At 35.9% G+C, this 72,089-nt stretch overlaps 1 protein-coding gene and 1 non-coding gene across 2 annotated transcripts; both read right to left on the reverse strand.

Moving 5' to 3' along the window:
- Positions 1 to 8,584: 8,584 nt before the first annotated feature.
- On the reverse strand, positions 8,585 to 33,070 carry MCHR2 (melanin concentrating hormone receptor 2). Its single transcript, XM_049772600.1, has 5 exons — positions 32,872 to 33,070; positions 19,649 to 19,858; positions 14,273 to 14,467; positions 11,187 to 11,306; positions 8,585 to 8,894 (listed from the first exon to the last, which is right to left on the reverse strand). The coding sequence occupies exons 1-5, from the start codon at positions 33,051 to 33,053 to the stop codon at positions 8,585 to 8,587; spliced, it is 1,017 nt and encodes a 338-aa protein (XP_049628557.1). The 5' UTR covers positions 33,054 to 33,070.
- A 20,700-nt stretch (positions 33,071 to 53,770) lies between these two features.
- Positions 53,771 to 53,904, reverse strand: LOC126007808 (small nucleolar RNA SNORA51). The gene has a single exon (XR_007495290.1). It is a non-coding gene; the product is annotated as a small nucleolar RNA SNORA51 (small nucleolar RNA).
- Positions 53,905 to 72,089: the final 18,185 nt, after the last annotated feature.

Here is a 72,089-nt window from a genome sequence, read left to right on the forward strand (position 1 = left end):
CAAAATTAAAGATAAAACATTTCAGTTGACCACTCAGAAGGAGGAGGAGGTGCTGAAAATTGGCAAAGAGATATGCATGAAACCCTATCAATAACAGTACGGTAAACTACACTACCTACATCTTTTTTACTTTTTGGGGTTTTGGGGCCATACCCAGAGATGCTCAAGAGAGGTTACTCTTGGCTCTGCACTCAGAAATCACTCTTGGCAGGTTTAGGGGACCATATGGGATGCCAGGGATCGAACCTGGGCCCACCCCAGGTCGGCCACATGCAAGGCAAAAGCCCTTCCATTCTCTGACCTCACTATCTATTTATTTTTTTAATTGTATGCTATTGAGGCAGATTGCGCGTGGTAGGAAACTGGAGACATTGTTGGAGTGAACTGGTGAGGGATCAGTGCTAGAATATTATATGGCTGAAGCCCAATCATGAAAAACTCTACAATTCACAATGACTAAATTAAAAAAATTAAAAACCAAAATAATTTAGTTGGTATAATGACTAGCAATGTATTAGGTGGGGGAATTGGATATTTTAGGTAATAATAAAATAGCACATGCATGTATTTAGAAAACATCTCTCATGCGTAGAAATGATCAAATTGTAAAGGGAGTTGAGGGGACTGCCCACTGGGGGTCAATTGCAAAGGGCTTTGTACATTAGGTTATATTTAAAACTCGGTTGCAGTGTTCTGGATGAAGACCATTTAGAAAGTTTTCAAATGTTCTTATTTCCTGGCCAAGAACCATTTTTTTCTTTCTAATGGTTTATCTCAACTCTCATTTTGGGTATGCAAATAAGTCCCCCTCTGTGTATTACCGTTTTTAACTGATGATGAAGTATTATGTCCTAAATTTATTTGACTTTTCAGGTGTTTATTTTTTCAGCATAATCGTGAACATCTAGACTGGCGTTCAAAACACCTCTTTTGTAATGACCAGGAAAACCCAAACCCTGTTAATGAGCAGCTGATACCTACTCAGACTGGCAACTGGGTCAAATGTTAATTACTCTTCAATAGCCACATTTCCTCCTCTCTCTCTTCATTTACTATTAGAATTCTTCAGAGACTTTAATCAAGTTTTAGTTTTCCTTACTGAGTGACTACTGTGGTGTTAAAAATAAGTTAGCCCTTTGCCTGTCTTCTGAGCACCTCTGATCCCTGGCATCATTGGCTTCTATTTTTTTCCAAGTTAATTATATTCAGTGTGAGTTTGAATTTTCAAATCCATCTGTTTTCCCCATCTTTGTAGACAGTGCATTTAAATCTATCTTTAAATGAGAAAGAGATAAAGCAGCCTCTAGATACTTTAGAAATTTTGAGTTCAAGTCATTAATCATATATTTTAGGATAAAATCAATGAGATATATTTTAGTTCACAGCTACGATGTATCTAATAATGGATGGCAAACTTTTTATGTTCTTAATATATATTATTTTCCTCTGGGCATCTATCACAATGTATAACTCTATACTTTTTTTATTTCTTTTTTGTTTGTTTGTTTTCAGCCGCACTGGTGATGCTTAGGGGTTACTCCTGGCTATGTGCTCAGAAATCACTCCCGGCTTGGGGGACCTTATGGGATACCGGGGATGGAACTGAGGTCTGTCCTAGGCTAGTGCATGCAAGGCAGATGCTTTACAGCTTGCACCACTGCTCTGTCCCCTACTTTTTATTTCTGATGCTCTATAACTAGACTGAACTCTGGCAAGAAAATGTTCTGTTCACCAATTTGGAATTTTAGTATATTATATAAAAAATGCTAGGTGGTCTAATAAATACTAGATGTATTAAGGGTGGAATCTATTTCATAATAACTGTTGAAAATTAAAATATTGTTTTGTGTCTCCTTCATTTGGCCTAATAGGCTAAAATATTAGGAGTTTTACAAGGACTATACTTAGAAATAGTATTTTCTTATTCTATAAAGATATCATAAAGAAAACTCCATGACAAGAATTTTTCAACCTTTATTATTGACCAGGTAACAGTTACAGGAAAATCAAACAAGGACCCAACTAAGAATGTCAGCTGAATTAGAATAAAGTTTAGATACCTTGATGCTTTAAAATCAATAGTAGTAGTCTTTCTCTGAATAAGAAAGAAAACTCAGGAAAGTTTGACTCCTCAAAACCTCTGAACAAAACTCAGAAACCCTATTAAGATATATTGTACTATTTTGGTCATTATACTGTTTGATGCAATCAATTGATGTTTAATTGATCACTCCCTTTCTTTCCTAAAGTATATAATTCTCAAATTTTTACTAGTGAAAAAATTCAGAGTAAAATTCAAATCCTTCAAAGTAAAATCTAAATGCCTCTTGGATTTGGGTTCTTTTTTTATAATATAATAAACTCTTTAATAAATCTTTGTAATATTTTATTTTAGTCAACATTGCAATACTATAGAGGCTCAAAAGCTCTTTTATTTTTATCACCAATGACCATTTTATTAATTTTTATTTTCATGAATTCACTTCAGTTATACATTTTCTATGGATGAAATCACATCCAAATTGATGGTTAAAGTATCAATACACAATTTTCCATAAATCTGGATAGTCTAAATGTTCCTTTGTAGATTTTACTTGGGTTACTTACCAGTACCTAGCTATAATGTTGGACTGGACATCAGCTGTGCTGCAGGGTCTAAGATGGTCTTGCTCACATGACTGGGGCTTGAGGTTGACTGCATTCTGAGATATCTCAATTGTTCATGTAGTCCCTCATCTTAACTGGATCTCAGCTTTCTTATCTTATGTCTCAAAGCAGGATTTCAAAAGGGTGATGGTATATACTTAAGTGCCTCTAAAGCCTAGCTTTGGAATTCACACAATACCCTTCCAGTTACAATGCTTATAAAGAAATTACAAGACCAATCTAGAATCTCTAGTTAGGATTATAGGCGCTACACCCTTTCCCCTAAGTTTTATTACAACACTGTGATTTACCATGTTGGTTATAATACAGTCATTTCCAGCGTTAAATATTTCAAACACCAGTCTAACCACCACTATGTACTTTCCCTTCACCAGTGTCCTCAATTACCTATTCACCACCATAGCCTGTCTCCATGCAGGCACAAACAAACTGAGTTCATTTTGCTACAACGCAAAGGTAAATGAAATTATCAAAATTGAGATTAAAAAGTCAATTTGAAATGATTGTTATATCTCTCCATGGTGTTACTAAATTCCGTGTCTAAGAATTTACTGAGCTAATGTTGCTGCAAGTTGAGCCATCTATATTTCTTTTTAAACTCACTGAGCTTGGCAGATTTCTAAGTAACGTTCCCATCAGATTACTTGGGATACCACTGGGCTGATACCTCTGTCTCATTCTCAGAAAGGGAGGGCATCAACTACCACAGTCCAAGGCCACATCCTATACCCTCTAAAGAAATGGCCCAGCTGTCAGATTTAACCTTATCAGACTTCCTAGCAAGCAAGCTTGCTTCAAATCTATAAATTCTGGACTGCACGATTGCATAGTACCTCAATATTTTAAAATAGGGTGGGATGTGGCTACAAAGGTTCAGTCTATAGCAAAAGCAATCAAGTTGTTTATGACTGATAAAATCTCCAAACATATGGAGTTCTGTTACTAAATTGTAAATTGTGCTCTGGTTCACCCATGTAGGTAGAATTAGTTGTAGGAGCTGCTGGTGACATTAAATTTTTTAGTTCTTGAGATTGGGTAATATCTTAGACACTTACCAGTGGAGTCCAGCATATATAGAGTCTGAAGGAAAAGCATTCTGTAAGCATGTATTAAGTAGTGACATCAAAATAACAAGAGTAGAAATCAAGTGTTTTTTGAATGGACTTTAGCTAAATTTCTAAAGAGTAAATGAAACAAGTTTATGTTATCTCAGCTGAAATGGAATCATGAATGCATAATTGCTATAGTGCTCCTCCAACCTTATTAGGGAGAAAGGTCTCTGAAGAATGATTTACAGTTGTGGTGTAAAGAATTGAAATAGGAAGTATTTATTAAATATATTAAACAAAATAGAAAGTAATACATAGTAAACTATTGTTAATTAAAAATTATTTTGGTTTTGGGGCTATACTTGGTAGTACTAAAGGGCTTACTTCTAATTCTGTATTCAGGAATCACTTCTCACTGGGCTCCTGGGACCCAATGGGGTGCCTCATATCAAACCTAGGTTAGCCCACATGCAAGGCAAGCATCCTATCTGCTACACTATAGCTCTGGCCCCATAGATGCAATTTAGGTATGTGCTAATAATCAAATGCAGGATCTCATTTATGCAAAGATTATGCCATTCATCTAAGCTCATTTCCATCCTAAATAGTTTAAGTTTTACTTTAGGCTTGTTTCAGAGAACTATGAATGGAAAATTAACCTTGACCATTTGACAAAAATTCCCAGACAATGAGGAATAATAGATATTTATTTTAACTCGATAGTTTTCTTCTTTAAATGACAGGGATTGAATCCATGGTTTTTACTTGTAAGGCATGCTCTCAACTGTTGAGTCTGATCCTGGTGCTAATTTGACAACTTTGGAAAAATCAAATTATTATAATTTATAAGCCAAATTCTGGAATTGTTATAGGCATTAACTAACAAGAATAGTTTTCTTGCTAGATGTTTTTAACTGTCTCACAAGGAAGGCATTTTGATTTTTGGGGAAGAATTTATTGTTGGTTTTCGGTGATCAATAAATTTAGACCACTGGGCACACATTGAATGATAAAAAAATGATAAAAATAATGATAAAATAAAAATTAAAATAAAATGAAAATGATAAAATAAAAATAATGATAAAATAAATAATAAAAAGATTAAAAATAAAAAAGTAAAGAATGATAAAAATTGAAAAAAATGGTTTGTTTTGTCTGGGATTTATATTTATCCTCTGAAACATTTAATAATCTCTAGAATATGTGTCAGGTTCAAGACCCTATGATCCTTGAGACTTCATATTAAAATTAAGCTTTTTAGGTGTAATAGAAGTAGATCTCTGAGAATGTGTGATAGAGTGCCTATAGACTATTAGTCATATTAAAGGCATAATTTACTAATTTTGAAAACTATTTTTTGTTTAGAAAAATATATTGAGGAAAATAAAAAAATTTAATTAAGACCAAAGTAAATTAGTATACAGATTTTATTCATTGATTTGTCTTAATCAGTGATTAAAGTTTTAGTAAGGACTCTGAAAGTGAATAAGCATAGAAAATGGATACTGTCATGATTTTACATAATGACAAATATTCAAGTGTTAATTAGCTATAAACTGATAATTAACTTCTCTTGAAAGCAAATGTATATAGACTATTGACAAATATGTAAAACGTGTAGAGAATCTGTTAAGATATTTCTGCAAATGTACATATAAAGTGCTTACACATAAAGAACTATATAACAGCATAATATAAACTTGATAGTCACCATTTTTATATTGTACTTTGATTAAAAACTGAAATATAAATTAAAATAATTCACTAACTAAATGGAATATTAGAATGCTGGTTTAAAATTGTTAAAATATTTAAAACCGTATTATTTTCTATATTAAATATTAAAACATATTCAAAACATATAATTTTCTATATATAAAAATGGAGGTAAGCATAAATTTCTTGCCAATTATCAATTATTGCATACGTTAGTTACTCATTGTATTGAGTCTTAGAATCAGGGTTATTAATGAACTCTGACTTAGAAAATAAGAATTAAGTTCCTTATAATTAGGGTCATGACACTACTTCGCATTAAAATTATAAAGGACTGTCCAGTCTCTGTGTAGTACTCAGTGCTCAAGTTCAGAACTAAAATATCTCCTCTAAGCTGCAACCACTGAACTTTGTAATATATCTGCCAAGGTGGCAGGCAGTGTTGGAAAGAAGGGTTTTTGGAGGGATGACAAAGTATTGGAGCATTGGTGATGAGAGTTGGCACTGAAGTTGGTATTGGTGTTGAAATATTATATGCCTAAAACTCAACTATCAATAACTTTTTAAACCACAGTTATTTAATTAAATAAAAAAATTAAAAAAGAACTAAAATATTTGAGATATAATCTATCAGTTTGTAGTTCTCATATATTTATACAACCAGCTGCGTTGCTGGTGTAGTGGTATCATACAAGATTCCCATATATTTATACAACCATTCTTCTTCATATATATTTATTGGTAGCTATTACTTATATCAAATTGAAAGATTTAGAATCAAATAAACTATGTCAGGAGTCATGTATCTTTGTTGATTAAAATAAAACAAATAAAAAAATGGAGGTCTGGTTGTTTAAAAATAAAACTCGTCTCTATGACATATAAAGGACTGATTAAAAATCAAACGCAGATACATAATGGTCTCTTTTGTATCTGGTATAGAAAGAAACATAGGAATATAAAAGGTCAAAGGCAGCAGCATGAAAACTCATGAAACTGAATTTGCCACATGGCTCAGGGGATGAAATTGATGGGGTGGAGGTGGAGGGCTCTAAGATACTAGAACGCAGATGTTCTAGTGAAGGGTGTGGTGATGAAACATTCATGAAACCTTACAATTAGCGTAGTATAAATTACAGTACATAAATCAAAAAACTATTTAAAACTTATGGCTGGAGAAATAGCATGGAGGTAAGGCATTTGCCTTGCATACAGAAGGACAGTAGTTTGAATCCTGGCATCCCATATGGTCCCCGAGCCAACCAGGAGCGATGCCTGAGCACTGCCGGATGTGACCCAAAAACCAAAAACCAAAAACCAAACAAAAAAAACCTATTTAAAATTTTACAATTTTAGTTTAAATGTTAAAGAACAGGCATATTTTAAATGTCAAAGTTAAAATTAGTAGAAATTTTAAAAAGCCATGGTAAGTTACATTACATTTTTAGACACAAAAACTACCCTTTTAGAATTTTGTGTATGGGGAGAGATATAAGATGGTTTTTCAAAAGCAAAATTAGAAAAGACATAGCTGGAACTTGGCAAATTTGGCAATTTTCTTGTATCCAGATTATTTAGAAAAAAATTACTTCAAATTATCTCCATTAAAAAAGAAAACATGATTTTTCAAGTAAAAAATTAGTCTTAGATGTCAATGGAAACAATCTATGTCTTTATGTGAAGGTGTGTTTATAGATTCCATCCACAAACAATATTATATTTTGAAACACGTTTGAAAACACCTTCTTAAATATATCAAAGTGTTTTATCAAGGTAAACAAATAGGTATAATAAATATGTATTATTTGAGAATAAATTAAATTTTTTCTCTTGAAAAAAAGCATGACTTGAAGTATGGCTTGAAGGAAATATGTCTAAATGTATCATAACATTTCTGTATAAAGAATCCTGTCATTAAAAAGCAAACATTGGGGGCCCAGAGAGATAGCACAGCGGCGTTTGCCTTGCAAGCAGCCTATCCAGGACCAAAGGTGGTTGGTCCCATATGGTCCCCCGTGCCTGCCAGGAGCTATTTCTTAACAGACAGCCAGGAGTAACCCCTGAGCACCGCCGGGTGTGGCCCAAAAACCAAAAAAAAAAAAAAAAAAAAAAAGCAAACATTGGTAGCTATAATTCAGAGGAATTAATACAAACTAAATACAAAATAATAGTCTTGCTTGTTTGTTTTTGGGCCACAATAGAAGTGCTCAGGAGTTCCTCCTGGCTCTACTCAGGGATCATTTCTGGTAGTGCTGGCAGAACTATATGGGATGTTGGGAATCAAACCTGAATTGGCTGCATGCAGGGTCCCTACCTGCTGTGCTATTGCTCTGGCCCTACAAAATAATATTCTTAGCCTCTGATTTATTTATTTCTAAAATTAGTTTCTTTCCATGGTGGGTGTGATGGGGGGAGATTTTAAAATAAAACAGAAAAAACAATAGAGAAGAAAATATACAATACAGAATCATCTTTAAAAACAACAAATCAAATTGACACTTTTATCTAGACTGATAATTAGATTGCAAAAGTGATGTTGAATCAATACAGAAACAGGCGGACTGGTTGAGCCCAACTTCTAGGTAATGTTTATGAAGCAATAAATAATTACTTGACCTTTCTGAGATTTAACAGAGCTTTAACATTTTCCCCACATGTTTGTTACATTAATGTTTTCAGTTTATATGATTGTTATGCTGAAAACTAAGACTGGCTATTGAAAGTATAACTGGACCACAGAAAATCAATATTTTTATAGCTAACAAGTGGTCAAATATCAGACCTCATTTTAAGGTGTACCTGGAGAACATTGTTATAGTGAGGTCAGATTCCTTGTTAAACTGTTAGTTGTGGTCAAATTTTGTTCATTTCTATTCACGAGTAATTTATGCTGAAATAAGAATTCATAGCCACGGAATTTATATATCTTAGATTCTCCACTATTAACTCCTTAATGTATTATTGTTTTACATATTAATAAGGTTAACATATTGCATTTGAATGGCTGCACTTCTGCATCACACTTCCAAGAATTAAAAGTACATAGGATTGGGTACCGTACACCATGCCACTTGTCCTTTCTAATAATACTGAGAACATAGACAAGCTCATCCAGACTATTGTAATCCATGCACTTTATTAAAACTTTGATATTAAGGTATTTTTTTGAAGCATTCTATACAGTAGATTTTTCTTTCAGTCACTCTTCTCTGAATAGGTAGGCGTCTCTGGAAATTTCCACTCAACAGGATGTAGAGAAAAGGGTTAATGCTGCTACTTGCATAGCTGAGACAGATGGAAAGATAATAAACCACATAGAAAGCCAGTGTGGGGTGCTCCATCTGTAAGTTTACCAATTGTATGACATGATAAGGGGCAGCACTTAGAATAAAGACTGCCACCAGCACCAATACCATCTTTGTTAACTTCATCACTCTTTGTCTTCGAACACTGGCATTGTAACTGCAAAGAAATATTCAGTTAGAAAACATAGAAAGTTTAAGGCAATAATTTCTAGGAATTTTTTGATAGTTCACAATGACTATGAATTGGAATTTGAAGCTCATTTAAATTTCCATTAATTCAGAAGATTCTTTTTAATTCCTTTAAAAATTTTTGCAGATTTTTAAAGTTGGAATATTTTGATTAAAAAGGGACATAGTTCTGAGTTATAATTCAAAGTATTAAACAAATATACATGAATATATAATGAAAAGCAAACATATGTGTATATATAAATTATATAAATATATGTAGAATTAAATTAAGGGAAAATAAACTTTTTAAATATGAAAAGCCATTATATAATCTTATAAAAATTTATGAAATCTCTATCTTACTAAATAGTGGGACTGAAAAGATTGCACAGTGATTAAACACTACTTTTAATCAATCCTGGTTCTAACCTCTGGCATCACATTTGGTCTCCTAAATACCAACAGAATTCAATTCTGCTCTCAGAGCCAAGAATAGGTCTTGAGGTCCAGAAAGTGTGGCTTATCTTCTTTTTAATAAAAATAATTCCAAATGAAGTCTCATATTTTATTTTCTAGAATATGGGGTTAATTCTTGCCTTATCTGTTCCTCTGAAAGTGAACTGTAATTAGTGACTCATTTTTAAAGGATGAAATAGAGAAAGGAATATGATCTAACTCATATGATCAAGTTAATATGAACAGAGATGTAAACATATACCCTTGATATGTTGAGGAAGACGAGTTTTACTTTTTCGAAAGACATATAACCAATTATATGTCTAATCATGATATATCAGAAAAAGTCAGATGGGGCATTCTACATGGCCCTAAACCAGTATTCCTTAAGTGATACAGATGATTAAAAATTAAGAGAAAATTGAGAAATCTTCACAGGACTGGGAGTCATAACAACAAAGGACGATGTGACTTCCTGAATTGAATCCTGGAACAATGAAGAGACTTTAATGGAACATATAACAAAAGCCACCAAAGGGTGGTGTCTAATAAGAAGCAAGATACTCAAGCCATTTTCTTTGATTTGACACATGTAGCAAGCATTGTAAGGTGAGATGCTTCTGGGTAAATTGAATCAGGATTGTAAGAGACTTCTTTGTGTTACTTTTGGGACTTCTTTGAAAATTTAAAATTATTCTATAACAAAATTAAATTCCTTTTTTATCATATCAAATTTAGATATTTAATAGACTTTTACATGAGATATGGTGATAGCAAATGAATATGCCTTATAAATAATATGAGTAAAAAAAAAACCCTCAGTAATAGAAAATCATCTAATATTCTCCTGCAATATTATCAATTTAGATACCATAATTCTTTTGACTTCTTAAATTCTGAGTATTGACAGAACGAGTTTTGCTTTATAAGATGCATTTAGTATTTCTGAAGTAAGTGTTAGGAGCAAAATGATCTTATTTAGAGAAATACTTTTTAATAGGGTTTAAACAGGGCTAAGGAGAGCTTAAGCAGTAGAGAATATGCTTTGCATATGTGAGGTCTGTGTGAAAAAAAAAAGTCTTTTAAATTTATTTGTGATGTTTATAGGCATGTGTATCTTTGAAGGGTCTTCTCAGCCTTATTGTAATTAGGTAAGATTTTGGCTTTAGTCTTAATTAAACTTGTATTAAGTATTCAAATATTAATGACATAATTCTCTAAATTAAAAAAATTAAAGCACAGGGAGCTAGAGAGATAGCTTGGAGGTAAGGCGTTTGCCTTGCAATCAGAAGGATGGTGGTTCGAATCCCATATGGTCCTACGAGCCTGCCAGGAGCTATTTCTGAGCATAGAGCCAGGAGTAACCCCTGAACGCTGCCAGGTGTGACCAAAAACAAACAAACAAACAAAAAATTAAAGCACAAAAATTATTTCATAAAATAGAATGTTTCACAAGGCTATAATTCAGCATACAAATACAAGATGTACATGTATGTACAAATACAAGTTATACATATGAAACAAGAATATTGAGAGAAAATAAAAAATGATTCTTTAATAGAGTATTAAATAATAGAGTATTCTGTTCTATATTTACATTTTAATGAAACCCATTACTTCAATTTTTCAACATGTATCAAGAAGAAATCCTCAGAAAGTTGCTTCAGAAAAAACCTTATTTTCAGAATATACTAGGTAGATTCTGATGCCCATATGCCTAAGTTGATCATTCAAGTGATTATTGTTTAAATTTTAGTTGTAATTGCCTTAGAATATCAGAATTTTTCTTTAAAAAATAAAGCAAAATAAGGTACATACTTACCACCTTGCATCCATATTCTGTTGATACATCTCCCAAGTATAACATAAAATTAAAATATAACACACCAAGATCAAGGGCAAAGGAAAAAAAAACGTTGTTATTGTCAAATAAAGTGTATACCTGTAGGGGGATAGAAAGATCAGATGTAACTAATATATTCACTTTGCTAAGAATCATCTTCTATAATTTATGAAGCAAAATTCTAATTCTTTTAAGGAACCTGAATAAAAACTTCATGGTAAAAGGTTAAGTTTTTAGAGGTACATATACATAAAAGTGATTTTATTCTTTATTGTCCATTAGTCTTATCTTCTCTAGCCATGCCAAATGCTATGCTATTATATATAAGGTTTAGATACTTATTGATATCATATATATACATTAATTTTTTTCAAAATTTTTGGCATAATTATTTGTAATAATGTTAGTAATAGAATTTCAGGCATGCAATAAAACAATAACAATACAAAATAAGAACAAGACAAAACCATTAGAGTGTTAGAGTCACTCGACCAATGTTTCAAGGTCCCCTCCTACCCTCTTGATAAACACAGAATTGTAGTTACCTACTTTCATTTTCTGCTACAATTGATTATTTGTTATTCCCTTACTGTTTTCTGATAATCAAGATATGAGAAAAATAATTTTTTGTCTGTTCCTCTTCTTCTGACTGATTTTACTCAGCATATACTCTATTCCCATCCAAGTAGAAACAAGTTTCATGATTTTATATTTTTTAGATATGGGTAACATTACACTATGTATATTATTCACTTAGCTGCTTTGAGGTACTTGGATTGTTTGCAAATCTTGGCTGTGATGAATAGTTCTGCTATGAACATAGGAGTGCAAAAACCTGTTTGAAATATTCTTTATGTAGAAGCTAAGAAGTGTAGTGGCCAGACCATTTGGAAGCTTGGTCCTTAATATTTTGAGATGTCTTCAGGCTGTTTTCCATAAAGTCTTAACCAGACAACACTCCCACCAACCAATGGGTGAGGGTTCTCATTTCTACATTTCTCTACCAGCACTAGTTGCCTCCATTGATCTTTAAATTTGTGCGAATATCACTGGAATAATGTAATACTTATTTTTTTATTTTTCTTTGTATTTGCCTGAAGAGAGAATATCACTATATTTTGTGTTATTAACAACAGGCAACACCAGGTAGTGTTTATTATATAGCTGATACATTTATAAGTACTTTATATATTTAAAATGTTGCATAAGAAACAACAGGGTAAGAGATTTGCTCAAAGCTACTTAGATAGTAAGTCACAGAGCTGGAATTCGAACTCAAGACAGGAAGTTCAGTTTTACTGTCTATACTTTATAACTATGTCCCCAAGTGGTCTCTCAATGGCATAGAAGAAAGCTTGTTACAAGATCAGTCTTGCCTGAGTACATCTGTAGGGGAAATTCTCAGGTGAGCCAACTCCATTTCTGCACAGAGACAGAAATCTCAGAATATCCTTTGCAACTGCAATAGCATAAACTGTTTGGAACAAAAGAAACTGCTTCTTTGACACAGGGCAAAGTAAAACAGTTTTAGAGTGAACCTGGTTTGTGTTCTCCTTTTAGAGAGGCCACTGTTGAGTGACGTCCTGGGTTCTTCAACAGAAGTGGACCACAGTCTTCAAGAACCCACAGGAAATGCTTAAAATACTGGTCTATATTATACCTTACTAAGCACGATTAAAAAGGTTACTTGGCATATTTATAAAAATTTTCAGCTTATTTCAGTAATAAACAATTCTAAAAAATTGGTAAGGGGCCTCAATTTATCTGAATATTTTCATCTATGTTATGAGATCAGCATATATTCTCAATTACTTTTTTTGAGTTATTATACATGTCAATATAATTTTTAAAAGATAATATGTTCTGTTTCATTTCATCTTTGTTGATAGTTTTTGTGAGTATAGATAGTGTTGATAAAAAAATTAACAAGTGCATAACCAAGCTTGTCTATATTTAAGTTTTATAAAGATTTTTGCTCTGGATTAATAGTTTATTAGGGCTTTCACTTTTATTCCTCTCAGTTCATGTCTACATTTAGACACTTTCCTCTTTGACAACTGGGGGATAAATAAAATAAAACTAGAGGTGACTTGAGACAATGTATATAAAAGCACCTTGAATAATACCTTAATAAACTTTATAAGTTATCAGAGAATTTTAGTCATAGATTCTCACATTATGTCAAAATTTCAAAGAAAAAATGGACTTGATTTTTCTTTTCAAAATATAAATATGCCTTTGTTGGCTATGATATTAGTTTTCAAGTGCTTCTGTAACAAATGACTGAAATCTGGAAGCATTAAAACTATAGACCATAGAGCAAACCCATAGAAAAATAGACCACTGTTTCACAGTTCAAGGGCTTAAGGTCTGAAATCAAGGGTGGGCAGGGCTGATTTCTTCTGGAGACTTTGAGACTAGACACACTTTCCATCTATTTTCTAGCCTCTGATTGTTTCTGGCAGACCTTAGTGTACAGAAATATCAGTCTGGTTTCTATTTGTCTGCACATGTGTTCTCCTTTCTGAGTGCCCTTTAAATATCCACTTTCTTATCATGAGAACATTGATCATTGGATTTAGCACTCACCTTCATCTAGAATAACATCATCTCCTACTTGATTATATCTTCATAGACCCATTTCTATACAAGATTACATTTAGAGGTACTGAACTATTAGAACTAAAACTATCCTTTTTCAGGGACACAATTCAACCAAACTGTAGTTGCATATTGATTAAGTTTGTGTCGTAAGCTCTTTTGGAATTCTGCTTCTACTTTGACTGTTACATTTCTCCAGAAACTAAATGACGCAGATCTTAAAAAAATATGTACTTCAAATTTCTGCACACTGAGATCACACAATTATTTTATATCCCCCCCCCTAAGGTTAACATTCCTTAGAACATAACTACTGTCAACTTGATTTTGGAAAAAAGAACACTGAACCAGAAGTCTGGCTAGATAAGGATGCCTAAGGATATGGCTACTTATGTATTGACAAAGAGGATGAGGCACTTCACAAATTAATTTAACTCTATTTTTCTTAAGCTTTAACAACCTACCAAAGCACATGATCAGGGGATGTTAAATCAAAAGCACAACTCTCAATGCCATCTTTAAATTTAATGACCTTCGAGTAGACCCAGACAGGCAATGCCAGAATAAAGGAAGCTGCCCACAGGCCCAAATTGATTCGAATGGTCTTGCACCTTGTTCTCCAACTTGTAAGTCGAAATGGTTGGACAAGAGCCAAGTACCTGCAAAGTCATCAATAAAAACAATGAGCTCCAAAGATGACAATTTCATGATGGGCGTAAATTATTAGTATTGTTATACTTTATGAAGTACACCTTTATCAGGAGCAAAGGGAAGTCATGTTTCTTTGCTTGTTTTAAGGCTGACTAATAGCTGTAGATAAAACAATGCTTGAGCCTGAAAATCTGAATAAACTACTAAATTAAATAGTTGTTACTTCCAGGAACACATTGATAATGTTCACATTCTGGCCTGCTAACTCGTTGTTTACAAAGTTGCTTCTCTGGTAGAAGAGGCTTTGGGAAATTTTGTTTCTGAGAGCTAATTGCCAGAAGGGTTAGTTGGTATAGAATAAGAAGCAGGAAAATACATTGCTGGTAGGAAAATCCCATAGTTGATTGAGGTTCAGACCTATGGCACCTACACTCTATTCAGTTAGTTTTATATTAGGATCCTTAGGCTCATGGAGATTCAATTCACAGAACATAGATTTTCCTCCACCTTTCCCTTCTAGACCCTCATCATTAATCAAACTCAGAAACCTGACAAATCAAATATTTCTGCCTCTAGCATTTTTTATAAAAGCTTTTCAGTGTTCTATTATGATAAAATATATAGTGAAGCAAGCACATAAAAGCATAAAGCAGTACCAAGTTAGAGTAAGCTTATGATTCATCCACAATAGTATCCAGTATGATAGGAAGCTTGCCACAAAGAGTAGTGAATGTAGTTAGAAAAAAAAAAAAAAAAAAAAAAAAGCTTTTCAGTGTTCTAAAAGAGAAGTAAATAGCTCAGATTTATAAGAATATTTGAGAAAGCTGTTATTCTGGAGATAAGGAAGATTATAAAATTGTATCTTGTATCCATAGAGGTGTGAAGATAGTTTTGATGGTCACTAAATTTTTCATTTAAAAATTCACAACAATGAAAAGTTCTCAATTTCATTGTTCTAGTTTTGCACTAGAGACAGGATGTTTAGTGCTCAGTTAAAAATCCCTAAGTATGCAGGATAGAGTCTGGGCTATTCATCTTCCGTCTCCTGCACAATACACCTTTGTAACCTGTGCTAAAGGGAGAATATTTCCCTTATTCCTTGCTGGGTATTTGATGAAAGAGTGATCATACAGTAACCCTGCAGTGATTCTTTCTGGATTAAATGATGATAAAAAAAAAAACATGGTATTGATAAAAACATGTTATGGAGTTTTCTCTGAATATCCACTGTAAAAGCCCTTCAATAGCTCCCATAGACCTTCAGATCAATATGGTAATTCTTACCATGACCTACAAAGTCTTTTTTTTTTTTTTTTTTTTTTGGTTTTTGGCCACACCCAGTGACGCTCAGGGGTTTCTCCTGGCTATTCTTTCAGAAATTGCTCCTGCCTTGGGGGACCATATGGGCCACCAGGGGATTGAACTGTGGTTTGTCCTAGGCTAGCGTGGGCAAGGCAGACACTTCATCGCTTGCCCCACAGCTCTGGCCCCTACAAAGTCTTTTTTGAGGGGAGGTTCTTACTAGTATTGATCAAGGATTCTTACTTCTGGTTCTTAATTCCTGGTGGTGCTTGAGAGATCAAATGGGATGCTGGTGAGTGCCATACCTGCTATACTTTGTCTTCAACTCCATCACAAAGTCATTTTCTATTTTGCCTGCATATTACTTGGGTAGAAATTTGTGTCAATATTTTTCTGTTCCCCTTCAAACTCTTCTCACTTTCAATGCTAGGCATGCTGTTCTACCCGCCTGTCAGGATACTTTTGTTTCTCTGTGCTTCTCTGTGCTTCAAAGGAAGAACACCCCATTAAACTGTCACCCCATTAGAGAAGCCTTCCTTGATCACCAAGCTATATGCCCATGCCTTTAAGTGCAGGCTAGAGGAATGCTACTTTTCCTTTCTAGTGAGTATGTAGATAGTTGTGCAAAAAATTACCAGAGATTTATCAATTATTGTCTGTTTTACCTCTAAACTGGAAGCTCCCTATTCTCTAATCTGTTCATTGAATAAATGAAGAAAAACGAATAGGAAATTTTAGTTTTTGTTTATTGATTATTGCTGTTTTAGAGACTCTGTTTACAAAAGTAATCACTAGCGGAAATCTGAGTAGCTTTTAGTTGAAGGAAAAATTCCTTTTTTATAACTGAAACCCAACTACAAACATGTTTGTAATCATTATGCTTAAATAAAATGTTAATTAAAAATAAAGAACATGCATCACAAAATTTGTAGTCACACACAACATTTTTATATTTCTTTAAAGGTAGACACCAGCAATTAAAATGTATACACTAATCAAAGAAAAAACAATAAAAGTATTCAGAAAACATTTGGTTTATGAATAACTAAATTGGCAGCTGAAGTGCATTAAGTGCATAAACAATAAGAAATACTAAGAAAACTGACCTTTGATTATAGACTTAAAAATAAAGCCCATAGGTATTTATGTAATCTCAGATTTTATTAAAATTTTTTTCAGTTAGTGGAGCTATCGAGTTATGATAGGAAATATAGGATGGAAAATGTTCAGCTTTACAGAATCTTCTTTTGGCTTTATACATGTGATCTGTGTTCAGTGCAATAACCTGTGTGACTTAAGTATTATGTAGAAATGTATCAGTCTTTTTCAATCAGAGAAACAAAAATGATACTGAGGTATACAAGAAACATATATGTTCACACAACTCTATGAATATTGGGTTTATCTGTTGTAAGACAGAACATGTAAGTTTAGATTATGTGGAGTTAGAGGTTGACAGAAGAAGCACCATTTTACCTTCTCATAAAAAAATTGAATACTCTCCTTCCTCAAGGTACAAGATACACATTTTATTTTATTTTGGGGTTTTGGATCAGACCTGGCAGTACTCAGTGTTTACTTTGTGCTCTGTGCCCAGGAATCACTCTTGACAGTGCTCAGGGGACTTTACTTGGTACCAGAGAGCAAATTGGTTTGGCCAGATGCAAGGCAAGTACCATACCCCTTGGTCCATCTCTACAGTCTTGAAAGTTTTTTTCAATAGTTGTCAAGAATGGAGTTGTTTGGTAAGGCTGTGATTTAGGGTACGTTTTTTGGAAATGGTCCTTGGTGATCCAGGCCCCTGTCCCTGGTGTTGGAGCTTTTGTAAATTCACTAGGGTTTTCTGAAGACTCTGTCAACTTTGATTGAAATCAGTTGAACTAATGATATTACATAATATATGGATTAAAAGATGGCACAGTAACTAAAAGTTGAGAAACATACTCTGCACTTTAAAAATTCTCATTTCAGAAAAATATTAGGATTAAAAGTATATTTGCTAATAGATATTAATATTTGAATATTATGATCCAGTGAATAATTTATATGAACCTTGCTAACCCTTTGTTAATACATCTGAAGAACTGCTTATCAGTTCCATATTGTAAAGGTGCCTTGAAAGTATATAAATGGTAAATCTCAGCAAGATGTTAACAAGTAATTTTACACAGGCTTCAAGACATTCATTCATCAATACTTTTGAGCACTTAGGAGCCAGACATTATTACACAGATATTTGGTTTGTGCTAATTATCAAAGACCTTACTTTTATATAATTCACACTTGTGGGGTAGTTATAAACAGCCATAATACACACCATATAAAATAAACTATATGTACTATATTTAAACAAAAGAGAAATTAAAAATAAATTAGAGCAAGGGGGATCAAGTGTGTTGGGCTGCAATTTGATTGATCTCTGAGTCAGTGTCTTAATGTCAGGTATAATCATTATCATTGTCTTTAAAGCCAATAAAGGATGCATCCTATATCACATGTGTTCTTAAGACTCTAAACGTGAACATAAAATCTAACTACCACCCATCTCTAGAGTTGGGCAAGATGAGTCAGATCTGGGATTCTATTACTCACTGACTCCAAAACCACCATTAATATCAAGTTCCTTAATGAAATTAGCTAATAGAGTTGGTGAATATGGCTATAGCACATTCTAGGTCCATGTCACTCATGAAACTTTTGCATAAACTATTAAATATGGTCTATGTCCTTATAATTATACTTTGTAAGATCCCAATTTTACCCCTTAAACTCCTTGAAGGAGTATATGAGACAATGAACATAGGCAGAAATAGCTCTGAAGACAGAGTGAAGAGACAAATTTATATCTTAGTTATACTACTGAATTTCTTTTTTAAAAAAATTAATTGCTTTATTTAAGCACTATGTTTAAAAATTTGTTCATTGTTCGGTTTAAGTCATACAATGTACAACATTCTTTACCAGTGCACACTTTCCATAATCATCACTGATGTCTCCTGTTTTCCCCCAACCATCCACTTTCCTTCCCCATCCCTGCCCTGTAAGCAGGGAAGTCAAATTGCTTCTCTCTCACTCTCACTTTTCTTTTTGACATTGTTATCATTGAATTTGTATGTGCCTCCTAAAGCTCCCTAAGATTTCAAGATCTCAGCTTTCTTATTAAAAGAATAATAGGGGGCCAGAGCGGTGGCCCAAGTAGTAAGGCATTTGCTTAGTGTCCCATCTGGTTCCACAAGCCAGGAGCGATTTCTGAGCGAAGAGCCAGGAGTAACCCCTGAGTGTCACCGAGTGTAGTCCACCCCCCCAAATTAATAGGGTTCATTAATTATTTTTTCTAAAATTTTATTACTTTACCATGTTGTTGTTTGTTTTGTTTGGGGGCCAAACCTGACTGTGCTCAGGGTTCATTTCTGGTAGGGTTTAGGGACAAAAGTGAACTGAAATTAGCTGTACACAGGAAAGAACCATATCTCTGTACTGTCTCTCCAGCCATGATTTTTTTTCTCTTGCACTGAGTTATAAATAAAACTGAGGTCAAAAAGAATGTTTAGAAGAACAGAGATTTTAGTGTGATTAGTATTCCCTTAAGAAACTCTGAAAGGGCCAGAGAAGTAGTACAGTGGTTAGGGCATTTGCCTTGCATGTGACTGACCTAGGTTAAACATTGGCACCATATCTTGTCTCTCAAGCCCAATAGCAGTAGTCCCTGAGAACTGTTGGACATGTCATTATTTCCTGCCTCCCCCAAAGAATAAATTATGTGGCAGCTGGAAAAAATATTCTTAAGTAATACATAGTTTTACTGTTTAAAACTAGCACTGATATTGTTTAAATTGGTATCATCTTAGGGAAGCTCTAACAAAGTTCTCAAAGTTTTTTCATTTTACCTGTCCACACTCATTACCGTCATGATGGCACTACAAGCAAATTGATTGCAGGTATCCAGGGATGTGATGATGGTGCACAGAGGTCCTCCAAATACCCACTCTCCTCCCCGGGCCCACTGGTGAATAAGAAAAGGCATTCCAATGATGTGGACCAGGTCGGCCATAGCCAGATTACAAATATAAATGTCAGGTATCGTTTTTTTCCTGGATCTGAGAGAAATGAAGGGGAATAAATAATAGACATTAAAATTATACATTTGCTTTTTTTTATTCTACTTGCTATAGTTTTGCAATGGTCAGAATTAGTTTTAACTATTTAAGGAAAAGCTATACATATGCACAGGTGAGTAATCTTTACATATTTTAACATTTTGTGTCATCTATCTAATAACCTAAAATATGCACACACATTATTTGGTATTCTTAACAAGAGACATAGTTCAAAGTTTCCTTTAAGTGTGAATTATGTAGAAATTCCCTTTTAACATATAGAGTATGGTAGAAATGATAGTTTGCAACATTTGAAGTGAGGACAGACATGCACAGTAGGTCTTTGCTTTTTCTTGGATTACTTTTTATTGTGATTGGAAGCTAGCTGCTGTCTGTGAGCATACTCAAATAACACTATGGATATAGACAGAGCCCTCATTCCAAAAACTAGTCCTAATTTTTTTGAAAGTAGATGCATCATCTCCTATTAAAACTACTGTTGATCTGAGGGATCCAATTAACTGAAATTTTCTGAGAGATTTTGAACCAGTACCACCTATCTAAGCTGCTCCTGGATTGTTTACCCTTAAAACTGTATAAGATAATAATTTATTGCCATTATCTGGGAGTAATTTCTACATAGCAATAAAATTTGTCCACTCTAAGGATAGATGGATAAAAAAAAGTAGTCTTTACTTATTCCTTGTATGGAAAACAACCCAACAATTTTTTTCCTACCAATGATGTAAATTCTTAGACCATTATTTAAAAAGTTAACATTATTAGCTATGTCAAAATGAATCCATAGCAGAGACTTCATGATGAATCTGGGATCCGCTATGGGGAAGCAATCTGAAACTAGTGAGTTAGAAGAGAGTGCTGAGAATGATCTAATCTCTCCTTTAGTGAGAGTAAGTGCAATGTGATCAAGATGTGGAACTCTCATGTAAAGGCAAATAAAATTTCTGGGAGTGTCCAGATAAATAATACAAAAAGCAGGGCACTTGCCTTTCACAAGGCTAAGTGGGTTTGCTTAGCCTGGCACCCTACATGGTCCTTTCAGCAACACTGGGTAGGGCTATAAAGCAAAAACAGCAATAATAACAACAAAATTTTCTGAGCAAAAATCTCAATTTAAAATTTGTTTGGACTTGACTTTAGAATAGGAAATAAACATGTAAGTTTACCTGTAAGAGACTTCATTAACTTAACATTTTGTTTTATACCTTTGTGGTCTGGGACTGTAAAGTCAAACAGCTTACAAAAATAAACAGGTTGGGGCCGGGAAGGTGGCGCTAGAGGTAAAGTGTCTGCCTTGCAAGCACTAGCGTAGGACGGACCGAAGTTCGATCCCCCGGCGTCCCATATGGTTCCCCCAAGCCAGGGGCGATTTCTGAGCGCATAGCCAGGAGTAACCCCTGAGCATCAAATGGGTGTGACCCAAAAACCAAAAAAAAAAAAAAAGAACAGGTTTATAAAATTAAAAGGAGCTTATAATTAAACTATGTATAAATAAATGGTCACATTACAATGTGATGAGAGAAAGTTAGAGATAAGCACAAAAAGCCTACAAAGAGGATTTTTGTTATCTTCCTGTGGGGGTGGGGAAGTGAAAGAGAAATAACATTTGAACTGAGTGAACAAAAAAATAAACAAAACCTTTCTAATAGGTAGCCCTAAAAGTATGCCATACTTGTTAGCTTAGTATAGATACAGGATTATTGCTCTGCCATTTGCAAAATAGGGCATTTCTTTATTACTCAAAAGTATGAACATTCTATGGCCTTTGAATTTTATTTTATTTTTTTAACATTTAAACACTATGGTTTACAAAGTTGTTCATATGGTTTACAAAGTCGTTCATAGTTGTTATTTTGGGCATTCAATGTTCCAAAACCAATATGGATCATCACCAGAGCGACTTTCCTTTCACCAATTTTTCAACGCCTTAACAGGCACAAAATAAGGTTTTTTTTTTTGTTTGTTTGTTTTTTTTAGGCCACATCCCGTGGTACTCAGCGATTACTCCTGGCTCTGAGCTCAGAAATCACTCCTGGCTCGGGGGACTTTAGATGCCAGGGATTGAACCATGTCTGTCCTGGGTCAGCCGCATGCACGGCAAATGCCCTATCACTGAGCTACCACTCTAGCCCCAAAATAAATTATTCTATATTGCTTGTTACAAGAAAGAAGACTAATGAAATTATTGGAAATACACTAAAAGAAAATAAATAAATAAATACACTAAAAGAAAATAAATAAAAATGGTATGTCTCACAATGTGGCCATTAAAGTCATTGACGGTTTACTAAACTATTGCTAGTTGAACCTTCTATGTATTGGTTTTTGTTCATTGAGCTTATTGGCTTCCATCCTACTTTAACATCTAATTTGATATGCTCCTATTGAGCTATTAGGATTGGGGAATTTGAAGTGTCACACTCCAAGAATTCCAGAGTCTGTAGAACTGGGCCCATAAATTTCACTGGCTTAGGTTGGTTTGTGTCTCTTCTGAGATTAGCTGTGAAATTATAAACTGGGCCATTATTTACATTGCCGTGGCTCTGCGATGTGTCTGCACTGGCTTCCACCAGTACCTGGAGGTGACGGGAAGGCTGCCTGCCTCTACTCTGGGAAGAAATCGGAGTTTTCAACTTCTAAACCAGGGTTCCTGTAAAACTTCATCATCTTGGTATCTCTGCAAAGATTAGTTGTGACATAGTGAAATTGGGCTGTTTGTCTGGTTATGACTGTGTGGTGTAAGTGCAGTTGCTAGAGATTCTGCAGGATAGAGATTCTTCCCATCCCTCTCCGACTATGCCCCTGAGTTTTCAGCCTGAAGACCCATGATTTTTAATGTTTGGCTTGAATCTCTTCTGAGATTTGTGCTGAAGCTGGACTGTTTGCTTACGTGGTGGCAGCTATGGAGTCTGCCTGCCTGCCTCCACCCCGAGAAAACCATAGAATCTCAGTCTGAAAACCATTGTACTTGGAATTTTTGTAGGCTTGGCGTCTCTGTAGATACTTGTTGTGAAGTTATGAAGCTGGGTCATTACTTACATGACGACAACTGTGCCATGTCCTTTGAATTTTATTTTTAAGTAGCAGAATTTTTTATGAGAGATTAGTCTGGGTGAAAATATTTTATTGAGGCCTAAGCAAAATGCTCTTGTAGGAAAGCTACTGTCCCGTAATTCTTATTCAACAACCACTGTAAAACATTGTTATTGTCTCTAGTAAGCAGGTTGGAGTTTAATTACTTATAACAGCAGAAACAAGAGACCGAAGAACTGTATGTTGATGAAAGTGGAGCCCAGTGACTATCATTTGTCTCTCATTCTTTCTCCTCTCTAGGCCACGGGAGTGGAAGATGGAAGGCAAATAGGAGAGGGAAGAAACATTAGAGAGGGGTCCGGAAAGATAGCACAGTGGTAGGGCATTTGCCTTGCACGCAGCCAGTCCAGGATCTACGTGGTTCGAATCCTGGCATCCCATATGGTCACCGGAGCCTGCCAGGATCAATTTCTGAACTCAGAGCCAGGAGTATCCCCTGAGTACCGACAGGTGTGATCCAAAAACAAAAATAAAAACAAAAACACTAGCGAACAATACTAAAATTCATGAATTTTGCAACCATGGTGGGGTTTTATTTATTTCTTTTTTAAAAAAATTTTAGCCTACAAATAATTATTTTTTAAAAAATTAAAAAAATTTTTTTTTTAAATTTAAATGACACTCTCATCACCAATGTCCCAAGTGTCCTTCCTCTCCACCCCACACCAGCCTGTATTCTAGACAGGCTTTCTACTTCCCTCATATAGTCACATTTTGTTATGATGGTTCTCAGTGTAATTATTTCTGTGACTACACCCATCACTCTCTGTAGTGAGCTTCATGTCATGAGCTGGACGTTCCAGTCCTCTATTTTGTCTCTGAGAACATTACACAAATATCTTTTATTTTTCTCAAAACGCATAGATGAGTGAGACCATTTTGTGTTTATCTGTCTCCCTCTGACTTATTTCACTCAGCATAATAGATTCCATGTGCATCCATGTATAGGAAAATTTCATGACTTCATCTCTCCTGATGGCTGCATAATATTCCATTGTATACATGCACTATAGTTTCTTTAGCCATTCATCTGTTAAAGGGCATCTTGGTTGTTCCCAGAGTCTGGCTATTGTAAATAGTGCTGCAATGAATATAGAGGTGAGGAAGGCATTTTTTAATTTATTTTTGTGTTCCTAGGGTATATCCCTAGAAGTGGTATAGCTGGTTCATATGGGAGCTCAACCTTCGGCTTTTGGAGGAATCTCCATATCATTTTCCATAAAGGTTGGACTAGACGGCATTCCCACCAGCAATGAATGAGAGTTCCTTTCTCTCCACATACCCACCAGCACTACTTATTCTCATTCTTTGTGATGTGCGCCAATCTCTGTGGTGTGAGATGGTACCTCATAATTGTTTTGATTTGCATCTCCCTGATGATTAGTGATGTGGAACTTTTTTTAATTTTTATTTTGATCGTATTGGCTTACATATCTTTCACAGTAGTATTTTAGGTGATGTTGAACATTTTTTCATGTACCTTTTGGCCATTTGTATTTCTTTTTTGTCAAAGTGTCTCTTCATTTCTTCTCCCCATTTTTTTTGATGGGGTTAGATGATTTTTTTCTTGTAAAGTTCTGTCAGTGCCTTGTATATTTTGGATATTAGTCCTTATCTAATGTGTATTGAGTGAATAGTTTCTCCTACTCAGTGGGTGGTTCTTGTATTCTGGGCACTATGTCTTTTGAGGTGCAGAAGCTTCTCAGCTTAATATAGTCCCATCTACTTATGTCTACTTTCACTTGTTTGGAGAGTGCAGTTTCCTCCTTTAAAGATGCCTTTAGTCTCAATGTCATGGAGCGTTTCACCTACATGTTGTTCTATATACTTTATGGTTTCAGTTCTAATATCTAGGCCTTTAATTCATTTGGATTTTACCATTGTACATGGTGTTAGCTGGAGGTCGAAGTTTGCTTTTTTACAAGTGGCTAACCAATTGTGCCAACACCACTTATTGAAGAGGCCTTCCCTGTTCCATTTAGGATTTCTTGCTCCTTTATCAAAAATTAGGTGACACTATGTCTGGGGAACATTCTCTGAGTACTGAAGTCTATTCCAAACCATGATGTTTTGTAAAATAAAAATATAAACAATATTCCAGGAGTAAGTGAGGAGACAAGGAAATTTAAGAAACGAAACAAAAGCCATATTAAGGAACTAAAACAAAAGCACATCTAGCACCACAAAATCCCATACATCTTAACCTATGAAGTGGATATTTTTCTATTTTAATAGGAAGGAACATAAATCAGAGGAGTTTGTGTGGGTCCCAATTACAATAATTAAATACATGGCCTTTCCTCTGCACTAGAGAGACAGCCATCATATACTGACAACAAGTTACGCTAATTCTATAGTAGAGGAAAGAACAGGTCACTGACTAGTAATTAAAAGAATTACACGGTGTTTTCTAGATGATATTCTGTGTAGGGAAAAAGAATTCTCAAGCAAATTATGTTTTTATCAGGGCAAAAGGCATTAGAATAAAAAGTAACACATTGTATTTATCTTGGTTTTCTTTGCTAAGAGTGACAGCACAGAAATAAAGAAATAGAAACGATAAAATTTCTATGTTCAAAACTTACAGTTTAGGTCTGAGTTATCTTTGAATTTTCTATTTCTAGAAGATAATATTAAATGTTTCTCATGAACAAATCCTTAAAAATGTAACAAATGGACATTTCATTTTTTCCATATGTTTAACATGGCCAATCTAATTCCAATTTTAAAAAATGATAAAATAAATTGTATTACCATTCATTAAATAATATAGTTATTACATAAAAGTATGAAAGAATGTTTAATGAAGTAAGAAAATGCATATTTAAGTATAAATATCAACCACAGGGGGCAGTATTGGTTGCACAGTGGTAGGACATTTTTCTTGCACGCGGCTGACCCAGGATAGATACAGGTTTGATCCCTGGCATCCAATATAGTCCCCCAAGCCAGGAACGATTTATGAGCATAGAGCCAGGAGTAACCCCTGTGCATTTCCAGCTGTGACTGCAAAAACCAAAAAAAAAAAAAAATTCAACCATGTCTATATAGCACAATTCTATACATTTGTTTATTCATGTTTAGTAGTAGTAATTTTATTCTTTGTAAGTATATTTATTTAGGCCACACCTGCAGTGCTTGGGGCTTACATTTGGCTCTATACTAGGGATCATTTCTGGTGGTGCTTTGGGGATTATATGTAGCCTGAGATCAATTTATGAATGAGTGTGTGCAAAGCAAGTAGCCTGCCTACTGTATTATTGCTCTGGTCTCATTTTTTATAAGTTTAGATATTAGACATTATATTAAAATGCTCACTTTTAAAATTTATACAAAAGCATGTGCTATTTATTATTTTATACAGAACCTTGCCATGTTTATTTCCCAAGCTTCCCTTGTTTTGCCCTTATTTTTCTTCACCAACTTGTTTTTGACCAGTTTCAGCCAATGGAAAGAACCCTTAAAGGAAAATTAAAAGGTAAGAGTGGAGAAGCCAGGTTTTTTTTTCCCCCTTATTTTGCTGCTGGCTTTTGGGTAGGGGCTGCATGCCTTGATGTTTCCGGATATCTCCTGAAGCTCCTACTTCTTGGTCCTGGATCCTAGACTTCTGGATCATGTAAAAATCACCCACTTTTCCCCATCTAACTCAGGATCAGAAGAAAGGTGAAAGTACTGGTTCTGGACATGGTGGTGGTTAAGATGTGACACTGTTCTGGTTTATCTTTGTTGTTTCACTAGACCCTAGATGCCTTCTGATAATTTGAATTAAATAACTATTATGAGCCAATTACAATAAATGAGTAATTATTTCATGATGCACTCTGCTGAGAATTCTGAGTCTTCATGTAGTTGCTACCATATGTTGGTGTCATTTAAAATTACCCCAAGTACTGGAGAGTTTAGAGGATGGTAAAATTACTAATCCTGTTCTAGGTATACTGTGATATACAGTAGAAAGAAAACCTAACTAAATTTTTTATTTTCATTTTTATGCCTTCATTTTTAGTGTCCTTAGACAAGATATTTAACCTTTATAGATTTTATAGTTGTCTTGGTGCACTTAATATGAGCAACAAAAGGTCTGCATTTTTTTTTTCAGTTCTGTTGAGTACTTATATTTGAAGTTCTGTGGCTTCTAAGTCACAGGCTATGTGTGAATCAGGGGTATGGTCAACCAAGGCAAGGCAATAGCTTAATCTGGTCGTTGCTGATAGTAGTAGAGGAATGGCTTAGAGGTAAATATTAGTAGGGGTTTAAACTGCATGTGGGAAAAAGGAGCTTTGTCCTGAAATACTTCCATCCTCTGCCTGTCTCAACAACCAAATTCTTGAGGTTAGCACTCTGCTTTTTTCATTTATTTATTTGGGGGAAGGGACGTGGGAAATATGGCAATATTTAGTGGTTACTCCTGGCTCTGTGCTCAGGAAAACTCCTGGTGAGGTTCAAGGGGCCATAGAGGGTGCTGGAGGTTGAGTGCAGACCATCTGTATACAAGGCTAGCACCCTGCTTGCTGTACAACTGCTCTGGTTCCTATAAATTCTGTGTAAAATGTATATGCCATTCAGAGGGTTAAAGAGCAAAGTGTGAAGATTTTAGTCAAGACATAGTGTGAATTACTTGATTTAACAAAGACAGGAAGTGTCAAGACATAGTGTGAATTACTTGATTTTATAAGGAAGTTCATAATGGGTATCCCTATAAAACTATCTCTGTGCACTTGAAGTAGTTTGCCAGGAGACATAAATGTGCAATAGTAGGTGGAGGTGGGGAAATGTCTAAGAAAAACTTCATCTCATTTATTGCGGTAGTTTCCCATGATTGACTATGGCTATGAAGAATTGTTGAATAATAGAGCTGAGTTCATAAGTTTCTCTCCAGGGACAAAAGGGAGGAAATATTACATTATAATTGGCTCAATTTTCTTCTTTTCTAAACTGGCTTCCTTTGACAAGATATAAATTTAAAGTGTGACAGACTGGTAATGATTTGGCTTCTCTATAGTCAACCTCCTTATACAAAGTGACTTCTTGCTTAAAAAAAAACTAGCAGAACATTTTATTCTGGAAGCATCATTTTCCTTATATCTATTTTTCAATGATGGCAGTCTTTGCTTTGCAAAGTTAGAAGTTAGTTCATTGCTGCTTTTAGCAACATTAATAAGCTTAGTTATACCTCGTTCTCTTTATTATAAACGGAAAATCATTGTCTGTTACAAATGCATAATTTTCCTATCTCAATCTCTAATATCTATAATATATAAATTATATAGATAAATAATATCTATAAGATCTCTAATATCTATATCTAATATCCTTATATCTAATGTGCAGTGTTAATGTTTTAATTGAGTCACCAGCTGTAAAGAAATAATAGAGGCCAGAGAGATAGTTCAGTGCGTTGAAAATTTGCTTGCATGTGACAGAACCGGGTTTGATCCTTGGTACTACCACTACCAGGAGTAAGCTCTGAGCACCACTGGCTATGGCCCCCCAAGTCAAGCAAGCAAAAGAAAAGTTCATTAGTAACAAATTAAAGATTGTGGGAAATACAAAAAAATATATTAATAAAAATTGTCTTAAATATTTGAGAGAAATCCCCCCCCCCTCTCCAAACAAGATAAATTCTAGGCCTGTTCTTTGATTCCAGATTTTTTTTTTTTGTATGGTTTGAGTTAGGGTTAGGTTTACTGTTAGGTTTAAGTGTAGGGTTAAGGTTTAGTGTTAGGTTTAAGGTTAGTTTAGGGTAAGGATTAGGTTAAGGTTAGTGATTAGAAAAAATATATTTGTTTTGGGGCCATGCTCAGGGGTTAATCCTGGCTTTGTACTCATAAATTACTTCTGGCAGACTCAGTGGACCATATGGGATGCTGGGGATCGAACCTGGGTGGGCTGCATGCAAGACAAATGCCCTACTCATTGTGCTATTGCTCTGGTCCCAACTCCAGATTTTTTTTAAGATTAAAAGATTTATCTTTAGAAACTCCGTTAACATTGAACCTATGACATATCACATATTATGTGCAAATGTTAATAATGTAAGGAAAAGACAAACTTTTCATAATCATTGAAAATAGATTTGTGATCATTATGGCTCAGGTTTTACTTTTTCAATTAAATAATTACTGGCAAGCTGTTGAGACTCTATTTCCATGAATTAGTATTAAAGCTCAGTTTAACTTTTGGAACAGGTCACATTCCAATACACCACCCCCCCTTACATTCCAATACACCCCCCGTTTTTTGATTTTGGGCCACACCTGGTGATGCTCAGGGATTACTCCTGGCTATGCCCTCAGAAATTGCTTTTGGCTTGGGGACTCATCCTGGGTCAGCCGCGTGCAAGGCAAATCTACTGTTGTGCTTTCGCTCCAACCCCGACATTATCCGTTTCTAACTTTGTCTCCATATGAGTAAATGAGATCTGGCTCTATTCTTCTGGCACACTATGAGGATGACCAAGGAATTTTTTTTCTTTATTTCAAATATGTCACTAACACTTTTTGATAGGACCTGAAATCCAACTCAACTGAGACTTTAGATATAAAAATTGTTTGTAAAAATGCAACCATTTCTGAAGGGCTAATAGCCTATGTTGATAAAATAAGTATATTTTATATAACTAAAAGTTAATATGAAAATAAGTTAGTGAGGATATCAAGAAGTAAAGAATCCTTAATGATGATTCTAAATGTATATTAACTCTATATTCATCTGATAAGTCAATATAAAACAAGTTCAGAAGTCTTGGATGACACTCAACTTCGTATTTTTCCCTGTAATGTTGATTATAAAAATCCTAGGTGACATGTAAAGTAAACCTTTACTTAAAAATCTTTATCATTTATATGCTCTTTTACTTTACATTGCAGATTCCAATAATGCAGTGGTCCTCAAACTATGGCCCGCGGGCCACATATTGTATTTGCATCTGTTTTGTTTCTTCATTGCAAAATAAGATATATGCAGTGTGCATAAGAATTCCTTCATAAGTTTTGTTTTTACTATAGTCAGACCCTCCAATGGTCTGAGGGACAGTGAACTGGCCCCCTGTTTAAAAAGTTTGAGGACCCCTGCAATAATGTCATCACTACATAGAGAATTTGTTATAATCTGTTCTTATTATCCAAGTTCCTGATCTGTAGATTTGTGAAGGAGGAAATTCCCACAGTGGTGATAGAAATTAGAGCAAAAGTGGTGATTTAGGATTGGTCTATATTGAAGGAACAACTCATTGTCTGTGACTGTCAGAATAACTGGATGATCAGATAGTATTTTTTCTCAAATAAGTGTTAAAAAAAGAGGTGCAACCGGGAGAATAAAGGATCATGAACAGAGTCTATAGTTGATCCCATGACAATATACTCCAAGGGTGGAGAAACCCCATATCTCTTAGGCTATGTGAATCCCTTTTCGAATGACCCCAATATTTACTGTGCCTAGGCAGGAGGGAAAAAAAAAACATTGTTTATTTTTCATTTATTACTTTTTATCTTCATGTACTACTATTATTATTTTTATTTACCTATCTATTTTTGGTCAATTTCTCTGTTTTAGTGTGGTTATTGAAGTTATTGCCCCCACTTATCTTTTTTTCTCCTTTTTTTTTTCTTTTTTCCAGATTTTTGGGTGGCATCCGGCAGTGCTCAGGGATTATGCCTGGCTCCGGGCTCAGAGATTGCTCCTGGCGGGCACGAGGGACCATGTGGGGCACTGATATTCGAGCCGATGACCTCCTGCATGAAAGGCAAACGCCTTGCCTCCATGTTATCTCTCTGGCCCCTTCTTTTCCCTCTTCATGTGCCCTGCCATGGTGCCTATCTCAAGACCACAGCGTTTTATTGTTTGTTTGTTTTGTTCTGTTTTTGTGGTGCTTAGCGTTATTGTTGGAACTCTTAATAGATATCTGACACTTCATTTTGTAGGGGTGGACTGTTTCACCTTCTTTTTCTACTTCATCTCTCAAACCGATGACGAGAGCCTCTAGAAGAATTCTGCTTATTTCCGGCGTATTAGACTTTTACCCCAGTTTATTATTTTTCTCCTCTTCAAACAAAACCACATAACTTGAACTACCTACTCCTGCCTCCCAATTAGAGGGGGAAATAAAGGAGGCATCAGGACCAAACAGGTGTAAGACTATGAAGTAATAGGATAGGTACAGAGGGGACCACATATTCTAGCAGCCCTGGGGGTGAGGGAAGAGGATATGGGAGGGAGGACAAAAACGGAGGAGTAGGGAAGACAAACCGGTGATGGGAATCCCCCCTGATTTTATGTAAATATGTACCTAAAATATTATTGTCAACAATATGTAAGCCACTATGATCAAAATAAAAATTATGTTTAAAAAAAAAGAGGTGCAGTAATTGTGTATACCATAAACATTACTAAACATATCAATCCCCCACTTACCCCAGACAGTTTCATTAGCTAAATCAGATAAACTACTAGGATAACTTATTACTGGAAAAGTAAAATAGTTTCATTAAAGTTTCAATTCTTGCCTAACACCATCTATAAAGATTCAGATTTAATTGGGGCTGGAGAGATAGCATGGAGGTAGGACGTTTGCCTTGCATGCAGAAGGACGGTGGTTCAAATTCCGGCATCCCATATGGTCCCCCAGCCTGCCAGGAGTGATTTCTGAGCATAGAGCCAGGAGTTCCCCTGAGAGATGCCAGGTGTGACCCCCCCCCAAAAAAAAGTTAATTGATTGAAATTACACATTAGGATTTGAAATTAATTTTTCTTCTCTTTGTCTTGATGATCAGAAATCACACACAATCAGTTGTGATATTTGCATATCTGTTTGCTGTGTGACAGAGGCCTCACACTTTGTCTGACTCTAGGGATTGCAGATTGCTACTCGGCTAAGATTGTCTTTAGGATGAGGGGTAGGACCAGCAATTGAAGTCAAAGCCTAGAAAAATTTTAAGACAGGCATTCTGCCAAAAATATATATTTCTAGGTTCCTCATATTATTAAAAAACAAAACAAAACAACAAAGCAACAACTCCTATATGGTTCTAATGAACAGCTAAGATTGATAATTTTGGGACCGGAGAAAGAGAGAGCAGCCGTAGGGTATTTGCCTTGTGTATGGCCAACCCAGGACAGACCCAGGTTTGATTCCTGGCATCCTATATGGTTCCTCAAGCCTGCCAGGAGCAATTTCTGAGTGCAGAGCCAGGAGTAATCCCTGAGAGTCACCAGGTGTGGCCCCCAAACCCAAAAATAAGTAAAATAAATAAAATAGTTTAAAAAAAAGATTGATAGTGTCTTTTAAAAATTGACTAACCAGCTATAAACATTGGTCTGTTTTTCATCATTTTTTAAAACATTACTTTTGGGGCCATACCCAGCTGTACTCAGAATTTACTCTTGGTTCTGTACTCAGGGGTCATTTTTGGCAGAGTGTGGATGACCATTTGTACAGTACTGGGGAATCAAACTCAGTTGGCCATATACAAGGCCAGAGAAATATATACCATCTCTCAACCTCACAGGCCTTATCCCATTTAGATCTATAAGTATTATAAAGCATTATCAGATGATAATAATTATGTAAGATATTCTTTAGTTATTTTAATAAAATATTTCCCTAACCTGATATTAAGAAAATTATTTTTTGGTTTATTTGTTATTGGGTCATAACTGGCAGCACTCAGAAGTTACTCCTAGCTCTGCATCCAGAAATTTCTCCTGGCAGGCTCAGGGGATCATATGGAATTCTGGGAATTGAACCGGGGTCTGTCCTGTGTTGGTTGTGTCCAAGGCACTGCAAGCCCTACCACTGTGCTATCTCTCAGGCCCCTATTAAGAAAAATCTTATGGAATGAAAAACTCATTTAAAGAAATTAGAATATTCCTAAATTATAGGGTAAAAAGGAAATCCTTACCTTGTTATAGTGAATACAATGAGGATGTTGCCAACTAACCCCATTGAACAGATCATCCCAATCATGGAAGGAAGGAGGACTGTATTCACAATGCTGAGTGTTTTATAAGTAAACTCTTTATTCCAGGATTTGTTCAAAAGTTCAGCAGAGGTATTCCAATAGTCTGAGTGAAGTGAATTCATTGTTCATGAATTCCCAGTTACTGACACTATGAAACAATAGAAAATAAATTATTTAGATTTTTGAAGGAGTTCCATTCCTCCAAGGGAGTTCTATCACTCTAGACTTTTATTAATTCAAAAATACTTATTCTTTGTACCAAGAAACTATGCAAAAAAATATCAAGGTATCTTGTTTTTATAGATAATGATCTCACAGATTACCAGAGGAGACATGTAAATAGAAAAGTAGAGAAAAATATGATGTTCTATGATAATATTTATATCTTATATTTTATAATACTATCTGCTTTGGGCACAGCTGATATTAATTTAGTATACATTGGTTATTTATAACTGGCATCTGTTCTTCATGGGTTTTATACTTATACCTATTGGCTTACACAGCCCCTAAAACATACATTCTTTCTATATGCTATAAAGTACATAGCATCAATCTGAATTGATAAGGAATAGAATGAGATAAGACTTTCTGAGATTATTTCTTAATTATCGAGGATATGAAAGAATTATAGCAGTGAAAGACAGTGTGTTGTGAAAAAAAGTGTCATAATCAGGGAAAATTATGTTCAAAGATTTATTAATACAAAGACAAAATTACCCTCCACTCACTCTTAAAATAAACAAGGAGTGTACACAATCAAGCAGAACTAAAATATTGTTTACTTAACCCAATATTATGGTAAAAGGTATTTGAACAATGACATTAAAGCTTGTTTGTGGCAATGGTAAATAAGGATGATTAGAAAAAAATTTACTGAAATCAATAACATATATTGGCTACCGTATACATACACACACATACACACACACACACATATATATATATATATATTACTATGTATGTTATGTATAGCAATAAACTATTCAATATCTGAATTTAGTGAGTGCCCTCTGGCTAGTATTTGGATGTGATCCTATCATTGGGAGGTAAGTATACTATTGGTGTCAAGATTAGCTAGTTGATAAAATCATTTGAACCTACTGGTGACACATCTTTGAACACTTGCTTCATGTCTGTATCAAGTTTAGAAAGAAGTCAAGAGATCACCAAAAACATAAATGGGAAATTTTGCAGGAAAACCCTTCTCACAGATAGTTTCCTCCAGAGACTATATCATCAGATATTGATGAGCCAGATTTAGATTTTTCTTCTCTTCAGGAACTATTGGTAGCACTAAAACAGTGGCATGGAGAATAAAATGAGAAGGAAGAAGCCTTCTCTTTAGGAGAAGTTCAGTGGTCTTGAAAAAGACTTTCCTTTGGTGGAGTTCAAAATAACCCTTCCTTAAATTTGTACCCTGAGTAGGTAATGCCATATTTACCAGGGACTCAAATCTGGAATTCAGAGCTAGGTGTTTGAGGTCTGTGATATTTTAAAAGTATCAGGAAATTTAAATTCGAATATTTTTTGAAGGATACATTAAGTATCCTGAAAGTTTTTTATTTTTTAAAATTTAGCACGATAACTGTTGAATATTCAAATATATAAAACAGCTTATAGACTGTTGGATTAAAGACTTAAATAAAAGACCTGAAGTTGTATAAGTACAAAAAGAGAACACAGGGGGAAAGCCCCTTGATACTGGGCTTGGTAATTATTATTAATTCATATAATTCAGTTATAAAATAAAAATCATCCGATTTTTAAAAATGGACAAAGTTTTTACATGGATATTTTCCCTAAAGACTCACTAAGAACCAATAGGTTTTTGCAAGATAATCTTGTCAATAAAAATCAGTGAAAGATAAATCATTATTTAAATGATTTAGCATAACAAGTGCCCCAAAACCACAGAACTAGTGTTGACAGGCAAATGGGGAAAAAGAGGTAGAGAAAAGAGGTGGAAAAAGAATACTTTATATTCTTGGTAGGCATGTAAATACCGAATATTGGTTCTTAAATATAATTTCAAATAGAGAAATTTTCAAATAAAGAATCTTGGTTTTTCCGTATAATTTTTTATTATATTTAAGGGTCACTGTCATCCATGACAACTCCCTCTTATTTTGCAATGAAAGCTAAATCTTAAGATGAATTTAAGGGGCCTAAGAAATAGCATGGCGGTAAGGCGTTTGCCTTTCATGCAGAAAGATGGTGGTTCGAATCCCGGCATCCCATATGGTCCCCCATGCTTGCCAGGGGCAATTTTCTAAGCATAGCGTCAGGAGTAACTCCTGAGCGCTGCCTGGTATGTCCCCCCCCCAAAAAAAAAAAAAGATGAGTTTAATAATTTAATTTTGTAGACACCTGCTACACTGTCTCACCTCCTGTAGTAGCATCAGGTGACCGCATCCACCCAGGTATTACAGTAAATACTCTCACCTTGAAACTTTTCTAGGCAGAAAACTCCATCTTGTTTATTAAAGTTTTGACACTTCTGTGTACTATAATTCCACACAACTAGTCTGAAACAGCCCTTTTGTAGGAAGATATTTTCCTTTAAAAAAGAGAAGAAAATTTATGCTTATGAGGTTGGTGTTGAAAGAAGACTGACAGTGTCAGTTTAATATATTCTGATTCACATAGTTCTCCCATATTCACTGACATCTTCATACATACACAATTTATTCATGACGACTAGGACAAGCAAAAGGAGGAATGAATTAGAAGGAAATTAGTTTTTTTAAAGGAAAAAGAGAGTGTTAAGAAGTCTGAAAAGTGATAAGGAAACGTAAATGGCAAAGGAACATGATGTGGAGAATAAATCAAAAGAACTAACAGATGATGAGTTTACGTGCATTCCAGTGTTAATTTCACACGGTTTTAATTATTTAAAAAATTAAATCCTAAAATAATATTTTAAATTTATTTTTCAGACAAATCATGATGATGGGATTAAGTGACTCTAATGAGCCAGCTTTATGGCTGCTGGTCTTGTTACTATTTTCAAGTTAAACATTAGAAAAAAATCATCTGGGAACTAAATCTATAGCTAGTAGCCAATAAAGTCTTAAAGTACATTTCAGTAGCACAAAGCATAAAGTATAATATTTGCATTCACCTACTGCATTACTGTCATTACTAGTTAATTTCCTTTCCCACCTAGGGTTTTAGATTTTGTTTTCCAAGTTATGGACTAACTGGGGTTTCTCTCATTATTTTTTATTTAATCCATTCATATCTTTTCATTCTATTAACTTCAGTTTGGGAAATCTGTACTTTATCCTCTGTTATCCTCTACTTTATGTTATTAAATCATTTAATAAATATGCCATATAAGGCAAAGAATAAGATCAACAATAATATACATAGTCCTGAGTTAATATAAGGATACTGTATCTCAGCACATGCAATCTGTACATTTTATTAAGTATCTCTCTTTTCTTAGTTTATCCACTACTAAAGATACAACAACAGTATATTTCTCAAAGCATGGTTGTCATGATTAATGATTACTTTGATAAGTACTCAGCATAATGTATTATAGTAAGTTTTCTATTAATCAACATTATTATCCTTCTCATCACAATCATGGCCATCATGATTTGAGTTTTCTTTTGGATTATAGAACCTTAGTCTAGATATAAATAGTAAACATTGTAGGAATAATAGTTGTGAAACAAGATACAAATATAGTTAAAGTGATCTTTAGTACACAGGGAACAGGATCTGAACCATTAAAAGCTAAATGTAAGCATATTTATAATTATAAATGAGCTATTAAAAGTCTCTAGTTTTTCTTGAAATTCTATCAATATGTTTTGATCATTATGATTTCAATAAACTTACACAAACTCTAGAAATTTTATAGAAACTTGTGTGAGCAAATGTAAGTTTATCTCAGACAGAACAGAATTAAAAATTCCTAGAAACATGCCAGTAATAGAAACTAGTAGTGGGGTTTAGATTAAGAGATTGTTGTATTGAGACTGAATGAATTGTTTTATCAGTTGTCCTTGAGTTTTCTTTCTTCTTTTACTTTCCTGGTGTGTGTGTGTGTGTGTGTGTGTGTGTGTGTGTGTGTGTGTGTAACATCTGACTGTGGTAAGGATTTATTCCTGACTCTATACTCAGAGATCATTTGAGGGCTTGGAGACTATATTGAATGCTAGGGATCGAACCTGGGTTGGCTCCATGCAAGACAAGTGCTCAACTTGCTCTACTATCTCTAGCCTCATAATTTTATTTTATCAGATGTTAGTGCATAGACTTTGGCTTGGGTTTCAATTGCTTGGGCAGGCTACCAAGGCTTTAGTTTCCTTAGTCTAATGACTTCCTCATTTAATTAATATAACAAAGCATTTTTGGATCAAAAGACTACAGAGAACTTGAGAAAAATAGATTACTTTCACAAGAATATGACTATTGTTGTCTGGACAAGTTACAATGAGTCTGTGATATAGACATGTGAAAACCAAGCCTGGTCATTTTATCACCTTTCAAAAGAAAAGTGATGGGATCACTCAAACTCTCCCTTTTCAGTATCTTATATATCTCTGTATAAAATAGTAAAACAGAGAGATGAAGGTTTATCCTAGTAATGAATGCACTATAATTTAAATAATGCAAAAATCTGACTATAATGACTTAAAATATATTTTAAAATATATTTACCACGTTATTTCTACTTCTCATTTATTGTCTTAGTAAATTAGTATATAAATACTGCATTATATGTAAATATATAAGTGAACTTCATGCTCATCATTGATTAATACAAAGGCATTTTATATTTTATTTCAAACATACCTAGCATCCTTTTTTAAAATCACATTTCTTGCTGTCCAGTCTTTCTGTGCAGAATTGGAAACTACAGTGGGGGTGTGGGTGGAGCAGGTACAGATTTGTAGACCCTTTAAGCTTATGCAACTGGAGGGGAGATGTTTAAGAATATAAAAATTACAAATAAAAATTAAAGTTTAAATACTTAATTAGAATGAGAAAGACATGTCAGAGCATTTGTATATATAACAAAGCTCAAACGGGCTGGAGCAATAGCACAGAAGTAGGGCGTTTAGGTAAACGTGGCTGACTCAGGACAGACCTCAATTCGATCCCCTGGCGTCCCATATGGTCACCCAAGCCAGGAGCGATATCTGAGCGCATAGCCAGGAATCACCTCTGAGCATCACCGGGTGTGGCCCAAAAAAACCAAAAACCAACCAACCAAAAAGCTAAAACACTACAAGTACAGGATCCAGGAAATAGAATATATTTTTATGAAGTGCTTAACTAATCTTGATAGTATTTTTCCTCCTACAATGATTACAGAGTATCACCTATTTTACAGAATTTAGGAAACGATGAGATTAGATATGTTTCAATATAAAAACCAGTCCTAATTTACTAGGCACCAATCTGCAGTGTTTAGTATATCTTCAGATGGCCTTGACTTCCTAGGAGATAAAGCCACTGATGGTGAGTGGTGATGTGAAAGGATAGGGCTGCTGTAGGTGCTGCTTATGTAGCCACAACTACTTCCAATTCAACCATTGCTTAACATGCTTGAGATCATAAAAGTACTCTGCAGCCAGAGCTGTTGCAAGCTGGTCTAGTCTGTCAACTTTCATGAATTATCCCAATGACTTTTTTTTTAATATAATTTTTATTTTGATCATAGTGGCTTACATATTGTTGACAATAATATTTTAGGTACATATTTACATAAAATCAGGGGGGATTCCCATCCCCAAATTGCCCTCCCTACACCTCCGTTTTTGTCTTACCTCCCTTTTCCTCTTCCCTCACCCCCAGGGCGGCTAGAATATGTGGTCCCCTCTGTCTCTAACCAACTACTTAGTAGTCTTGCATCAGTTTGGTCTTGATGCCTCCCTTATTTCCCCCTCTAAGTAGGGGCAGGGGTAGCTAGTTCAAGTTGCGTGGTTTTGCCTGAAAAAGAGAAAATAAATAAACTGGGGTAAGAGTTTAATACCCCAAAAATGGGCAGAATCCTTCTAGAGGTTCTCATCATCGATTTGGGAAATGAAGGAGAAAAAGAAGTTGAAACACTTCACCAGTACCAAAAGAAGTGTCAAATATCCAGTGAGGACTCCAGCTATAACGATAAGCACCACAAAAAAAAAAACAGATAAAAAACAAAACAAAACAAAACAAACAAAAAACAAACACAAACAAACAAAAAACACGCCGTGGTCTTGAAATAAGAAACATGGCGTAGCACATAACGAAAGAAAAGAAAGGAAGAGAAAAAAAAATAAGAATAATTGGGGACAACAATTTCAATAATCCCAATGACTTTTGACATGTGCTTCCCAGCTTCCTGCTGTTTGATAGTGCCTCCAGCTGAATTCCAGGTGTCTTTAGTCCCTGTGTCCTTTTCAGCTCATTTCCTGGCAGCTTCTTTTGTACTAGAACCTTTCAGTCTTTATATGCAGCCTATTCAAATCTTGCCACAGAAAGCTGCTAGCTGAGATACAGAGCCTACTCTTTAAATAACAATTTTGCCTTTAATAGATAGAATTTTGCATCCTTTGATAATGTTCTTGTCTTGGTTTCTTGCCTCACATATTTCTTTGTCAGTAACTCACATATTCAATAACATAAAAAATCATGTTAGGTAAGAGCCAAAATGTTATTAGTTACCTGCCTGTTGATTTTTCCTTAATTTTGACATCACTTTTATTATGAAGTTGTACTTTAGTGAATTTGGTTTAATGTAAGTAAATGCTTAACTTTTTTTTTTTATAAACTATTAAGGTCTAGGATGTGTCTGACATGTCATCCTACTCATTCATGAATAACTTTAAAATGTGTGAATAAAATTTCGTTTTCTTCAACTCAAGTGGTAGCTAACATTTTAATTAGCACGTTCAAAATCTCCTTTGACTTTGGATGTTATTAGTTGAAATGAAATGTTCTTTGAGGATTTGACAACAGCTTAGAGAACCCAAATTTATTGTTAGCCCTCTTCTAAGATCTTAGATTCTTTAAAAAAAAAAACTCCAGCTTATGATTTTGTTTGAAAATTTGTTGTTTTTCAATAGTTAGAAAGAAAACTTACTCTTATTTAAGAATAGAATGCCTATGAGAGATCCTAGGAGCTGTGATCTCAGAGAAGTAGGACCACCTTCCAAACATGCAGGGATTCTAAGCAATTTTATACTATATAACATACATGAAATATTTAATATTTTATAATCACATTATGTAAAGACAAATATAGGTGACAGATTTTTCAATGAGGTTTAATAAATACTTTGCATATAGTTGGCCCAGATTCAATACCTGCTGACATTACCTGGTCTTCTGAGCTACACCTGAGTACACAGCCTTGAGAGTATCCCTGGGGCATTACTGGGGACAGTCTCCTAAATCCTCCAAAAGACAAATATAATCCAGGCTTAATTTTCTTTCTGAATTTAAAAGAAATGAAAATATTTACATTTCCCCCATTAAAATATTATGGGTGCTAGTCACGTGGCTTTGTTCCTAATGAATGAATTGATTCTCCTTGTCTTTATGCTTTATAAAAATAGAAAAGTAATAGACCAGGGAGATAGTACATGGATTAAGGTGCTTTCATTGTATGATGCAGACATCCCTGTTTCTATCCCCAGTACCACCTATGATTCTTAAGTACAGTGTTAGGAATAGTCCATAAGCATTACCAGGTGTGGCCCCATCCCACCCCCATAGAGCAAAATATTGAGATAGAAACTCAAAGACCATACTTTTTTCTTAACTACAAAATGGATAAGACTCATTCACTGAAAAACACAGAAATTACCAGTTACTTAACCACAGTGAAGCTTATTAGATATGTATCATTTATCATTTTGACATTCAGTTTTGGACCATATCACTACTGTTTTGGAAATAAGTATACTGAATATACTTTTAATATGTAGTAAGTTTAAAAATTATGCCCACGAAATGAGTAGATAAGGAAAGAATTTAAAATTCAACATAAACAGAGATTCTAATATTATGTATCTATGGTATCAACATTTGATGAAAGGAAGTTATGGGGCTACTTTGTAGGGTCCTTATCAAGAGCAAGGCATTTAAACAGAAACAGGAAGATGTTTCTCTTTAAACTTGCTTAGTGATACTGGATATTTATTTAAAAATGAACTTTTGTCCCATAGTGCAAGGGAACATTATAGTATGAGAATGAGAAATATTGTACTAAAATGTGTGATGTATATTTAAGGGCAGTCATCTTAATCTTCTTGAAAAGCAGGTATTGCCTGGATTTTAGAATCTGCAAGAGGCTATGGAGGTTAAGGAAATTCTTCAGAAGAATACAAGATACTGGTTTTCCTTGAAGGAGGAAGCTAGTTAGCTTTTGGTATGGAGTGTGGGAGAAGTGATACAGCTTAAGTAGGTGAGGATATCAAAAAAATTACTCTTTACAATTTGTAATATAATTAGAGTGAGGGAAAGTGAAATTTTGGACATGGTGTTAGAGGTTCCTGTTCTTCTGTGGTTGGTTGGCTGTAGGCAGTGATAGCTTGAGGAGAGAAGGTGTTGGGACTAGAATTAGGATAAAGGAATCAGTAGGGCCCCTACAGAGTATATTTTGGGCACTGCTCAAAATTGGATGTTAAGGAATGTTGGCTCATTTATTAAGTAGGTAAATATATTTAAGATAATATATTTATTAAAATAGCTATAGTTTTAATAAGGAAAACAAGAAAATAAGAGTTAGCATTTTATATGGTTTTAGTTTTGTGCCCCCCCCCACCACCACCACTATGGTGCTCAGGACTCAGTTCTTGCTCTGCACTCAGGGATCACTCCTGGACTGTGCACAGACAACTATATGGGAAGTCATAAATAAAACTTAAGTCACCATGCAAGGTAAGTGCCTTACCTGTTGTATCATTGCTTATATATCCATTTTTTATAGACAGGTATCAAGACACTTGAGGAGAGCCTATTCATTGTAGCAAAGTACCAATAGTTTACTATCACTGCACTTCCAGGTCCCCAGGGAAAGAACTAGTGTGCTTTGTCCTTACTGAGGGTGGAATGAATATTCATTCATCATTTTTCTTATTACATATATAGTGGTAGTCTATATTAATACCAGATTTTCCATAGAAGCATGGTAGCCACCATGACATATGGATATTATGTTCTTAAAATTGTACTTCTTAAGTGGAGACAGATTTTATCTTAAAGTATTTTAAAATAAGGTATGTTATTTTATTTTAAAGTATCTCCTGAATTTTGAAGACTAAGCATTAGGCTGAATAAAGATGGGCTCAGCAGAAGAGCACTTTCTTTGCATGTGTTAGACTCTAGATTTAATTCTATTTTGTTTGTTTGTATGTTTGGGGTCACACCCAGTTGTGCTCTGGGCATTCCTTTCTCTGCTTATGGTGGTGTTGGGAACCATATGGGGCATTTTGGGGATCTAACCTAGTTAGGCTATATACTAGCTACTAAGGCTATATACTAGCCTTACCCACACTTACCCACTATACTATATTGCTCTAGTTCCTGGGCTTGATTTTTATTTTTGGCTTTTGGGCCACACTTGGCTTTGTTCAGGGATTACTCCTAGCTCTGTGCTCAGAAATCACTCCTGGTAGTCTTGGGGGGACCATAGGACTGTAAGGAATTGAACCCAGATGGGCCCTGTGTAAGACAAATGTCTTACCATCTATGCTATCACTCTGGTCCCTGGATTTTATTCTTGGTAAAACAAACAAAAAAGTTAAACTTTGAGCATTAAGATTAAAATATTTTGTGTTGATTAATAACCAGGTTATATTGGTGATACATATAAATTATAATTTTAATGTAAAATTTTAGCTATAATGTCTAATTAAAATTATTTTCAACTGTTTCTCTTTTTGTTTTTCTTATTACTGTGCCAGTGTTGGGATAGCATGATGTTAGTGCCAGAGAGCAAATCTGAGGTTTTACACATGCAAAGCATTTGCTATACCATTGAGTTACATCCATGGCTTCCTTTTAAAAAATTATTTTTATTTTTTACTCATAAATAAATTATTTAATTGAATCACCATGAGATACACAGCTACAAAGTTGTTCATGATTCAATTTTGGTCATTCAATGTATAATTCATTCTTTGTTTTAATGTGGCTACTAGAAAGTTTAAGAATACATAGTGGATTGCCTTGTTCTTTTTTTTTTTTTTAATTGAATTGTTATGAGATATAGCTACAAAGTTAATGGTTGAGTTTCAATCATACAATGTCCCAAAGTCCATTTCTTCACCAGTGCACAGATTTCCCTGCTACCCCCAACTCAGCCTGCCTCTTTGGCATATATTTTCCTTTTGTTTTAATTAAGTAATTTTTATTTTGACCAAAGTGGATTACAATGGCATATATTTTTCTTCTCTCTTTTTCTTTTTCTTTTCTTTTTAGGCATGGTAATTTGCAATACTGTTATTAAAAGATATCATGCATATCATTTTATCACCTTTCAGCACCCGGTTCTTGTCCAGAGTGATCACTTCCAACTATTATTGTCATAATTGGCACCTTCTCTGTTAGCCTCAGAAAGCTAATTATAAAAAAAGTTCTCTGGGCCGGGCGGTGGCGCTGGAGGTAAGGTGCCTGCCTTGCCTGCGCTAGCCTAGGACGGACCGCGGTTCGATCCCCCGGCGTCCCATATGGTCCCCCAAGAAGCCAGGAGCAACTTCTGAGCGCATAGCCAGGAGTAACCCCTGAGCCTCACAGGATGTGGCCCAAAAACCAAAAAAAAAAAAAAAAAAAAAAAGTTCTCAATAACAATTTATACAAAATTATTTTAATACTAACTTAATAGCTTATAAAATTTGAACCCACCTTTAAATAATTGGATGATGAATAATCCTTAATAAGAAAATAGAATTAAAGAAGAAAACTTACTGAGGGGACCGGAGAGATAGCACAGCAATAGGCTGTTTGCCTTGCAAGCTGCCAACCAAAAACCAAGGTTGTTTCGAATCCCGGCATCTCATATGGTCCCCTGTGCCTGTCAGAAGCGATTTCTGAGCACAGAGCCAGGAGTAACACTTGAGTGCTGCCAGGTGTGGCCCCCAAATTAAAAAAAATTAAAAAATTAAAAAAAACTTACTGAAAATTTATGTTTTTTCTAATAGAGACCAATAATAGAAAAAACCCATCTAACTTACAATTTTAGGCAACTGATCTATAAATTTTTATTGGAAGAGTTGTTGTTGAAGACCAGCACACATCATTTTGGTAATATTATGTAAACATAATGATGCAGTTTTGTATAAAATTTTGTTTAGTTTGAGCTGGAGAGATAGAATCCAGGTTAAGTCATTTACTTTGTATGTGACTGACAAGGTTTCAATTTTTGACATTGTTAGGAGTAATTTTTAAATACAAACCTATGTGTATGCTCTGACCAACACTAGGCATGGCCCCCCAAACAAGTTTGATGTTTCATTCTATGTAATATTTGTTTTGCACTTTGTCTAAAAATTTACTAGAAATTAAGCATTCTAAAAGCATAGCAATATATTTAACTAATTCTTGGATCTTTTACTAAGTTTCTAGATATGTTACTTTTCCTCACCACCTCAGACTTTCCTGTGGGGATGTGGAAAAAGATTAAAGTAAGGTTAACCAATACATTTCACTTAATCTGCAATGTGGTCATGTAAAAAAATGGTGAGCTTCTTGGTTGCCAGAGCAGAGTATGACAGATAAAGGTTTAACATACATGAACGCATGTGTGTCTATTTTTAATTTTTTCATGCAATCTCTTTAAGTACCAAACACTTCCACCAATGCAAAATACATTTGTATTGAGATTTTATTTTTGCTGGACTGAAATAAAGTAGGACTGCACTGAAAAGTTGGAGTTAATAGTATATAATAGCAATAGTTAATATCCAATTGTTAATATTCAATAGTTAATATTGCATTGACAAATCCTGATTAAAAAGACTAGTTTGTAAAAAGTAAAACAAAAAAGATATTTCCATTCTTATGATACAGTCTCAGAAGAGATGCATGGAGCATTTAGAATTCATTTCTGCTGCAAGTTTTATGATAACATATTTTCCAGTGAATGTCAAGAAAGGGACATAGATTTAAAGAAGGAAATTCACAGATAATTTATACTTCTTTCAAATCAGTCAAATGCTATAAAAAAGAGACATTTTACTATAGACATAAATCTACAGTAAAAACAAGGGTATTCCTCCTTGCTACTAATCCTTAAGTTGGTTGTCAAGGGCAATATTTTATATGCTTGCTTATTGTTGTTGCACACTCATGTGAATGATTCAGCTGTTTGGTGTCACCAGGTCCTGCCAACCTTAGGGCTACACTAGTTTGGGCTTTCAGTTAAGTCTCTCTTGCTTTATTTGGAGATAGTTTCATAACACAATTGTGTTAATGTATGATAGAAAGAAGAAACTCAGGCATGAGTTGAAAGTCTGGTACCTGGGGTGAGAAACAATACATTCTGGTGCTAATGGGTCTGGAATACTAACCATGACAGTGTGGGGATAAAAGGAAAGACTGCAGAGATGGAGATGGAAAAAGAAGAGGACAGAGCAGATTTTGGAGACCAATGCTGTTTTAAGATACCTCCAAATGTCTCCAAATGCCTCTGAGATTCTTTTGGCATTTTTAGCTCCTTTGTCTTTATCAAGGAAGATGAGAGAGGGAGGGAGGGAGGGATAGAGAGAGGGAGGGAGGGAGGGATAGAGAGGGAGGGAGGGAGGGAGAGAGAGAAAGAGACAGAGAGGCAGAGAGAGAAAAACAGTAACAGAGAGACAAAGACAGAGATAGAGACAGAGATAGACAGGCAAAGAGAGTGTTTGAGAGTTTGAGAGCAAGAGCTTCTGCTAAGCACCAGTTAGAGAGATCAGGATTTATCTAATTTATCTTGTTCTACTGCTTAAACTCACCAAGTCTCATTTTCTCATGGCTCATATCCTTAGTACTGAAATAAGTATAATGCTCTATATTTATATAATTATTATGAGGATTTATAATTGAACACCCATATAGTGTTTATAGTAGAAAAAGCTTCTATAACAAGCTCTTTTCTTCAATTTAATGTTGGAGTCTTTCCCTTTCTTTTCCATTCCTAGTTTCCTCAGTTTTTCCCTGAGATTTATCACTTTCTAGGATCAGAATGCTAAAAAGAAATACTCAAAGGATTCTGAGTGAAAATGTTTGAGACAGAAGGGTCCTTCCAGTGGAGTATAGGAGGGAATATCACAGTGGGGAAGAGGGTGTATGGAGTCTGGCAAGGCACAGGAACATGTCTCAGTTTTTTTTTCCTTTCTGGAGCTGTGTCCTTTCTAGAGTATCCAGACACTCTGATCAGAAACTGTCCCAGCCTCAAAAAACAAAACAAAACAAAACAAACAAACAAACTGTGTTTATGGAGGACTGGAGAGACAGAAATAAGAAATAAATAGAACTGAGAGGGCACTTTCAGGCATTCCACTAATTCATTGAAGCACTGCCAAGAGTGATTTCTGATTGCTAACTAGGAGAAAGCCTTAAGAAGCAGAGGGTATTTCCTTTCCCAGTCCCCTTTCCACCCCATGCCCACTTTCCTCCAATAAAACTCAGAAAACTGTCCTAGTCACAGGTTTCAAGAAGCTTTCAAAAGTCTCTGGCTAGAAAGCTACAAACCGTTCTCTGAATAACCCCAGAAAATGGAAATTTTGAGGAACTTTGAAGAATAATTTCACTATATATTTAGCTGATGCATAGTTTCACTATACATTTTACCTCTCAAAACAAGAAAGGGTCTTATCACCTTACTGCAATTGTTGTCCTTCCCAAACTCAATTCTGTATTTGAGAAAAATTGATACAAAAAATAAATTGCTTTTTCCTAGCATCTCAGGCCCATAGGATTATTGTTGGTCCCTCTTCAAGGTGCCTGGTAGTTTTCCCTTCCCTATTCAATCTCTCTTTAAGAATCTAAATAAATATTCCAGAAACATTAGATGGTCGGTAAATCCTTTAATCCTCAGTTTGGAAAAAAAAAAACCTTTTCTTGGAAAAGAATTGTATTGAAAGAGAATTAGAAGAATTGTGCAGTTTAACAACCTGTGTTAAGTTAAAAGTCAAATAATATAGCTTCCTAATGATCTTTTCACAACCATAAGACATAGCAGAGAGCTCGAAAGAGCCAATCTAAGAGACAGAAGGATAGTATAGTGAGTTAGGCGCTTGTCTTGCACATGGCTGACCTGGGTTCGTTCAGCAGGACCCCATATGGTTCCCAGAGCACAGCCAAGAATGATTGTTGAATGCAGAGCCATGAATAAGCCTTAAGCACCACCTGGTATGGCAAAAAAAAAAAAAAAAAAAAAAAACTAAAAACAATGAAATACACACACAGAGGCCAATGCAGGGGTGACATGCAGATACATGATCCAAATGAAGTAGGAACAGTGAACTGCCAGCTTAGAGCTCTGATATCTAGAGATGGTGGCACTTGAGACAGTGCCCTTCCCCTACCACATTTCTGCTCACCAAGTTCATCTAAAACAGATTTTTTTAATATAAGAAATGCTGGCCTCACTGGATTCTTGCCTCCAATTTGCAATGAGAAATTTCCGTGCATGCCTCAGATGGAAACAATGAGTTGTTTTTGCTGAATTATTTCTTTGCAGTTGGGGGAGGGGGGTTGTTTACCCAGGTTCTCACATCTACCAGGCATGATCTCCCCTACTGAGCCTTTTTTTTTTTAATTTATTCTTTAACAGTAGCTTTAGGGGAACCTTAATAAGGAGATTCCACTACAAATAAAAATATACATACACTTTGAGAGCCAAACCATATGAAGAACAGAAAAGCACATTTCCAAGAAAGTACTCTTTAAAAGAATCTGTCAAAGATGAAAAAGCCTCGGGCCTGTGCTTAAGCCCACACTAAATCCCTCACTCCCAACTTCAACTGTCCCCTATAGCACCTAAATTTCTAAAGTACCTGCCTGTGATGTGATGGCCTGTGAGTAATGAAAAAGTTAACTGAGCGGGGAGTGGCTTCAGGGAAAGGCGTTGGGTGCCTTGGAGGTTGAGAGAGAGAGACAGATAGGTCTCCAACTAGAGAAGAACTGATTGGGGTTTCCTAGCCCGGAAAAGGCACCTTGAATCCCTGCATTAGGAAAGACAACCCAGTGTTCTGTGTCTCCCACTGGCCACGCTTTTGCAATCTGCATCGCTGGACGGGCATGAAATAAAGGAGCTCCGCGCGTTCCGGGTGGCTGAGCCCTAACTGCGAGCTCCCTAAAAGCCCTTCTTTGCCCACCATGTTTTCATTTATTTCCTGATAAACTGGCCATAACCCCATTCCTCCATCCCTTCCCTCTTCCCACCGCCCTCCCCAAAACAAACTCTACCTTGCCGAGCTGGCGACTGGTAGCTCTCAACCTCGTCACCCGCAGGTGAATCTGCCCCCCACCCCCCCTCCCGCTCCCAAGGAGGCTGCAGCGGGTGCTGGACGATCTTCTGGTACCGAGAGCCACTCACCCCACTTTCAGCGTCCCTGGCCCGGGAAGCTCTAGCCTGATCACCTGAAGCTGACTGCTTGGCTCCCTTTGGAGAGACAAGGCGGCAAGCCCAGCTTCCTTCTCTCTGCAAGACCCGACTGCAAGGTGGACTGGCCTACAGCTAAGCTCAGGGCTCGAAGCTGCAGCAGCTGCAGGAAGGTGGGAGGATCAGGATCCCTATTCTTGTGTAAGACCCATAGGGAGACGACTGTGTGTTCAAGTCCAGGGGCAAATCTGGAAAAATCTCTGCAGTCCTAAATGAACCCTCCCAGCTAAAGAAAAGGACTTCCACCAGCACCCCTTAATCCAACACCCCACACACTTAGCTCCAAATGTAAATATCTCCACCCTTATTAACTCTTCTGTTTTTTGTTTTGTTTTGTTTTTGTTTTTGTTTTGGGGGACCATAACCTAAAATGCTGTAGAATGGATTGGCTTTTCTCCAGGCTTTATTTTGGGGGTACTCCCTGATGGACAACAGACACCATGCAGTTCTGGGATGGAATTAAGAGTATATGCAAAGTTTGAACCCCAACTCTTTGAGCTATCTTTCGCCTTCCCCAATTCAACTTAACCCATCTGTAAATCCTTCTTATAAATCTTTGTAGGTATTCTCAGCTAAGAAAATGCCAACAAAAATCCAGACTTTTAATTTCAATAAATGTTGGTTGATGACTGAGAGGAAGGAAAAGACGGAGGGAAGAAGACATTTAGAGGACTTCTAAGTAGTTTCTTTTCAGGAACAGATTGAATCTCTTTGATCTCTCAAAAGGTATTCACTCAAACCTGCAAAACTGCTTGATATGACCTTGAGTTTATGCTTTCTTCTTGATCCTATCTACCCATCTCAACTGCTACTTAGCATCTTATTAGATGACTTATAAAGTGTAGTCAAATCACTATCACTTCTTGCCCAAAGGAAACTCAAGATTTTGAAGACAGGCATGGATTTGTTATTACTAACTCATTTCCAGATTCTAATAGATAATATTTTTAGTTATTAGCTATTGCTTCTGTAAAATACACCTTTTAATACTTCCCTCCTGAACATGTTGGGAGGTTATGTTGAAGTGACACATGCAAAAGCATCTAAACCAGGCCTGGCTCAATGAATAGTTCTTCGGATAAAGATTAAAAGCACATTTAGAAACTTCCCTTCTTTGGTTTGGGTGTGGTCAGAATATAGTGAAAGAAATATCATACATGTCACATCAAATTAGAAAAATTATAAAAGCTTGAAAGATTCCATTAAGGGTTTTCAAAATTCAACAGATTTATATTTTTAAAAGCAAATATACACTAATTGATTATGTGTTTTAGAACATGGCAGTACCTTACTGTTATTGTTTAATGTAAAGATATGTTTCCTCTAAAGACTTGCAGTAAAAAGTAAGAAAACTAGTATAAACAATGAAATTTCTCCAAATTAAATTCTTCAAATTACATTTCTCCAAATGAAATTCTTGAAGTTATTTTTCACCTTAACATTTCTTTTGGAGGCCACATCCAACAAATAACCCTAGCTCTATACTCAAAAATGCAGAATTCTGGTGGTGGTCCAGGAACCAGATGGAATGCCAGGCAAGCACCCTACTTGCTGTCCTATCTCTCTGGCTCTTGCTTAATTTTTCTATACCTGACCAGGTTTAGAGTTTGGCATAGATATGTGAGAAATATATCACCTGTCTATACATCAATTCAAAGACTAGAAGAGAGCAAAATTGAGACTTCATTAACTACTGATTATAGTTTTGCAAGAGTAAGTAGTTGGCAAGTGGGCACCTTTCCCCCACCTCAACCTTATAACACCCCCCATCCCCCAGCATCCCTGCTTACAGAGTCAGGGATTCTTATCCCAAATGTAAGTCTCTGGCTAGTTTCCCCATAGGTCAGATATACCAGGGCTCACATTCAAGGTTAAGCAATACCTAGTTAAATTTGGTTTTAAGCTATATTTCCTCATTTTAGGCATGGAGGCCGAAGAGTGCATTTCTTACGTGGAAGAAGTTTCTTCTAATCTTTAACTGCAGAACTTCCACATCTATATCTAACATTAGTATCTGAGTTCTAGTTTCTAGATAATTGTGTCTGGCTCTGAAAACAAATCATTATTCAATTACAGGTATAAAATTAAGGAGGGATGCTTATTGTAGCAAAAGAAAGTCATTTTCAGAGGAAGAGGCTTTGTCCTCTATTGTGAGGTAATTGCCTACAGGTAATACCAACTGTGTGTGTAATCTCTACAACAGACCTCACTCAGTTTACCAGTATATTGTAGGACAAAGATTTTCTTCATTTTTGTCTTTCTCTCTTATTCTCATCTCATATTCTCATTCCTCATTAATATCTTTCCTCATTAAAACTGTATTACTTCACATATACATATATTGGCAATAAAAAGTTTTGCCTCTTTGATGCTTCTACCGGTAATTGACAATGATGATAGTTCTGAGTTAGATGAGAGATAAATGCATCTCTTTTTGTTATTGATTCCAAATTGTTAAAGTGAAGAAAGCATTTTTTCCTAACCATGTATGTTACTCTATGTTTTACTAGATGTTAATAGCTAAGAGGCTGTGCCAGAGACAACTATACAAGAAAATTTAATTGCTTCCACTTAGGTTTGAAAATTTCCTAAATGTTGTTGAGGGGTATTGACCCTCATTGTATACTTCACTATTTGCTTTTTGTTGTTGTAATATTTAAGAAATGTCATTTATTTTATAATAATTCTGGAAATATACAGGATGATCATTATTCAATTTTACTAATAAAAAGATTTTGGTAAAGTTCAAATAAACCATAAGCCACAAAGTAGAGAATCAGAAGTAAAATACCAACCAGATTTGATTTTATAATTTTATTTTTTGGGGGCACATCGAGTAGTACTCAGAACTGGTTCTGAGTTTGAGGATCACTTATGGTTTGTTTGGAATATGATATGTTTGTCAATAACCTGGGTAGGCTACATATAAGGCAAGCTCCCTACCCATTTTAATGTTGCTTTGCTCCTTCCATCTAATTTATGGCCTGAACTTTAACATCTTTTCATGGTAGTGTCTGCACTCTAGAGGAGCCAGGTTACTGTTAAACCCTCCTCCCTAGGCTGAAGATATACAGAGAAAGACTCATGCTTTGCATGCTGCTGACTCTGGTTCTTTACCAGGTTCCCTGAGCACTGCTAGGGGTGTGATCCTAGAGGACACTACCCCTAATACTATGGGGAAAATTCATCATAGGTAATGAGACCCGTTTAATAATTTATATTTTTCCTCTGTCTTTTTTTGTTTTGTTTTGGGGCCATACCCAGCTCTCAGCTTAGGGATCACTGCTAGTTGACTTGAAGTGGGGATGGGGCTGGGGCTAGAACTTGGGTTTTTCATCTGCATAACAAATACCATACCCATTGTATTATTGCTCCAGTTCTTTTCCCAACACTTAAAAGAATAGTCAGAGATTATCATTATCTTGTCTTAACAACCACATAGTACTATGACCTAGAATCATTTTTAATTTAATTTTATTCCTTTTAAATTTTTTTATTTACACTATTATTGTTGGCCAGTGGTAGAGCACCATATGGTTGCTAGTGTTTGGAAAAATATTTTATTCTTTTGAGAAGTATTTAAATAGCAATTTTCAGTGCACATTAAAGACATTCATTCATTTTGGAGATTTGAAGAAAGTAGTCTCTAAGGGCAGAAAGAAGTGTAGTAAGATTGGCAAGTACTGACAATGTTTTGGTTAATAGTATATCAATCATATCTTGTGTGTAGTTGGCAAATACTCCTAAAGATAAATCTGTGATAAAATTAAAATTATTCAACAAAATAAAAATTTGTTATTTAAGGTTTTTAGAATTAGCGAGGTGGGGGTCAGAGAGATAGTACAGTAGATATGGCACTTGATTTGCAAATGACTGATCCTGGTTTGATCCATGGTTTCCCTTATCACTTTCTGACTACCATCAAGTCAGGAGTGATACCTAGGCTCAAATTCGGGAATAAACCCTGTCCACTCCTTGGTGTGACCTTCCAACAAAACAAAACATAAATGAGCAACTTATTTCTGGTTTTGCAAGATTTTAGAATCTGTAATTGCAAACAAACATTTTTAACTGTTTAAGAATTTAACAGGGCCCAGAGAAATAACACAACAGCATTTGCCTTCAAGCAGCCGATCCAGGACCAAAGGTGGTTGGTTCAAATTCCGGTGTCCCATATGGTCCCCCATGCCTGCCAGGAGCTATTTCTGAGCAGACAGCCAGGAGTAACCCCTGAGCACCGCTGGGTGTGGCCCAAAAACCAAAAAAAAAAAAAAAAAGAATTTAACAAATTTTATTAAAAAAGATATTGGTTTAATTTAAAAACAATTATTATATAGAAATCATTCTCTAGGATAGTTCATTTAGAAAAGCTAATGAGATGAATATTTTCATTTACTCTAAAGATTTTGTTTCACAGTTAAAAACTAATTCCCTAATTATGCTTACAGTAAATTGGAATAACATTAACTTGATGAATAATAACTACATTACTAGTAATAATAACTAATCAAGAATTTAACCACTCAGCAAATCAATCTGAAAGCCTAACAATCAGCCAATTAACAAACATACAAACCAACAAGTGAACTAAATGGAAAATCAACCAACTGTACAATTAGCCAACCCATCTTCTATATAGTAGAAATTATTTCAAGCACTTACGGTACAAAGTTGAACAAGATTTCAGAGGTATAGTTACAATCTTGTGAAAGATAGAAGCAAATAAATATTTATACTAATGTAAAAATATATTTCTATTATGCATTTTTAGATAGACATAAAATGCTAATTTAGTATTCTTATAGAAGTTTTATTTTAATAGGTTTGATTATTTGGAAAGCAAAATTAAACTATTTAATGAGGAAGAACAGGCTCAGCTTAACTTTCATTTTTTTTAATACATGAGAGGACTTTATCCTGCATTTTAAGAAAGACAACCACAAAAATCACAGCAAATCATGCCATTAATCTTTGAAGTGAGAATTACATACTACTACCTAAATAGTTATTCCAGAATAATTATGTATAATAAACCTCTATAAGATAGAAAGAAGAGGATGTTACTGTTCAAATATATCATCAAAAACTTTTGAAAAATTTAAGTAAATCTTACTGAACTGGTTATTGCATCATCTTCAGTAATTCTCTGCCATATGACTAATAACTTCTGGACTAAGATAGAAGTGCAAAGGCTTTATATATATATATATATATATATATATATATATATATATATATATATATATATATATATTGTCCCTCAATTCACAATACAGACCAAGCAAAGGGCCTGGGTTGAGGTGTATATGAGGTGCATTTGCTGTACCTCCTCTTTCTATACAGTCAGTGTAAAGAACACAGCCTGTGGTAAGAATTGGGAGGCCTTTTCTTTTCTTTTTTTTATTTTATACACACACACACACACACACACACACACACAAAATCCTTCACCAGTGCAACATTCCCATGACCAATATCCCAAGTGTCCTTCCTCCCCACCCCACACAGTCCTGTACTCTAGACAGGCTTTCTACCTCCCTCATTCAGTCACATTTTGTTATGATAGTTCTCAGTGTAATTATTTCTGTAACTGCACTAAACAATCCCTGTGGTGAGCTTCATGTCAGGAGCTGGACCCTCCAGTCCTCCTCTATTTTGTCTCTGAGAATCATTACACAAATGTTTTTCATTTTTCTCAAAACCCATAAATGAGTGAGACCATTCTGTGTTTATCTCTCTCCCTCTGACTTATTTCACTCAGCATAATAGATTCCATATAAATATAAAAAAATAGATTCCATATATATCCATGTATAGGAAAATTGCATGACTTCATCTCTTCTGATGGCTGCATAATATTCCATTGTGTATACATACCATAGTTTCTTTAACCATTCATCTATTGAGTGGCATCTAGTCTGTTTCCAGAGTCTGGCTATTGTAAACAATGCTGCAATAAATATAGGTGTGAGAAAGGGATTTTTGTATTGTAATTTTGTGCTCCTAGGAGTGGTATAGCTGGATCTGTATGGGAGCTCAACTTCCAGCTTTTGAAGAAATCTCCATATTGCTTTCCACAAAGGTTGGACCAGACGGCATTCCACCAGATGTGAATAAGAGTTCTTTTTTCTCCACATCCTCACCAGCACTGCGTGTTCTCATTCTTTTTGATGTGTCCCAATCCCTGTGGCATGAGATGGTACCTCATAGTTATTTTGATTTGCACCTCCCTGATGATTAGTGATGTGGAGCATTTTTCATATGCCTTTTAGCCATTTGTATTTCTTTTTTGTCAAAGTGTCTGTTCATTTCTTCTCACCATTTTTTGATGGGTTTAGATGTTTTTTTCTTGTAAAGTTCTGTCAGTGCCTTATATATTTTGGATATTAACCCCTTATCTGATGGGTATTGGGTGAATAGTTTCTCCCACTCAGTGGGTGGCTCTTGTATTCTGGGCACTAGTTCCTTGAGAAACTCTCAAGGCCAGAAAACAATGGGGGGATATTGTGACAAAACTGAATGAAATGGAGGCTTTACCTAGAATAATGTACCCAGCTCAACTCACATTCAGGTTTGAAGGAAGGATCCATAGCTTCACGGATAAACAACAGCTCAGAAACTTTACAGATACAAAACTGAAAGGCCTACTTTAAGATAAGATAGACCAACAGACACATTAATCTTATAAATAAATATGGCATTAACTCACATGACAATCATCTCTCTCAATGTCAATGGATTAAATGGACCAAATAAGAGGCACAGAGTGGTGACATGGATCAAAAAGATGATCCAACCTTCTGCTGCCTACAAGAAACTCATCTAAATAGTCAGAACAAACATAGACTCAAAATCAAAGGCTGGAGGAAAAAATCATCCAAGCAAACAACACCCTTAAAAAAGCTGGGGTGGCAATATTAATATCTGATGATGCAAACTTTAGACTCAGAAAAGTTGTAAGGAATAAAGATGGACACTATGTACTAATCAAGGGATATGTACAGCAGGAAGAAATCGCAATATTAATATATATGCACCTAATGAGAGACCAGCAAGATATTTATACAACTATTATTATTATTATATGTTTTAGAGCTTTCATTTATACAAAATTCACTTTGAGTCTAGCATCTGTAAAAATTGTTTTGCAAAATGCACTGAAATATGTATGATACTCACTATTTGGGTTACTATATATCTCATTTTGTCTGGGAGCATCTAAATTAATGTTTTATCCTAGTGTAATTATTAATATTATCTAATGCCAGTATTATAGGCTCCTGCAGCATCCACATACTACTTATATGAACAGGACTATTCACTTTATGGGGAATGTTATAACTACTCCCTTTGTTTCCAAGATTAGATATGAACTGGAAACAAGAAAAATGTGCATACTGTGATACTTCCCATGGGATGTCTCTAGTGACTATCTTTTGAAGAGTAGATCAAAATATTACTTTTTCACATCCCCACTAAATGAACTTCTTGAGGACCTGGGAGAGGTTGAAGGGTTATATGAATGCTTTGCATGCATAAGAACCCAGTTTGATTCCTAGTACCACTTGGTCCTTGGTAGTACTGTTCACCAGCAGCACCGTAGATACATGTCCCAGCATTGAATTATAAAACTATCTGTCCCAGTGAGTGGAATATCATAGAAAGTTTCCCTTTGTACCTTGAGCACTACATGGGAGACTTCTCCCTACCCCAAAGGTCATGAGAATACATGACTCAGATAAATGAAATAGTCTTGAGGATTCAGAAAATGAACCCTAAACATAGAATAAATTAATCTTTGATAAAGGGGCAAGAAAAAAAACAAAATGAAGCAAAAAAAAAGCCTCTTCAAAAAGTGGTGTTGGGACAATTGGTCAGCCACATGCAAAAAAAGTGAACTGAAACTTCTATCTACCACCATGCACTAAGGTCAAATCAGAATGAATTAAAGATCTTCATATCAGACCTGAAACCATAAGATATATAGAAGAAAATGTAGGTAAAATATTCTATAACATTGAGATTAAAGGTATATTCAAGGAGGGAGCACCACTGTCTCAACTTGTGGAGAGAAACAAATGGGACAACATTCCAGTGACCAGCTTCTGCACCTCAAAGGAAATAGAGACTAGTAAACAAAGGCCTCCCACAGAATAGATGACACTAACCCTTAAGGATTCATCCTAACCCTCTGAAAAGGGGCTAATATCCAAGTATACAGGTACTAACAGAATGTAATAAGAAAAATCATCTAACCCATCAAAAATGGGAAGAAAAAAATGAACAGACATTTTCTCAAAGAAAGCAGATGGCCAATAGGCACAAAGGAAAAATGTTTCATGTCACTAATCATCAGGGAAATGCAAATCAATAAACCAATGACATTATCTCAAACCACAGAGACTGGCACATATTATAAAGTGAGTGTTGAGAGGTGTTTCTCTCTCTCTCTCTCTCCTCTCCCCTCTCCTTCCCTCTCCTCTCTCCTCTCCCCTCTCCTCTCCTCTCCTCTCCTCTCTCCTCTCTCTCCTCTTCTCTCTCCCCTCTCCTCTCCTCCCTCCTTTCCCCTCTCCCATCCTCTCCCCTCTCCCCTCTCTCCTCTCCTCTCTCCCCTCTCTCCTCTCCTCTCTCCCCTCTCTCCTCTCCTTTCTCCTCTTCTCTCTCTCCTCTCCTCTCCTCTCCTCCCTCCTTTCCCCTCTCTCATCCTCTCCCCTCTCCCCTGTCTCCTCTCCTCTCTCCCCTCTCTCCTCTTCTCTCTCCCCTCTCCTCTCCTCTTCTCTCTCCCCTCTCCTCTCCTCTTCTCTCTCCCCTCTCCTCTCCTCTCCTCTTCTCTCTCCCCTCTCCTCTCCTCCCTCCTTTCCCCTCTCCCATCCTCTCCCCTCTCCCCTCTCTCCTCTCCTCTCTCCCCTCTCTCCTCTCCTCTCTCCTCTTCTCTCTCCCCTCTCCTCTCCTCCCTCCATTCCCCTCTCCCATCCTCTCCCCTCTCCCCTCTCTCCTCTCCTCTCTCCCCTCTCTCCTCTCCTCTCTCTTCTCTCTCCCCTCTCCTCTCCTCTCTCCTTTACCCTCTCTCATCCTCTCCCCTCTCCCCTGTCTCCTCTCCTCTCTCCCCTCTCTCCTCTTCTCTCTCCCCTCTCCTCCCCTCCCTCCTTTCCCCTCTCGAAAAAAAAAATAAAGTGAGTGTTGGGATGGATGTGGGAAAAAAGGGACTCTCATTCACTGCTGGTGAGGATGCCATCTGGTCCAGCCTTTCTGCAAAACAATAATAATATTTATCAAAAAGCTGGAAATTCAGCTCCCATATCATCCATCAATACCACTCTGAAAACAAAAACACAATATAAAAATGTCCTCTGCACCCTTATATTTATTGTAGCACTATTTATAATAGGAAGAATCTGGAAACAATCCATGTGCACAACAAATAATAAATAAATAAGTGGCTAAAGAAACTGTGGTACATTTACACAATGGAATACTATGCAGCTGTTAGGAAAATGAAGTCATAAAAATTGCTTAAACATGGATGGTAATGGAAACTATTTTTCTGAATTAAATAAATCAGAGGGAAAGATATAAAGATAGAGCAGTCTCATTATCTGTGGAATATAAAAATAATAAAAGACAGTATGTTAATGATGTCAGAGACAATAGAGCTGAATGTCAGGAGGACCATCTCATTACATGACACTTGCCATAAAGAGTGCTGAGTGAAACTAGAGCACTAATAATAAAAATGACAACTACTATGACAATGATAATGAGAGATAGAAAGAGAGAGAGGCAAAATATCTGTCTGAAAATGTCTGAAAGATGAGGCGGGGAGAGAAATAGGGGGAATATGGTGGTTGAAAGATCACACTGGTGAAGGGTGGTGTACATTCTATGATTGAAACCCCAGTATGAAAATTTTTGTAAACATGGTAATAAATAAATAAATTTAAAAAGAAAGAATACTATAATTTCATTTATATGAAGATAAAGATTCTAATTATAATTTTTGTTTACTACTAATTATTATATCTTGATAATTAAGTAAATGAGTATATCCTAAACACTTTACTGGCCATCATAAGTGCTCAGTAAATAACTGTTAAATTTGTTGAATGAATATATTAAAAAAGCACTCAGCTTCCCATATTCACTTTCCATTTAATTTTAGAGTGAAACCACAACAAAATCAAGAAGAATTTGGAGAAAAAAACACTGGTATGTGATTTGTTTAGCAAATATGACTTCGTCTATCTTTTAAATGGGAAGAAAAATCCTTATGTATCGAGTAAAAATTGTTCTAATATGTAGGGGAAATGTATAAGTATAGGTTATGTTCTTGCTCTTTATGATGTTTACACAAATTTGATTTATCTGCATTGAGAAGTCTGGCATTTTTAATCTCAGGTTCATCTATAATGGGCATCACCAAATATTCTAAGTTATATTTTACCAAAGTTGTGGAGTTTGTTCCTTAAGTGTGTAATTATTTTGAAAATACCTATCCTGAATTGTTACAGAACAAGATTATGAATGTGGTAATCATGTCAGACTATATTTTATATTAATTTACTTTCTTTGGGACATAGCTGGCTGTACTCAGGATCTAGTCCTAGTTCCCTGCTCAGGGTTCAACCCTAGTGCTGCTCAGGGAATGATATGGGATGCTGGGGAGAAAACCTTGTTTGGTCGCTTACAGGTATGTATCCTATCTGCTGTATGATCTATCTTGCCTGCAGACTATATTCTCTATAGATTTCTATGTAAGTAATCATGTAATACATTGACAGATTGTACATTTCACTGGGAACTTGTCACACAGATATTATTTGAGAGTGTTGGTTGAGTACCACACTATAAAGTTGGGTCTTGGCACCATTTATTGAAGAATTCTTTCTTGTTCCTCTTTGTGTAAGTCTGTGTGTGTGTGTGTGTGTGTGTGTGTGTGTGTGTGCATGTACGTGTGTGTGCAACACTTGGTGTGCTCAGGGCTAATTTCTAAATCTATATCATGGATCACTTCTTTCAGGGCTCACAGGACCATTTGTGGTTGCAGGGATTAAATTCAGGAAGGCGGTGTGCAAGGTAATTGTACTCACTGTACTACTCCAGTAGTCACTATTTGTATTGTTGTTGTTGTTGTTAATTTGAATGTGTCTAATTTTCTTTTCCTGTTCAATTTCTGTGAATAGGACTTCAAATATTGTGTTGAGTCATAGTACTAAAAGTGATCATCCTTGTCTTATACCTTGTCTTAAGAGGAAAGGCTTTCAAGTTTTGCCCTTGAGACTTACGTTAATCATGGGTTTGGCATATAAAGCCTATGCTAACCTCATTTTCATGAGAAATTTTTGTTAAAATTGTGTTTTGAATCTTGAAATTAGGCCCCAAAAGTGAAAAATAAAGAAAAAAGTGAGGAAGAAATGGATCCCATTTTCATATTGCACACAAGTTAATTAGAAATAGATTACAGATTTTTGCTATATTAGTGCTTAAATACTCCAAGGAAAACAGGCATAATGCTCCATGACATCAACCTCAGTGAAATCTTCAGTGATTTGAGACCTTTGGCAAAATTAAGAAAGCAAAAATAATCAATTGGGACAATGTCCTACTTAAAAGGTTCTGCATTACAACGAAACAATGGCTAAAATAATCTTGTCTTTGTTTTGTTTGTTCTGGGATCACATCTTTTGGTTCTTAGAAGATTATGTGGTGCTGGGGATAAAAGTTGGGGTTCCCATATGAAGCCTGTCTGCACTTCAAATCTCAGAACTATTTCCTTGTCTCAGGATGGTTAAAATAAAGAAACACCTACTGAATGAAAGTATTTTCATATCATATCAGACAGAGGGTTTCTTTGGTGTTATATTTATATATTTTATACATTTATGAGCCTGAGACTTTTATTATTTATTACTATTATTATTAATATCCTTGTAGACCATGATATAGTAGCAATTTTTTTTTTGTTTTGGGTAACACCCAAAATGCTCAGGGGACGCATTTTAGACACTCAAGGTGTCTTCTGGCTCTGTACTCAGGTCATTTTTGGCTGCCTCAGAGGACTATATGAGGTTCTGGTGATCTAATCCAGGTTGGCCGCATGCAAGGTAAATGCTCTACTCACTGTGCTATTGATGAAGTTCCAGTAATAAAAAATTTTAGATGAAAAAACAAAGTGTATCTGATGTAAAATAAAAAGATGAAAATCGAGTCTTGGAAATACTGAGTCTATTACCAAATGCAATTTTTACTGCTGACCACTTGGTGGCAGTGCCAACTCAAGAGGTGGGGGTACACACACGTGGAGTTACGATTTCTCTTTATCATTTCAATTTTGAAAGTTTTATAGGTCTTAAGACCTATAAATATCGTAAAATATGGTCAATACCGCGAGTTAGAATAATTTCTAACTGCAAATGAGGTTTGGGGTCAGAGAGAGCACAATGAGTAAGGTGCTTTCTTTGCACTTTGCAGATTCTAGTTCAATCTCCAACACTACATATAAATCCTTGAGCATTTCCAGTAATGAACATAGATCCAGAAGTAAGCCTTAAGCAGGGCCAGGCCAGGTGTGGTTCCCTCCATATATATATATGTATGTATGTATATATATATATGTATGTATGTATATATATGAGAATATACATATAATTATATATAAAAATAGGGCTTTATAAGGTTTTTTAATTTTTGTTTGATTTTGGGCCACACCCAGTGACACTCGGGGTTACTCCCGGCTATGCGTTCAGAAATAGCTCCTTGGCTTGGGGGACAATGAGATGCCGGGGATAGAACTTAGGTCCGTCCTGGGTCAGCCGCATGCAAGGCAAATGCCCTACAGCTGTGCTATTGCTCCGGCCTTATAAAAATCTATAAATGTGTTTCTTGGTCTAGTTTATAATATTAGAACAGGTCCATAGGTAGATCTGGAAAGTTGAATAATGAAAATTTTTCTAATGAACTTGTGTCATTTTTACCTACACTCTACATCATTATGACACCTTCTGGATAAATATATAAAATAAATAATTACCATGAACTTACTCTCGTGAAATATGATACCATGCTATCTGGCCACAAAATATAAAATATTCCCTTTCTATGCTACTCCAAAGATTAAATTCTCTCACAGACCTATTCTCTGTTCTTTTCTCCTTGGTTCAGTTGATATTCCAGGTTCCCCAATAAATCCCATGGCCTCCATTCCTACATTAGATCTCTTCTGCCATAATCTATTGCCTATGTTGTTCAACATTGCTTAGTTGGGATGACTATAAAAATAAGGTTTGCAGGTAATTTTACAAACACATATTTATCATAAATAAATGGAGAAAAAGAAAAAATATTAATTACAGAGAAATTTAACATATATAAAGGCCCATTAATCTGGAATTAAGAGTTAATTCTTGGGACTGGAGAGATAGCATGGAGGTAAGGTATTTGCCTTGCAAGCACAAGGACGGTGGTTCGAATAGAGGCATCCCATATAGTCCCCCGAACCTGCAAGGAGCAATTTCTGAGTGTAGGGCCAAGAGTAACCCCTGAGCACTGCTGGGTGTGACCCCAAAACAAAAAAAAAGAGTTAATACTCTCCTTTTTAAATATAATTTTTATTTTAATCATAGTGGCTTACATATCATTTACAGTAATATTCCAGGTACATGTTAACATTGAATCAGGGGAATTCCTATCACCAAATTGTCCTCCCTCCACCTCCGTTCCCATCCTGCCTCCCCTATCCTCCACCCTCACCTCAGGGGCTTCTAGATTGAGTGGCCCCCTCTGTATCTAGTTTATTTCTCAGTGATCTTATAACTGTTTGGTCATGGTACCTCCATTACTTCTCCCTCTAATTGGGAGGCAGGACTAGATAGTTCGAGTTATGTGGTTTTGCTTGAGGAAGAGAAAAGTAATAAAATGGGGCAAAAATCAACTATGCCAACAATGGGCAGAGTCCTTCTAGAGGCTCTCATACTCGGTTTGAGAAATGAAGGGGAAAAAAGAAGGTGAAACACCACAACAGTTCAAAAAGAAGCATCAAATAAGATATCCAGTGAACACTGCAGCAATAAAGATTTGCACCACATAATTGCAATGGTCTTAAGATTAAAAAAATGACAGAGCACAAACAGGAAGAAAAAAAGAAAGTAAATATATAAGTAAATATATAAAAGTAAATATATAAATAAAAAGTAAATATATAAATAAAAAAGTGGACAACTACATAAATATCTACACCAAAACAAAGAAATCAACAAAAACTAGAAAAGAGAAGGAAAAAAAAGATTATTTTGTGCATATTTTTTTGTTTGTTTTGTTTTGTTTTTGTGGTTTTTGGCTCACACCGGCAGTGTTCAGGGGTTACTCCTGGCTCCATGCTCAGAAATTGCTCCTGGCAGGCACAGCGGACCACATGGGACACCAGAATTAGAAGCGATTACCTTCTGCATCAAAGGCATACCTCCATGCTATCTCTCCGCCGCCCCCCTTTATTCCCCTCCTGCATAGGCATAGTAAAAAGTGGGGTCATTCAAAAAAGGAATCCCCTTGGCCTAAGAGATACAGGATTTCTCCACCCTTGGAATATATTGTCATGGAGTTATCTATAGACTCATTTCAAGTTCATTTACTCTCCCCTTGGTGTTTTTGTGTTGTATGGAAGACTTCTGCTCCGATCTGGATGATAAAATCAGACCTCTATATCTAGAGATCTCAGTCTCTGCACAGGTCAAGGAGTAGAATTTACGATGAAGTCTTTCTTCGTAATTTTAGAAGATCTGTTTCCTCAATGTAATTTTAATCTGTCCTCTGCTGTTGGTGGTCTTGGCCCTTGCGTTGAACCTTGGGTGGAGCCTGGGATATTGTCTTTTGTTATGTTTCCAGAGGACCCATTCAGTTGCAATTGTCTCAGTCAGGTCTCTGGATTAAAGATCATGGTTGTTGTGCAGGTTGTAGAACAAACCCTAGACTAGGGCTTTCTTGCTGGTCCCAGATTACATACTGCCCGGTCATGGTTCTATTCGCCATCATCTGTAGATCACATTCTTGGCTTTTGCACATCCCAAAGTGTGACAAGTCTTCTGATTTTGTCTTGTCGTTAGTTGCTGAGGTTGGATACCCTGTTCTTATGTCCATTTGTTCCTAATTTCCTCGTCAGGATATCATATTAGAGTTGGTACATGCTGTTGTTTGACCAGTATTCAGGATGTCCCAGATGGGATTTGGTTCCTGTAGCTGTTGTGCAGAACTGTGTCATTTCTATGTCTGGGATTTAGGGTTCAAGGCTGGACGGTCGGTGTCTAATCTCCTGGAGTCTAAAATGGGTCCACATGACATATTGTCAAGGTGGGAGATTCCCCTGTATTGTAAATAAGTATGAGTTCTTATCCCTAGTAGATAAGAGCTTGTTTATATACATGAGATTTCCCCTTTTTTTAGTGTGCCTTTGCAGGAAGAAATGGTGCTTCATTATATTGCTGGTGTATTTGGGAGAGGAAAAAGAAGAGCAGAGAAACAAGTCACACACCCAAAAAAGATAAGAATAGAAATAAAAATATATTTGCTCACATATGGATAAGAAAATTTTTTTAGAAAACTGAAATAAAAAATAGAGAACTGAAATAAAAAATAAAGAGGTAGTGTTATCCCGGTCCTATACTTATGATGGAAGTATAGGCTTCCCCATTGTCTTTTGAGATTTTCTTGTGGGGTATGGGTTCCCAGACACCTTTTCATTGCATACCCTGCCCTTCTTGAGATTGGCAAAAGATTTGCGGCAAGGGAGTCGGGTAGCGTTCTTGCATTGAGAGTCCTTTTAGGGATAAGTCCAGTATCCAGCAATAGTCCACGTTAGGAAGGGTTGATAGGGAGGGCCACACAGTATGAGTCAGCAGGGGTGTTGGTTGTCTTTTCTGGCCAGGGATGAGGTGTGGGTTTGAGTGGGTGTCCCTTCAGTTCGGTGCTGGAGTAGGAGTAGGAGGTCAGTCTTGATATTTAATAGATTAAGAACTGAGGGTGAAGAGTTTTAATAAGATGAAAAATCTGGATGGGATTGAGGGGTGAATGGATAGCCGGATTCCTAGAAGGGGGGGAAAGGGAAAGTATATGGAAGGGGCAGAAAAGAAGAAAAGAGAAAATAAGATTAACTAGAAAAAGAGAAAGAAAAACAAAGAAGAAGTAGTGAGAAGAGAGGAGAGAAGAGCGTGGGCATGTTATTTTGCTTGAATATGTTCAATGAATAGGCCCCGTATTATAACTCTGTAGGTCACAGTTGCTGCTTCAGCGGTCTGGCTGGTCACAAGCTTCAGGTCCTAAAAGAAGGTATAACCTAGAGAAAAAGGGTATATTGAAGTGTTTTATCGAGGCTATTTCATACCACAACCTGGGTATGGTATCTCGTGTAGCTTAGATCCGAGTTGCCACCTTAGGTTGTCCACCCGTTGTATCCAAGAAAGCCTGTAGACAGAAAAGCTGAGAGGTTACTTTAAATATAGTAAGCTTAAGGCATTAACACATATTATTTTGAAGTGCTTCCATTAGATTCAGTGATTTCCCATGGTATTCTTTACATGTAATCTTGTATAAGATCCATAAGAGATTATTATGGGCCTTTGTAGTAACAGGCAGATTACATACCTGTTCTCTCTATGCTGCTGTTTCTGCTGTTGCTGATTTCTTTATGGTATAATGTGTGGTCGAGAGTATATGTTGTTCCTCTTTCATGTGTTTTGGGCACTACTCCCCAGAATATGTGTAATGTTACAGTGTTTAGAGTTTCTACCCTGTTTAATTCTGTTATTTGATCTTTGAATATTAGTTGTATATATGGTGTAGTTTCTAGGTGCTTCAGAATAGTGCTACCATTCTGTGTTTATCCTTCATCTTCTGACTTACTTTGTTTAACATAATATGTTCTAGGTCCATCCACATTGCTGCAAAGTCTGTGATTGTATCATTTCTGACTGCCATGTAGTATTCCATTGTGCATAGATTCCACATATTAAAGATCCACTCATCTGTTGTTGGGCATCGAGGTTAGTTCCAAGACTTGGCTATTATGCTGAGTGCTGCAATAAATATTGGAGTGCACACATATTTTGGGATGAATGTCCTTCCGACTTGGGGGTAGATACCTAGGAGAGCAATTGCTGGGTCAAATGGCAGCTTGATTTTGAGTTCCTTGAGCACTCTCCAGACTGTTCTCCATATGGTTGGACTAAGGGGCATTCCCACCAGCAGTGGATCAGAGTGCCTTTCATACCGCATCCCCGCCAACATAGATTGTTCCCATTATTTTTGATGTGAGCCATCCTCACTGGTGTAAGGTGGTACCTCATTGTTGTCTTGATTTGGATTTCCCTAATGATGAGTGAAGGTAAAATTTTCATGTGTTTGTTGGCCATCTTTCAATCTTCTTTGGAGAAGTGTCTATTCATTTCATCTCCTCATTTTTCTACGGTTTTATTTGGTTTTGTGGAGCTCATCTTTCTGAGTGCTTTGTATATTCTGGATATCAGCCTTTTATCTGACATGTTGAGTGCAAAGATATTTTTCCCATTCAGTTAACTGTCTTCTTGTGTTAAGTATGATTTCTTTTGCCATGCAGAAGCCTTTTAGTTTGGTGTAGTCCCATTTGTTTATGTTTGATGCTAAAGTTCTTGCCATTGGCAATCTATCATCAAAGACTTTTTTGATGTATAGGACTTCGAGTGTTCTGCCTATTTTTTTCTCAATAAACTTTATACATTCGGGTCTGATTTCAAATTCTTGGGTCTGATTTCAATGTTTTTAATCCATTTTGAGTTGACTTTTGTATATGGGGTGAAGTATGGGTCAATTTTTAATTTCTTACAGGTGGTTCTCCAGTTGTACCAACACCATTTGTTGAAGAGACTTTCTTTGTCCCATTTCAAGTTCTTGGCTCTTTTGTCAAATATTAGTTGACTGTATATCTGTGGGCTTATGTCTGGAAATTCTTTTCTAACCCACTGGTCTGAGGCTCTGTCCTTGTACCAGTACCATGCTGTTTTGATCACTATGGCTTTATAGTATAGCTTTAGGTTAGGTAGCGAGATGCTACCCAGGTTCTTGTTTTTAGTATGTGTTTGGCTATCCTGGGTCTTTTGTTGTTCCAGATGAATTTTATGATTGATTGCTCTAAGTCTTTATAGAATGACACCTGAATTTGGATGGGGATTGCATTAAATCTATATAGGAGTTTGGGTAGGATAGCCATTTTGACTATGTTGATTCTACCTACCCATGAGCATGGGATGTTCTTCCATTTCCTTAGGTACTCTTCAATTTCTTTCTGATGTGTTTTGAAGTTTCCCTGGTATAAGACTTTCACTTCCCTTGTAAGGTTAATTCCTAGGTACTTAACGTTTTTTGTTACTATTTTAAATGGAGTTGAATTCTTAATCTCTCTCTCCTCTACTTCATTATTTGTATAGAAATGCTACTGTCTTTTGTGTATTGACTTCATAGCCAGCTACTTCGCTGTATTGGTTAATTGTTTCTAGGAGTTTTACTGTGGACCTTTAGGGTTTTCGATGTATATCATCATATCATCTGCAAAAAGGGATAGTTTGAGTTCCTCTTTCTTAATTTGGATTACTTTGATTCCCTTCTCTTGTCGAATTGCTATTGCTAGGACTTCTAAGATTATATTGAATAAAAGTGGAGAGAGAGGACAGCCTTGCCTAGTTACTGACCTTAGTGGAAATGCTTTCAATTTTTTGTCATTGAGGATAATGTTGGCTGTGGGCTTTTCATAGATATCTGTAACTATCCTGAGGAAGGTTCCTTCTAACCCTATTTTTATGAGTGTTTTCAACATGAAGGGTGTTGAATTTTGTTAAACGCCTTCTCTGCATCAATTGATATGATCATGTGGTTTTTGTTTTTCCTGTTGTTGATATGGTGTATGATGTTGATTGATTTACATATGTTGAACTAGCCTCGCATCACTGGGATAAAACCCACTTGGTCATGGTGTATAATATTTCTGATGTAGTGTTGGATTCGGTTTGCTAAAATTTTGTTGAGAATTTTTGCATCTATGCTCATTAGTGAGATTGGTCTGTAGTTTTTTTTCTTGGTGGTGTCTTTGCCATCTTTGGGAATTAGTGTGATATTATACTCATAAAAGGAGTTGGGGAGGGTTCCTGTCTTTTAAATGGATTGGAAGAGCCTGTGGATCAATGGTAGTAAGTCTTCTCTAAATGTTTGATAGAATTCACCTGTAAAACCATCTGGACCTGGACTTTTGTTCTTAGGGAGTTTCTTTTTATTTTTTTTTTATTTAAACAACTTTATTACATACATGATTGTGTTTGGGTTTCAGTCATGTAAAGAACACCACCCATCACCAGTGCAACATTCCCATCACCAATGTCCCAAATCTCCCACCTCCCCACACTACCCCTGCCTATACTCTAGACAGGCTTTCTATTTCCCTCGTACATTCTCTTTATTAGGAGAGTTCAAAACGTAGTTATTTTTCTAACTATACTCATCCCTGTTTGTGGTGAGCTTCATGAGGTGAGCTGGAACTTTCAGCTCTTTTCTCTTTGTGTCTGAAAGTTATTATTCCAAGAATGTCTTTCATTTTTCTTAAAACCCATAAATGAGTGAGACCTTTCTGCGACTTTTTCTCTCTCTTTGACTTATTTCACTCATGAAAATTTCATGACTTCATCTCTCCTGACAGCTGCAGAATGGTTTCACAGTTCCTTTCTCTTTTTCACTGCTGGTGGGAATGCCATCTAGTACAACCTTTATGGAAGGCAATATGGACATTCCTTCACAAACTAGAAATTGAGCTTCCATAAGATCCAGCTATACCACTCCTAGGAATATACCTGAGGAACACAAAAATACAATACAAAAATCCCTTCCTTACTCCTATATTCATTGCAGCGCTATTGAAAATAGCCAGACTCTGGAAACAACCAAGATGCCCTTCAACAGATGAGAGTCTAAAGAAACTGTGGTACATATACACAATGGAGTACTATGCAGCCGTCAGGAGAGATGAAGTCATGAAATTTTCCTATACATGATGTACATGGAATCTATTATGCTGAGTGAAGTAAGTCAGAGGAAGAGAGAAAGACACAGAACTGTTTCACTCAACTATGGGCTTTAAGAAAAATGAAAGACATTTTTCACAGTATCTCAGAGACAAGAGAGATGAGGGCTGGTAGGTGCAGCTCATGACATGAAGCTCATCACATAGAGTGATGTGTGCAGTTGGAGAAATAACTACACTGAAAACTATCATAACAATGTGAATGAATGAGGGAAGTAGAAAGCCTTCTCGAGTACAGGTGTAGGGGGTTGGGGAGGAGGGAGATCTGAGAAGTAGGTGGTGGGAATGTTGCACTGGTGAAGGGGGTGTTCTTTACATGACTGTAATCATACAACTATAATCATGTTTGTAATCATGGTGTTTAAATAAAGATAATTATAAAGAGTTCCTTTCTCTCCACATCCCCGCCAACACTGCTTGTTCTCATTCTTTGTGATGTGTGCCAATCTCTGGGCTGTGAGGTGGTACCTTATAGTTGTTTTGATTTGCATCTCCCTGATGATTAGTGATGTGGAGCATTTTTTCATGTGTCTTTTGGCCTTTTGTATTTCTTCTTTGTCAAATTGTATGTCCATTTCTTCTCCCCATTTTTGATGGAATCAAATGTTTTTTTCTTGCAAATTTCTGTCAGTGCTTTGTATATTTTGGAGATTAGCCCCTTGTCTAATGGGTATTGGGTGAATAGTTTCTCCAACTCAGTGGGGGCTCTTGTATCCTGGACGCTATTTATTTTGAGGTGCAGAAGCTTCTCAGTTTAATATATTCCCATCTGTTAATCTCTGCTTTCACTTGCTTGGAGAGTGCAGTTTCCTCTTTGAAAATGCCTTTAGTCTCAATGTCCTGGAGTGTTTATCTATGTGTTGTTCTATATATCTTATGGTTTCAGGTCTGATATCAAGGTCTTTCATCCATTTGGATTTAACCTTCGTACATGATGTTAGCTGGGGGTCTAAGTTCAATTTATTGCAAGTGGCTAGCCAGGTGTGTCAACACCACTTGTTGAAGAGGCTTTCTTTGCTCCATTTAAAATTTCTTGCTCCTTTATCAAAAATTAGGTGATTGTATGTCTAGGGAACATTCTCTGAGTATTCAAGCCTATTCCACTGATCTGAGGGCCTGTCTTTATTCCAATACCATGCTTTTTTGATAACTATTGCTTTGTAGTACAGTTTAAAGTTGGGGAAAGTAATTCCTCCCATATTCTTTTTCCCAATGATTGCTTTAGCTATTCTAGGGTGTTTATTGTTTCAAATGAATTTCAAAAGTGCCTGATCAACTTTGAAAAATGTCATAGGTATCTTTAGAGGGATCACATTAAATCTGTACAATGTTTTGGGGAATATTGCCATTTTGATGATGTTAATCCTGCCAATCCATTGCGGGGTCCTGCAAGCCCCCCGGAGGGGCCCGGCCAGCGGGGATCAGTCGAGAGGCTCACGGACGGCCGCACCTTTATTTTGCGAGTCTCAGATCACACCACACCTGTAAGAAATCTGGGAGAGATTAATAATAAATGGCCCAAGACAAACTCTGTTCAAAGGCTTTTATTAAGGTCCAGCACCTTCTTATATAGGGAAGGTGAAGGAGGCAGGCAAAAGGCAATGTCAATCATGCTTAATTAGCAGTTTCCATGGAAACATCCCGTGACCTTCTAACTGCATTCCTAAACTCCTAACAGATACAAGGTGGGGGTAATGTTCTTACAGAAATAATTTTGTACAGACAATGTAACATATACACAATAATGAATGTCTTGTTAACTCAGGGATATGGTTAAGGGAGTAAGGCCTCATTTCTGGGAATGGTATCGGGCCGTGTTGCTCTCCTCTGGGCTACAAGGTTAATTATACTTTGCAGCTGCACATTCTTTCCTGTTAGCTCAAGGGTTCGTAGCAAAACAGCACGTAGACAGCTTATAGCTGGAAAATGGCAGAGAGAGTATAGCAAAATGGCCACTGCCAAGTCACAGTAACCAACAATCCATGAGCAGGGTATGTGCTTCCTTTTCTGCATGTCCTCTCTTATTTTGTGGAGCAGAGTTTTATAGTTTTATTTGTATAGGTCCTTCACATTTTTAGTCAAGTTGATTCCAAGATATTTGAGTTTGTGTGGCACTATTGTGAATGGGGTTGTTTTCTTAATGTCCATTTCTTCCTTATTACTATTGGTGTATAGAAAGGCCATTGATTTTTGTGTGTTAATTTTGTAGCCTGCCACCTTGCTATATGAGTCTATTGTTTCTAGAAGCTTTTTGGTAGAGTCTTTAGGGTTTTCTAAGTAGCCTGCCACCTTGCTATATGAGTCTATTGTTTCTAGAAGCTTTTTCATGGAGACTTTAGGGTTTTCTTGGTAGAGTATCATGTTATCTGCAAACAGCGAGAGCTTGACCTCTTCCTTTCTATCTGGATTCTCTTGATATCTTTTTCTTGCCTAATTGCTATAGCAAGTACTTCCAGTGCTATATTGAATAGGATTGGTGAGAAAGGACAGCCTTGTCTTGTGCCAGAATTTAGAGGAAAGGATTTCAGTTTTTCTCCATTGAGGACAATATTTGCCTCTGGCTTATGGTAGATGGCCTTAACTATATTCAGAAATTTTTCTTCCATTCCCATCTTACTGAGAGTTTTGATGAAGAATGGGTGTTGGACCTTATTAAATGCTTTCTCTGCATCTACTGATATGATCATGTGATTTTTATTTTTCTTCTTGTTGATGTTGTGTATTATGTTGATAAATTTACAGATGTTAAACCATCCTTGCATTCCTGGGATTTAACCTACTTAATCATAGTTGATAATCTTCTTAATGAGGCACTGAATCCTATTTGCCAGGATTTTGTTGAGGATCTTTGCATCTGCATTCATCAACGATATTGGTCTGTAATTTTCTTTTTTGGTAGCATCTCTGTCTGGTTTAGGTATCAAGGTGATGCTGGCTTCATAAAAGCTATTTGGAAGTGTTTTTTTTTTTTTTTTCAATTTCATGAAAGAGTCTTGCCAGGATTGGTAGTAGTGCCTCTTGGAAAATTTTAAAAAATTAGTGAATCCATCTGGGCCTGGGCTTTTGTTTTTCGGCACACATTTGATCACCATTTTAATCTCATCAATAGTGATGGGGGTGTTTAGATATACTACATCCTCTTCCTTCAATTGTGGAAGATTATAAGACTCCAAGAATATATCCATTTCTTCCAGGTTCTCATTTTTAGTGGCGTAGAGTTTCTCAAAGTAGTTTCTGATTACCCTTTGAATCTCTGCCATATCAGTAGTGATTTCTCCTTTTTCATTCTTAATACGAGTTATCAAGTTTCTCTTTCTCGCTCTTTTTCTTTGTTAGTTTTGCCAGTGGTCTATCAATCTTGTTTATTTTTTCAAAGAACCAACTTCTGCTTTCATTGATCTTTTGGATTGTTTTTTTGGGTTTCCAGTTGTTGATTTCTGCCCTCAGCTTTGTTATTTCCATCTGTCTCCCTATTTTTGGGTC

Source organism: Suncus etruscus, chromosome 4 (assembly GCF_024139225.1).
Source record: "Suncus etruscus isolate mSunEtr1 chromosome 4, mSunEtr1.pri.cur, whole genome shotgun sequence".
NCBI lineage: Eukaryota > Metazoa > Chordata > Mammalia > Eulipotyphla > Soricidae > Suncus > Suncus etruscus.

What these genes read in the sequence shown, in the direction of transcription:
- MCHR2 (XM_049772600.1), bottom strand. Translation starts at nt 33,053, where the DNA reads ATGAATTCACTTCACTCAGACTATTGGAATACCTCTGCTGAACTTTTG. An exon ending in ATTGTATTCACTATAACAAG is followed by an intron (nt 19,859 to 32,871) that starts GTAAGGATTTCC and finishes CATTTCTCTCAG; the next exon opens with ATCCAGGAAAAAAACGATAC. An exon ending in ACGGTAATGAGTGTGGACAG is followed by an intron (nt 14,468 to 19,648) that starts GTAAAATGAAAA and finishes ATGACTTTGCAG; the next exon opens with GTACTTGGCTCTTGTCCAAC.